The 52,031-nt window shown below is 51.5% G+C and overlaps 3 protein-coding genes across 8 annotated transcripts; 1 reads left to right on the top strand and 2 right to left on the bottom strand.

Moving 5' to 3' along the window:
• The first annotated feature begins 13,586 nt into the window (after positions 1-13,586).
• Positions 13,587-24,430, top strand: FTSJ1 (FtsJ RNA 2'-O-methyltransferase 1). 2 transcript variants are annotated; one of them, XM_038747945.1, is made up of 11 exons: positions 13,587-13,656; positions 18,151-18,289; positions 19,566-19,635; positions 19,780-19,873; positions 20,237-20,315; positions 20,400-20,452; positions 20,599-20,652; positions 20,737-20,839; positions 20,999-21,082; positions 23,054-23,157; positions 23,243-24,430. In XM_038747945.1, the coding sequence occupies exons 2-11, from the start codon at positions 18,169-18,171 to the stop codon at positions 23,465-23,467; spliced, it is 987 nt and encodes a 328-aa protein (XP_038603873.1). In that variant the 5' UTR covers positions 13,587-13,656; positions 18,151-18,168; the 3' UTR covers positions 23,468-24,430. The 2 variants fall into 2 exon arrangements, with proteins under 2 accessions (XP_038603873.1, XP_038603872.1); XM_038747944.1 differs by lacking the exon at positions 13,587-13,656 and adding an exon at positions 16,965-17,049.
• A 138-nt stretch (positions 24,431-24,568) lies between these two features.
• LOC119929707 (organic solute transporter subunit alpha-like) lies at positions 24,569-27,079 on the bottom strand. Of its 3 annotated transcripts, none has more exons than XM_038747941.1 (7): positions 26,814-27,079; positions 26,562-26,713; positions 26,392-26,465; positions 26,109-26,267; positions 25,901-26,012; positions 25,501-25,753; positions 24,569-25,241 (listed from the first exon to the last, which is right to left on the bottom strand). In XM_038747941.1, the coding sequence occupies exons 1-7, from the start codon at positions 26,890-26,892 to the stop codon at positions 24,817-24,819; spliced, it is 1,254 nt and encodes a 417-aa protein (XP_038603869.1). In that variant the 5' UTR covers positions 26,893-27,079; the 3' UTR covers positions 24,569-24,816. The 3 variants fall into 3 exon arrangements, with proteins under 3 accessions (XP_038603869.1, XP_038603870.1, XP_038603871.1); XM_038747942.1 differs by having other exon boundaries at positions 26,562-26,674; XM_038747943.1 differs by having other exon boundaries at positions 24,883-25,241; positions 25,917-26,012; positions 26,109-26,242.
• A 2,221-nt stretch (positions 27,080-29,300) lies between these two features.
• PORCN (porcupine O-acyltransferase) lies at positions 29,301-51,219 on the bottom strand. 3 transcript variants are annotated; one of them, XM_038747937.1, is made up of 15 exons: positions 51,146-51,219; positions 44,650-44,806; positions 44,357-44,549; positions 44,218-44,261; positions 43,947-44,128; positions 43,726-43,856; positions 42,348-42,365; positions 41,364-41,378; positions 41,143-41,268; positions 37,592-37,692; positions 37,210-37,286; positions 37,040-37,103; positions 35,347-35,432; positions 29,644-29,754; positions 29,301-29,540 (listed from the first exon to the last, which is right to left on the bottom strand). In XM_038747937.1, exons 2-15 carry the CDS (start codon positions 44,783-44,785, stop codon positions 29,439-29,441), a joined length of 1,386 nt encoding a protein of 461 aa, XP_038603865.1. In that variant the 5' UTR covers positions 44,786-44,806; positions 51,146-51,219; the 3' UTR covers positions 29,301-29,438. The 3 variants fall into 3 exon arrangements, with proteins under 3 accessions (XP_038603865.1, XP_038603866.1, XP_038603868.1); XM_038747938.1 differs by lacking the exon at positions 41,364-41,378; XM_038747940.1 differs by lacking the exons at positions 41,364-41,378; positions 42,348-42,365.
• Positions 51,220-52,031: the final 812 nt, after the last annotated feature.

Genomic DNA, 52,031 nt, shown 5'->3' with positions numbered 1-52,031 from the left:
GGATTGAGTGCTTACTGTGTGCAGAGCACTGTACTAAATGCTTGAGAGAGATTGAGATTGAGAGAGAGAGAGATTGAGAGATAGAGATAGAGATTGAGAAAGAGACTAAGAGGTTGAGGAGGACAGCCGGCAGGATTGAGCGCTTACTGTGCGCAGAGCACTGTACTAAGCGCTTGAGAGAGATTGAGATTGAGAGATACTACAAGGTTGAGGAGGACAGCCGGCAGGATTGAGCGCTTACTGTGTGCAGAGCACTGTACTGAGCGCTTGAGAAAGATTGAGATTGATAGAGATTGAGAGAGAGACTAAGCGGTTGAGGAGGACAGCCGGCAGGATTGAGTGCTTACTGTGCGCAGAGCACTGTACTAAACGCTTGAGAGAGATTGAGATTGATAGAGATTGAGAGAGATACTAAGAGGTTGAGGAGGACAGCCGGCAGGATTGAGCGCTTACTGTATGCAGAGCACTGTACTAAGCGCTTGAGAGAGATTGAGATTGATAGAGATTGAGAGAGAGACTAAGAGTTTGAGGAGGACAGCCGGCAGGATTGAGCGTTTACTGTGTGCAGAGCACTGTACTAAACGCTTGAGAGATTGAGATTGAGATTGAAAGAGATTGAGAGAGATACTAAGAGGTTGAGGGGGACAGCCAGCAGGATTGAGCGCTTACTGTGTGCAGAGCACTGTACTAAGCGCTTGAGAGAGATTGAGATTGAGATACTAAAAGGTTGAAGAGGACAGCCGGCAGGATTGAGCGTTTACTGTGTGCAGAGCACTGTACTAAGCGCTTGAAAGAGATTGAGATTGAGAGATAGAGATTGAGAGAGAGACTAAGAGGTTGAGGAGGACAGCTGGCAGGATTGAGCGCTTACTGTGTGCAGAGCACTGTACTAAGCGCTTGAGAGAGATTGAGAGAGATAGAGATTGAGAGATAGAGATAGAGATTGAGAGAGAGACTAAGAGGTTGAGGAGGACAGCCGGCAGGATTGAGCGCTTACTGTGTGCAGAGCGCTGTACTAAGCGCTTGAGAGAGATTGAGATTGAGATTGATAGAGATCGAGAGATACTAAAAGGTTGAGGAGGACAGCCGGCAGAATTGAGCGCTTACTGTGTGCAGAGAACTGTACTGAGCGCTTGAGAGAGATTGAGATTGATTGAGAGATACTAAGAGTTTGAGGAGGACAGCCGGCAGGATTGAGCGTTTACTGTGTGCAGAGCACTGTACTGAGCGCTTCAGAGAGATTGAGATTGAGAGAGATAGAGATTAAGAGAGATACTAAGAGGTTGAGGAGGACAGCCGGCAGGATTGAGCGCTTACTGTGTGCAAAGCACTGTACTAAGCGCTTGAGAGAGATTGAGATTGACAGAGATACTAAGAGGTTGAGGAGGACAGCCGGCAGGATTGAGCGCTTACTGTGTGCAGAGCACTGTGCTGAGCGCTTGAGAGAGATTGAGATTGAGAGAGAGATTGAGAGAGATACTAAGAGTTTGAGGAGGACAGCCGGCAGGATTGAGCGCTTACTGTGTGCAGAGCACTGTACTAAGCGCTTGAGAGAGATTGAGATTGAGAGAGAGATTGAGAGATAAAGAGATTGAGAGAGATACTAAGAGATTGAGGAGGACAGCTGTGGGGGTGCTGTGATTATTATTATTATTAATAATCAATCAATCGTATTTATTGAGCGCTTACTGTGTGCAGAGCACTGTACTAAGCTCTTGGGAAGTACAAATTGGCAACATATAGAGACGGTCCCTACCCATCAGTGGGCTCACAGTCTAGAAGAAAAATAATAATGGCATATATTAAGCGCTTACTATGTGCAAAGCACTGTTCTAAGCACTGGGGAGGTTACAAGGTGATCAGGTTGTCCCACGGGGGGGGGGCTCACAGTCTTAATCCCCATTTTACAGATGAGGGAACTGAGGCACAGAGAAGTGAAGTGACTTGCCCCAGGTCACACAGCAGACATGTGGCGGAGCTGGGATTCGAACCCATGACCTCTGACTCCAAAGCCCGGGCTCTTTCCACTGAGCCACGCTGCTTCTCTACTAATGCTACTACTACTACTACTAATAATAATGACATTTATTAAGCCCTTACTATGTGCAAAGCACTGTTCTAAGTACTACCGCTACTACTAATAATGATGGCATTTGTTAAGCTCTTCCTATGTGCAAAGCACTGTTCTAAGCGCTGGGGCCTACGAGGTGATCAGGTTGTCCCACGTGGGGCTCCCAGTCTTCATCCCCATTTGGCAGATAAGGGAACTGAGGCTCAGAGAATAATAATAATAATAATAATAATAATAATAATGGCATTTATTAAGCGCTTCCGAAGTGCAAAGCACTGTTCTAAGCACTGGGGGGATACGAGGTGATCAGGTTGTCCCACGGGGGGCTCACAGTCTTAATCCCCATTTTACAGATGAGGGAACTGAGGCTCAGAGAATGATAATAATAATAATAATGGCATGTATTAAGCGCTTACTATGTGCAAAGCACTGTTCTGAGCACTGGGGGGATACAAGGTGATCGGGTTGCCCCACGTGGGGCTCACAGTCTTCATCCTCATTTGGCAGATGAGGGAACTGAGGCTCAGAGAATAATAATAATAATAATAATGGCATTTATTAAGCGCTTCCTATGTGCAAAGCACTGTTCTAAGTGCTGGGGGGGATACAAGGTGATCAGGTTGTCCCACGTGGGGCTCCCAGTCTTCATCCCCATTTGGCAGATGAGGGAACTGAGGCTCAGAGAAGTGAAGTGGAGTGGATTCGAACTCCAAAGCCCAGGCTCTTTCCACTGAGCCACGCTGCTTCTCTACTAATGCTACTACTACTACTACTACTAATAGCATTTATTAAGTGCTTACTATGTGCAAAGCACTGTTCTAAGCACTGCTACTACTACTAATAATGATGGCATTTATTAAGCACTTACTATGTGCCAAGCACCGTTCTAAGCGCTGGGGAGGATACAAGGTGATCAGGTTGTCCCACATGGGGCTCACAGTCTTCATCCCCATTTTCCAGATGAGGGAACTGAGGCCCAGAGAAGTGAAGTAACTTGCCCAAAGTCACACAGCTGACAATTGATGGCATTTGTCCTCGTCCCCCTCTCCATTCCCCCCATCTTACCTCCTTCCCTTCCCCACTGCACCTGTATATATGTATATATGTTTGTACATATTTATTACTCTATTTACTTATTTATTTTAGCACTGTAGTAAGCGCTTGGGAAGTCCAAGTTGGCAACATATAGAGACGGGCCCTACCCAACAGCCGGCTCACAGACTAGAAGGGGGAGACAGACAACAAAACAAAACATAGTAACAAAATAAAATAAATAGAATAGTAAATATGTACAAGAAAAATAGAGTAATAAATCTGTACAAACATATATACAGGGGCGGTGGGGAGGGGAAGGAGGTAAGGTTGGGGGGATGGGGAGGGGGATTTCATTCATTCATTCATTCAATTGTATTTATAGAGTGGTAAATATGTGCAAGGAAAATTCATTCATTCATTCAATCGCATTTATTGAGCGCTTACTGTGTGCAGAGCACTGGACCAAGCGCTTGGGAAGGCCAAGTTGGCAACATCTAGAGACGGTCCCTACCCAACAGCGGGCTCACGGTCTAGAAGGGGGGAGACAGACAACAAAACAAAACATAGTAACAAAATAAAATAAATAGAATAGTAAATATGTACAAGAAAAATAGAGTAATAAATCTGTACAAACATATATACAGGGGCGGTGGGGAGGGGAAGGAGGTAAGGTTGGGGGGATGGGGAGGGGGATTTCATTCATTCATTCATTCAATTGTATTTATAGAGTGGTAAATATGTGCAAGGAAAATTCATTCATTCATTCAATCGCACTTATTGAGCGCTTACTGTGTGCAGAGCACTGGACTAAGCGCTTGGGAAGGCCAAGTTGGCAACATATAGAGATAGTCCCTACCCAACAGCGGGCTTACGGTCTAGAAGGGGGGAGACAGACAACAAAACATATTAACAAAATAAAATAAATAGAATATGTACAAATAAAATAAATATCATCATCATCATCACCAATCGTATTTATTGAGCGCTTACTGTGTGCAGAGCACTGTACTAAGCGCTTGGGAAGGACAAATTGGCAACATAGAGAGACAGTCCCTACCCAACAGCGGGCTCACAGTCTAGAAGGGGGAGACAGAGAACGAAACCAAACATATTAACAAAGTAAAATGAATAGAATAAATATGTACAAATAAAATAGAGTAATAAATACGTACAAACATATATACTGGTGTGGTGGGGAGGGGAAGGAGGTAAGGCGGGGGGGAGGGGGAGAGGAAAGCGAGGGACAGAGATTGTGTCCAACCTGATTACCCTGAATCTACTCAGTACAGTGCCCAGTACCAAGTAAAAACTTAAATACCGCAATTATTATTATTTAGGGCTCTGCACACAGTAAGTACTTGTATACCATTGACTGACTGATTCCTTTAGGCCTTCTGAGGAGGTGAGCGACACCGGAGGAGCGGAGTGTGTGGGCTGGGATGGAGAAGGAGAGAAGGGAGGTGAGGTCGAAGGGGACGAGGGGGTGGACAACTTTGAAGCCAACAGTGATGGGCATCTAGCTGCGAGCCCACTCTTCTATAATAATAATAATGTTGGGATTTATTAAGCACTTACTATGTGCAAAGCACTGTTCTAAGCGCTGGGGGGTTACAAGGTGATCAGGCTGTCCCACGGGGGGCTCACAGTCAACCCCCATTTTACAGATGAGGGAACTGAGGCCCAGAGAAGTTAAGTGACTTGCCCGAGGTCACACAGCTGACAAATGGCAGAGCCGGGATTTGAACCCATGACCACTGACTCCAAAGCCCGGGCTCTTTCCACTGAGCCACGCTGCTTCTCTTCTAGACTGTGAGCCCGGGGTTGTGTAGGGACCGTCTCTAGACGTTGCCAACTTGGACTTCCCAAGCGCTTAGGACAGTGCTCTGCACTCAGTGAGCGCTCAATAAATACGATTGAATGAATGAATGAACAGTGAGGAGGTGCTCTCAGGGCCTTCCTCCGCCAGGAAGGGCCGCTCCCTGGCCCGGTGCCCCCGGGATGCCCGGGATGCGGGGGGTGGCGTTGGTCCCAGTGCCCTCGCCCTCTTCCCGTCCAGACAACGGGGCGCTCCGTGCGGCGGCCTCATCCCTGGAGCCCACGGGGCCGAGGGCGGCGGGGCCGGGAGCCCTCCACCGACCGGGTCCGCTCCGCTGAAGTCCTCGCCTGGCTCTGCTCCCACTCCCAGACCGACCTGGCCCGGAGGTGAGGGACCCTCGGGTCACGGGGGGCACGGAGGGTCCGGGAGGGGCTCGCCCCCAGGCTCTGAGGCCTTCCCTCCGCGCCCCGCAGCTCCGAGATGTCCGCCTGCAGCCCGGACATCGCCGACGGCCGGGAGGGATCCCAGCGGGCCTCCCCTCATCCCGGTAAGCGCCGTGGATTCATCCATCCATTCCCTCGTATCGATTGAGCGCCGACTGTGTGCAGAGCACTGGACTAAGCGCTTGGGAAGGACAAGTCGGCAACAGATGGAAGCGGTCCCTACCCGACAGCGGGCTCACGGTCTAGAAGGGGGAGACAGACAACCAAACCAAACAAGTAGACAGGTGTCAATGCCATCAGAATAAATAATAATAATAATGATGATGATGGTATTAGTTAAGCGCTTACTATGTGCAAAGCACTGTTCTAAGCACTGGGGTGATACAAGGTGGTCAAATTGTCCCACATGGGGCTCACAGTCAATCCCCATTTTACAGATGAGGGAACTGAGGCCCAGAGAAGTGAAGTGACTTGCCCAAAGTCACCCAGCTGACAATTGGCGGAGCCGGGATTTGAACCCATGACCTCTGACTCCCAAGCCCGAGCCCTTTCCACTGAGCCACAAAATAGAATTATAGCTATGGACACGCCATTAAGGAAATAAGTAGAGTGGTCAAGATGTACAAATAAAAAATGGAGTAATAAAGATGTACAAATACCGGAGCCGCAGCTTGTTGGGCTGTCCGGCGGGAAGCCAGTGGGAATCGGCTCGCCATCCCTGCCCCCTGAGCATCCCTACCTCCTAACCCAGGATCCCCGCCGCCCGACGACTTCGGTTCCTGCGAGGACACGGCGCTGCTCCCCGCCGCCCCGCCGAACGGGAGACTCGGGACAGGTACGCGGGGGAGGCCCGGAGGAGGCCCGGAGGAGGAGGCCTCTGCAGTCCAGAGATACAGGGGCGGGGAGTGGGGGCCTACTGTTTAGGCAGAAGCCCTGAGGAGGCCTCAGAGGAGGAGGCCTCTGCAGTCCCAGAGATACAGGGGGGAGAGTGTTGGGGGGAGATACGGTACAGACAGAAGTTGGGAGGAGGCCCCGGAGGAGGCGGCCTGGGAGTTAGGGGGTGACAGGCGACGCCAACTCCGGGGCCGTGAAACGGCCAGTGCCCTCGACGTGCCCGTCCGGTCCGGTCCCCGTCAGGCTCTGCGCTCCCTGAGGAGCCCGGTGCTCCCGGCTGCCGACGGATGGACGGAGCGGGCCCGGTGAGCAGGCAGCCGGCCCAGCCGCACGGACACAAGGCCCGCGTGGGCTCCACCGCGTCCGTCAACACCGAGGCCAGCGGCAAGAGTCGTCTGTCCACCGCCTCGAGGATCCAGGAGGTGGCCGGAGACGGTGAGGGGGCGGGGGGCTTCTGGGGACGAGGGCCTGGAGGTGGTCCGGGGGCTGGGCAAGGCTTCGATGCCCGGAGGCCAGGGCGGAGGGCCGGGGCTGGAGGAGTGTCGTTTTCCAAGTGGGGGTTTAGGCGGGGCCTGGTTTTCCCAGTGGTTCCCAGTTGGCAGTTGGAACGGAGGGCAGAGCTGCCGTGGTTGGCCCTGTTTCAGAGGGGCAGCCCGGTGCCCCCGGAACCAGCAGGGTCAGCACCCGGACGCCTTCATCCCCTCGAGGCTCCGACCACTAACCAGCCTCTATCTCTCTGTCCACCCCTCCCCATCTTCTCTTTCCCCCCGACCACCATCTCTGTCCACCCCTCGCCATCTTCTCTCCCCCCATCTCTGTCCCCATCTTCTCTCTTCCCCCGACCACCATCTCCATCTGCCCGTCCCCATCTTCTGCCCTCCGACCTTCTCTGTTCGCCCCTTCCGATCTTCTCCCTCCCATATTTCTGTCCCCATCTTTTCTCCCCCCACACCACCTCTGGCCGCCCCTCCCCATCTTCTCTCCCCCCCATCTCTGTCCCCATCTTCTCTCTTCCCCCGACCACCATCTCCATCCACCCATCCCCATCTTCTGCCCTCCGACCTTCTCTGTTCGCCCCTCCCCATCTTCTCCCTCCCCCATCTCTGTCCCCATCTTCTCTCCCCCCACACCATCTCTGTCCACCCCTCCCCATCTTCTCTTCCCACCATCTCTGTCCCCATCTTCTCTGTTCCCCCGACCACCATCTCCATCCGCCCCTCTCCACCTTCTGCCCGTTGACCATCTCTGTCTGCTCCTCCCCATCTTCTCCTTCCTCCATCTCTGTCCCCATCCTCTCTCCCCCAACACCATCTCTGGCCGGCCCTCCCCGTCTTCTCCCTCCTCCATCTCTGTCCCCATCTTCTCTCTCCCCCCGAACACCATCTCCATCCACCCCTCTCCACCTTCTGCCCTCCGACCATCTCTGTCCGCCCCTCCCCATCTTCTCCTTCCCCCATCTCTGTCCCCGTCCTCTCTCCCCCCGACCACCATCTCTGTCTGGCCCTCCCCATCTTCTCTCCCCCTTTTCTCCCCCCCCCCCCCCGGCCACCGCCTTCTCTGTCTGGGCCACCCCATCTTCTCCCCCGCAACCGCCATCTCTGTCCGGGCCTCCCCATCTCCTCCCCGCCGCCTCCGCTTCCCAGAGCTGTGCGCCTCCCTGCTCCTCGCCTGCCTATTTTGCCGTGGGGCTGAGGTGCTGCCGCTGCTGTCGGAGGTCTGTGCTCTGTGCCCCTGCCCGGCGCTGCCTGGCCCGTGCAGGCCCCTGCTGCGGGGTGGAGAGGTACTGGGGGAGGCTCTGGGCCAGGCTTTCAACGACTGCCTGGAGCTGTGTCGCCAGGGTGGCGAGTGTCTGGAGCTGGCCATGGAGGTGTCTCAGTTCTGCCACCACTGAGGCACCATCCCGAGGAGCCCCCTCCCCATGCCCTCGCAGACCAGCCAGACCAGAACCTCCCCACGCGGCCCGGCCGCGTCTCCTCGGGGCCTCCCTTCTCCTCATCTGTAAAATGGGTCTCGGGTAGTGAGCCCCATCGGGGACAGGGACAGTGTCCTGTCTGATAAGCAGCATGGCTTGGTAGAAAGAGCCCGGGCTTTGGAGTCAGAGGTCGTGGGTTCAAATCCCGGCTCCGCCAATGATCAGCTGTGTGATTTGGGGCCAACTTCTCTGTGCCTCATCTGTAAAATGGGGATGAAGACTGTGAGCCCCACGTGGGGCAACTTGATCACCTTGTCAACTCCCCAGTACTTAAAACAGTGCTTTGCACATAGTAAGCACTTAATAAATGCCATTATTGTTATTATAATCTACTCCCGCACTTAGAACAGTGCTTGGCACAGAGGAAGCATTTAAGAAATCCGCCGGTAATAGAAATTAGGATTATTATTGGCGCTTGCTCGAGCCTTTTCCGGGCCCAGGTCTGGGTCCTCCCAGGGGCCGGGGGGTGGACTCCCCTAGAAGGGGTTTTCGTTGCCCGGCCCTCCCCGCGCCCCCCAAGCTGACCGGTCCCTCTGTCCTCCCTCTAGACCGCTGTGCCCACTGCATCCTGGCCTGCCTCTTCTGCGAGTTCCTCAGCCTCTGCTCCCTGGCCCTGGAGTGCGTGGTCTGCGGGGGGACGGGGGTGTGCGGAGGGGAGCCCTGGGAGCTCTGTGGCCCGGAAACCGGTGGGGCCTGCTCCTGCGGGCCCGGCTGCGGGGTGCTGCAGGACTGCTGCGGCTCAGCCGACTGCCTGGAGCTCTGCACCGAATGCTGCTCCATCTGCTTCCCGGCGTGAGGGGGGCGAGGGGCGAGCCCCCGGGTTGCCCCCATCCCTCTGCCTCAATCCCCCCCCATTCCCTCGTCCCGTTGCCCCGCGTGCCCTGGGCCGGACGTCGCGGAAGGCCGAGGGGAGAAACGCACGACCTCGCATGGCCACGCGTTTGCTCATGGTGCGAATGTCCGCAAGGGAACGGAGGCTTTGGCAAGCTGGGAGCTGGGAGCAGGTTTGATGTCGGATTGACAGGGATTCCCACTGGCTTTGCGCTGCAACACGTGAGGACCGGCTTTCTAATTCCGCAAGTTCTGTGACACGCACGTACGCCGTCGGATGGGGACCTGCGGCCCGGCTCCTCCGCGTTTCCCGCTCCCAGCTCCCGTTGGTCATCAGGACGGACCCGTCGGAATTCCCGGGCGCGACGGCATCACCGCCGGACTCGACGCCTCGGCCTCCGCGTGCTCTCCTTCTCCCCGGGCCGGCCTCGCAGACGGCTCGCCCGACTGGGATTGATCCTTTGCGGTTCCGCGTCGAACCCCCTGCAAATGTGACCTCGTCCGGATGGTCCGGCCTTCCATGCCGTGATGCCATTGGAGTGAGCAACAAGCACTTTGCCCGGATGGGGGAACGATTATCATCTTTATGCTGGCACAGAAGTCACGCTTTTCTATCCACTTTATGTTTCTGTTATGGTTTATAAAGAAAAGAACTTGTTTTAATCAAAAGTTTCAGGAATCAAGAGGCGGGGGTTAGAATGTTTCAGTAGAGGAACGGCCCCCTGTATGGAAACCGGGGGAGGTCCCAGGACTGCAAAATGAACCCAGGAAAATCCTCCTTGAGTCACATTCATTCATTCATTCATTCAATTGTATTTATTGAACGCCTACTGTGTGCAGAGCACTGTACTAAGCGCTTGGGAAGTACAAGATGGTCTCTACATATAGAGACGATCCCTACCCAACAGTGGGCTCACAGTCTAGAAGGGGGAGACAGAGAACAAAACAAAACATATTAACAGAATAAAATAAATAGAATAAATATGTACGAGCAAAATAAATAGAGTAATAAATACGTACATACATATATACAGGTCCCAGCAGATGGACCGCTCAGGACTCCGGATTCCATGGTGATGTCACAACCTCCTAAGGCTTTAGGATAGTAGGGGATCAAACTTAAGAAGCAGGGTGGTCTAGTGGTTAGGACACGGGCCTGAAAGTTAGAAGGACCTGGGTTCTAATCCCAGTTCCACCACTTGTCTGCTATGTGAGCTGGGGCAAGTCAAGTTAAGCAGCGTGGCTCAGTGGAAAAAGCACGGCCTGGGGAGCCAGAGGGCGTGGGTTCAAATCCCGGCTCCGCCACTTGTCAGCTGTGTGACCTTGGACAAGTCACTTAACTTCCCTGGGCCTCAGTTCCCTCACCTGGAAAATGGGGATGAAGACCGTGAGCCCCACCTGATTACCTTGTATCTACTCCAGTGCTCAGAACAGTGCTTGGCACATAGTAAGTGCTCAACAAATACCAACATTATTATTCATTCATTCATTCATTCAATTGCGTTTATTGAGCGCTTACTGTATGCAGAGCACTGTACTGAGCGCTTGGGAAGTACAAGTTGGCAACATCTAGAGACGGTCCCTACCCAACAGCGGGCTCACAGGCTAGAAGGGGGAGACCGACAACAAAACAAAACATATTAACAAAATAAAATAAATAGAATAAATATGGACAAGTAAAATACATAAATAAAAGTAAAATAAATAAATAATTATTATCATTAAGCGCTTAGTACAGTGCTCTGCACACAGTAAGCGCTCAATAAATACGTTTGAATGTTATTATTATTAGTTAACTTCTCCGTGCCTCGGTTACCTCATCTGCAAAATGGGGATTAAGATCGTTAGCCCCATGTGGGTCATAGACGGTGTTCAACCCGATGAGCTTGAATCTACAACAGAGCTTAGTACAGTGCCTTTCGCATAGAGAAGCAGTGTGGCTCAGTGGAAAAGAGCCCGGGCTTTGGAGTCAGAGGTCGTGGGTTCAAATTCCGCTCCGCCACTTGTCGGCCGTGTGATTCTGGGCAAGTCACTTCACTTCTCTGTGCCTCAGCTCCCTCATCTGTAAAATGGGGATGAAGACTGTGAGCCCCCCCGTGGGACAACCTGATCACTTTGTAACCTCCCCAGCGCTTAGAACAGTGCTTTGCACATAGTAAGCGTTAAATAAGTGTCATTATTATTATTATTATTATTATTATAGAAAGCGCTTAACAAATGCCATTTTTAAAAAGGACCAGAAGTAGGAAAGAGGTGAGCCTTGGGAGACCACTGGTCTCTCCCAAATCTTGCAGCCACAGTGATGATTTCCGTAGCTACATCTGGTCCTGGTCAGATGGATAATTTCACCTAAATCTGGGGAAGTAGAGCAGCTTTTTCTTTGGTCGAGGGTTTGTTCATCGTTAGCAATAAAGGGAAGAGCAACAGGACTTCATCATCATCATCATCATCAATCGTATTTACTGAGCACTTACTATGTGCAGAGCACTGTACTAAGCGCTTGGGAAGTACAAATTGGCAACATATAGAGACAGTCCCTACCCAACAGTGGGCTCACAGTCTAAAAGGGGGAGACAGAGAACAAAACCAAACACACTAACAAAATAAAATAAATGAGCACCTACTGTGTGCAGAACGCTTGGAAACAGAGGATGGAAGAAAAATAAATGTGGTTTCTGCCTTTGAGACGCTTACAGTCTAATGCGACCTATCTTTCAATCAATCAATCAATCAATCGTATTTATTGAGCGCTTACTGTGTGCAGAGCACTGGACTAAGCGCTTGGGAAGTACAAGTTGGCAACATCTAGAGACGGTCCCTACCCAACAGTGGGCTCACAGTCTAAAAAGGGGAGACAGAGAACAAAACCAAACATACTAACAAAATAAAATAAATAGAATAGATATGTACAAGTAAAATGAATAAATAAATAGAGTAATAAATATGTACAAACATATATACAGGTGCTGTGGGGAAGGAAAGGAGGTAAGATGGGGGGATGGAGAGGGGGATGGTTTCGTAGCAGTTGGCCCTCTCACTTAGACCGTGAGGCCCGTGTGAAATGAGGACGGTGCCCAAACTGACTATCTTGTGTCAGCAGCGTGGCTCAGTGGACAGAACACGGGCTTGGGAGTCGGGGGTCATGGGTTCAAATCCCGGCTCCACCAATTGTCAGCTGAGTGACTTTGGGCAAGTCACTCAACTTCCCTGGGCCTCAGTCACCTCATCTGGAAAATGGCGATTAAGACTGTGAGCCCCCCCGGGGGACAACCTGATCACCTTGTATCCTCCCCAGCGCTTAGAACAGTGCTTTGCACATAGTAAGCGCTTAAAAAATGCCATTATTATCATTATTATTACCCCAGCACTTAATGCCCTACTCATTCATTCATTCAATTGTATTTATTGAGCGCTTACTGTGTGCAGAGCACTGGACTAAGCACTTGGGAAGTCCAAGCTGGCAACATCTAGAGACAGTCCCTACCCGACAGTGGGCTCACAGTCTAGAAGAGGGGGCTCACAGTCTCTGGGAGAGTTAGAGACCACGGAGCCTTGGCATTAGTCGCATTCGTAGTGGCGTTTATTCGGCTCCCCACTTGGTGCAATGCACTGTATCAATTCTCTGCTCCCCTCCTTTCTACATCACCCCTGCATTTGAATCTCTAACCCTTAAGCAGTTGATGGAGAAGCAGTGTGGCTCAATAAGCACTTAACAAATATCACAATTTGTTATTATTATTATCATTCATAATAATAATGCACTGCCCTACCTACTCTCTTACACAAACCTCCTTCCCGGGACCAGGTGAGGCCGGAGGGGGCCGTGACCAAAGGTTAAATTGAGCGTTAAGTGTGTTAAATTGTGAAATTTAAGTGTGTTAAATTGTGTTGTGTGAAATTCATTCATTCAATCGTATTTATCAATCAATCAATCGTATTTATTGAGCGCTTACTGTGTGCAGAGCACTGTACTTGGGAAGTCCAAGTTGGCAACATTTTAGACTGTGAGCCCACTGTTGGGTAGGGACTGTCTCTATATGTTGCCAACTTGTACTTCCCAAGCGCTTCGTACGGTGCTCTGCACACAGTAAGCGCTCAATAAATACGATTGATGATGATGATGATGATGCTATAGAGACGGTCCCTACCCAACAGCGGGCTCCCAGTCTAGAAATTGAGTGTTAAGGAGGTCTGCGGTGGGAATTAAGGTGGTTTTGAAGTGTGGGAATGGGAACTAAAAGGAACGAGGGGAGTCGGAGGAGTGGGCTCAGGCCTACCTCGTCTGATTTTCCCCTTTCTTGTCCCCGCCGCCCCTCACTCTTTCACTTCCACCATTTCCCCGCTTCTCCCCTGACATGATACAGGGTAAGGAGCTCTCTGGGCGTTGCTATGGAAACACAGTAGGATGATGACTGCTTTACCAGATGCCCATTAGAGGATGTCACCCTGGCAACGAGTCCTACTCACCACCCCCCTCCCCGCCACCATCTCATTTCACCGGACGCGACTCCAAACCCGAGCCAAGGGGCACTGAGGGGCCTCGGCCAGAAGGAGAGCTTCAAAGGGGCCGGCCGCGCTCATCCTCCAGGGAGACGTGAGCTCATGTGTTTGGGAACGGGAGGAGAAGAGGGCGCAGGCCCGAGCGGCGGGGTCAGACTGCAGCCGCTCGCTTGGCCTCCCTCCGACCCCGCTGGAAGCAGATGCAGCCCTGACCTCTGGCCCGGGGAGGCCGACGGGCGGACAAGGCCTCGCCGCGGCCGACGAGTCGACGTCCGCCCGCGGGGATGGGACAGGCTTCTCCGTCCAGCGGTCGGGGTGACGGGCGAGTCTGAGTAATCCCAGTTCCAGCCCCCAACTCCGTTATGTTGCCAATTTGTACTTCCCAAGTGCTTAGTCCAGTGCTCTGCACATAGTAAGCGCTCAATAAATACGATTGATGATGGAGGGTCGATCGCTCAGGCCGTGGTACTTATTGAGCACTTGCCGTGTGCGGAACACTGAACTGAGGGCATGGGGGAGTGCAATACAGTGGAGCTGGGACACGTTACCTGTCCGCAAAACGTTTTCAGTCCTGAGGGTCCTCCCAGTCCCAGATTCACTGCTCCACCTGGGGCCCTTGAGGTCACATAGGGAAAGCAGCGTGGCTCAGTGGAAAGAGCCCGGGCTTTGGAGTCAGAGGTCACGGGTTCAAATCCCGGCTCTGCCAAGTGTCAGCTGTGTGCCCTTGGGCAAGTCACTTCACTTCTCTGTGCCTCAGTTCCCTCATCTGTAAAATGGGGATGAAGACTGTGAGCCCCATGTGGGACCACCTGGTCACCTTGTATCCCCCCAGTGCTTAGAACAGTGCTTTGCACATAGCCAATCAATCAATCAGTTGTATTTATGGAGCGCTTACTGTGTGCAGAGCACTGTACTAAGCGCTTGGGAAGTACAAGTTGGCAACACATAGAGACAGTCCCTACCCAACAGTGGGCTCACAGTCTAGAACGGGGAGGCAGAGAACAAAACCAAACATATTAATAAAATAAATAGAATAGATATGTACAAGTAAAATAAATAAATAAATAGAGTAATACATATGCACAAACATATATACATATAAACAGGTGCTGTGGGGAAGGGAAGGAGGTAAGACGGGGGGATGGAGAGGGGGACGAGGGGGAGAGGAAGGAAGGGGCTGAGTGTGGGAAGGCCTCCTGGAGGAGGTGAGCTCTCAGTAGGGCCTTGAAGGGAGGAAGAGAGCTAGCTTGGCGGATGGGCAGAGGGAGGCCATTCCAGGCCCGGGGGAGGACGTGGGCCGGGGGTCGATGGCGGGACAGGCGAGAGTGAGGCCCAGTGAGGAGGTTAGCGGCAGAGGAGCGGAGGGTGCGGGCTGGGCTGACGCTGGTACAGAGGGATTCTTGGTGGGGGAGAGGGAGGGAAAAAGCTGGGTGGGAGAGGAGAAGGGGAAGGTGAGGAATGGGAATGGCAGTTGGGAGCAAGGGAATAGAAAGTTCATGGTGAGGTCAGCAGGGCGAGTGACAGTACAGCGGGAGGTTAACAATTGAGATGCAGAAGCGATAAGACAGTAGCAATGATATAAGTAGGAGATGGCATCACGGGGGTAGTTAAACGATTAACATGCTATGGCAATAATAAAATTGGCAGATAATGATGTCACAGAGAGCAGATACAAACTATTATGTGCTGGAGTAGGGTGGACCTGTTAAGGGGTCAGGGAGCAGAGATATCTGGGGGGAGGAGTGAACAGCCAACTAGCATGGGGGGGCTGAGGAGGTGCCAATGAGGTTGTCGTTAATATAACTTGGTGCTAACAAGGGCCTTTTTCCCGGGGTGGGGGGGAGAGTCAGTCAGGATGGGACCAGGAATAGGGGGATGGGGGGCACTTTAAGGAAGATCGCTTAAATATTTTGCCGATTTGTACTTCCCAAGCGCTTAGTACAGTGCTCTGCCCAGAAGTGGAAAGAGCCGAGGCTTGGAAGTCAGTGGTCGTGGGTTCTAATCTCGGCTCCGCCACTTGTCAGCTGTGTGACTTTGGGCAAGTCACTTCACTTCTCTGGGCCTCAGTTACCTCATCCGAAAAATGGGGATTAATAATTATTAACAATAGTAATAATAATGGCATTTGTTAAGCGCTTACTATGTGCCAAGCACCGTTTTAAGCACTGGGGAGGATACAAGGTGATGAGATTGTCCCACACGAGGCTCACTGTCTTCATCCCCATTTTACAGATGACGGAATTGAGGCCCAGATTAAGACTGTGTTCTAAGCACTAGGGGAGGACTACAAGGTGATCAGGTTATCCCACGTGGGGCTCACAGTCTTCATCCCAATTTTACAGATGGGAGAACTGAGGCCCAGGTTGTCCCACATGGGGCTCACAGTCTTCATCCCCATTTTACAGATGAGGGAACTGAGGCCCAGATTAAGACTGTGAGCCCCACATGGGACAAGCTGATTACCTTGTATCCCCCCCTTAGTGCTTAGAACAGGGCTTAGCACATAGCAAGTGCTTAACAGAGAGCCCGCTGTTGGGTAGGGACCGTCTCTGTATGTTGCCAGCTTGTACTTACTAAGCGCTTAGTCCAGTGCTCTGCACACAGAAAGTGCTCAATACATACGATTCATTCGTTCATTCATTCAATCGTATTTATTGAGCGCTGACTGTGTGCAGAGCACTGGACTAAGCGCTTGGGAAGTACAAATTGGCAACATCGCTTACTGTGTGCAGAGCACTGGACTAAGCGCTTGGGAAGTACAAGTTGGCAACATCTAGAGACGGTCCCTACCCAACAGCGGGATCATTCATTCATTCATTCATTCAATCAATCAATCAATCAATCAATCGTATTTATTGAGCGCTTACTGTGTGCAGAGCACTGTACCAAGCGCTTGGGAAGTACAAGTTGGCAACATATAGAGACAGTCCCTACCCAACAGTGGGCTCACAGTCTAAATCATATTTATTGAGCGCTTACTGTGTGCCGAGCACTGTACTAAGCGCTTGGGAAGTCCAAGTTGGCAACATCCAGGGACGGTCCCTACCCAATGGCGGGCTCCCAGTCTAGAAGGGGGAGACAGACAACAAAACCAAACATAGTAACAAAATGAAATGAATAGAATAAATATGGACAAGACAAAACATATTGTGAATGAAGGAATGAACAAATGGCGTCACTATTATTATGAATACGATTGAATGAATGAACGAGTGCCGTCATTATTATTCTAAATACGATTTAGTGAATGAGTGAGTGAGTGAAGGGGGAGGGTGAAACTACAAGTCCCAGCATGCAGCGCTTCCAACTGGGACGCGCATGCGCCTTAGCGCCTTCAACTGGGCCGCGCATGCGCCTTAGCCCCTCCCTCGCCATCCAAACCGCGTCGTGACCCACAATGCAACGCGGCCGGCCTGCTGCTCCTGCTCTTGCCTGAGGCCTATTGGGCCCCAACTGAGGTGGGAGATCCACAGCCTGGACGCAAAAGGTGGTCGATAATAACAATAATAATGGCATTTATTAAGCGCTTACTATGTGCCAAGCACTGTTCTAAGCGCTGGGGAGGTTCCAAGGTGATCAGGAGGTCCCACGTGGGGCTCACAGTCTTCATTTCCCATCCACCCATCCTTCCCCTTCTTCCCCTCCTTCACCTCCCCACAGCACCTGTATGTATATATATACATATATATGTATGTATATGTATATATGCATATGTATATATGTATATGTATGTATATGTATATATGTATGTATGTATATATATATAAATATATATATTTGTACATATTTATTTCTCTATTTTACTTGTCCATATTTATTCTGTGTATTTTATTTTGTGAATATGTTTTGTTTTGTTCTCTGTCTCCCCCTTCTAGACTGTGAGCCCGTTGTTGGGTAGGGACCGTCTCTAGATGTGGCCAACTTGGACTCCCCAAGCGCTTAGTCCAGTGCCCTGCACACAGGAAGCGCTCAATAAATACGATTGATTGATTTATTGATTGATCATTATTATTATTAAGCTTGTGGGCAGAGAATGTGTCTGTTATATTGTACTCTCCCATATTCGTAGTACAGCGCTCTGCAAGTGAGTAGGCGCTCAGTCAATACGAATGACCGACTGACAGGGAGAGGAAACAGAGTGTTTGGCGAGGGAGGGTCTGGAATTATTATTAAGCTTGTGGGCAGAGAATGTGTCTGTTATATTGTACTCTCCCATATTCTTAGTACAGCGCTCTGCAAGTGAGTAGACGCTCAGTCAATACGAATGACCGACTGACAGAGGGAGGAAACAGAGTGTTTGGCGAGGGAGGGTCTGGAATTATTATTAAGCTTGTGGGCAGAGAATGTGTCTGTTGTACTCTCCCATATTCTTAGTACAGCGCTCTGCAAGTGAGTAAGCGCTCAGTCAATACGAATGACCGACTGACAGAGAGAGGAAACAGAGTGTTTGGCGAGGGAGGGTCTGGAAGATTTGTCATCACGATGTCCCTGCGGAGAAAGGGAGCCAGTGGATCCGAGGACTCTGGCCAAGGTACCCATCTTTTGTTAAGGCGGAGATAATAGACGCTTTGACTTCTCTCCCTCACAGGCCCCTGGAACTGAAGGGATGGGTCGGTCTTCCAAGGACAAGAGGGACATTTACTACCGTCTGGCCAAAGAGGAGGGCTGGCGGGCCCGCAGCGCTTTCAAACTGCTGCAGCTGGATGAGGAGTTTCAACTCTTCCAGGGTACGGGGAGGCGGGGGAGGGCTGGGGGGGTGGTCACCTAATGGCAGGAGGACCCGGGGTAGGTGGGGAAATCCCCGGGGTGTGGAGGGAGGGACCAGAAGGCCAAAGTTGGGCCCCCTGCTCAGATCCAGGAGCTGAACCAGGGTAGCAGCGTGGCTTAGGAGAAAGAGCACAGGCTCGGGAGTCGGAGGTTGTGGGTTCTAATCCCGGCTCTGCCACGTCTGCTGTGTGACCTTGGGTAAGTCACTTAACTGTTTAGACTGTGAGCCCACTGTTGGGTAGGGACTGTCTCTATATGTTGCCAACTTGGACTTCCCAAGCGCTTAGTACAGTGCCCTGCACACAGTAAGTGCGCAATAAATACGATTGATTGATTGGCACATAGTAAGCGCCTAACAGATACCATTATTATTACTAAAAGTTTAGGAGAGTACAGTCCTTTAGACTGTAAACTTGTTATGGGCAGGGAACCATGAGGCCTTCCCAGACTGAGCCCCCTCCTTCCTCTCCCCCTCTTCCCCCTCTTCATCCCCCCGGCCTTACCTCCTTCCCTTCCCCACAGCACCTGTATATATGTTTGTACATATTTATTACTCTATTTATTTTACTTGTACATATTTATTCTATTTATTTTATTCTGTTAATATGTTTTGTTTTGTTCTCCGTCTCCCCCTTCTAGACTGTGAGCCCGCTGTTGGGAAGGGACCGTCTCTATATGTTGCCAACTTGTACTTCCCAAGCGCTTAGTACAGTGCTCTGCGCACAGTAAGCGCTCAATAAATACGATTGATTGATTGATTAACTTCTCTGTGCCTCAGTTACCTCATCTTTAAAATGGGGATTAAGGCTGTGTTTGGGACAACCTGACCACCCTGTATTTAGAACAGTGCTTGGCACATAGTAAGTGTTTAACATATACCATCATTATCATTATTATTGCCACGTACCGCAAATGTTCCCAGTATGTTTTTGGGTGGTGCTGGGGGGTTCCCAATGTAGTCTGCCTCCCAGAACCAGTTTCAGCTAATTCATTCATTCATTCAGTCGTACTTAGTGAGCGCTTACTGTGTGCAGAGCACTGTACTAAGCGCTTGGGAAGTCCAAGTTGGCAACATATAGAGACGGTCCCTACCCAACAGTGGGCTCACAGTCTAGAAGAGGGACTAGCTAAGGGACTAGAACGGACAGGAACAGAGGGTGACTTGGGGGGAACTCTTCAAATCCTACCGGGCCCTCCCTGCCGACGTGATAAAACCAGGATTTTCTCCGCCCTCAGGGGTACGTCGTGCCGTGGATCTGTGCGCCGCACCGGGCAGTTGGAGCCAAGTCCTGAGCCGTAAACTGAAGTGAGGAGCCGGGTGGGAGAGGGGGGCCGGGCTGGGCCTGTTGGAGGAAGACGGGACAGTTTTGGGGACCTAGAGGTCCCTCTCCGGGACTGTGGGGAAATCGGGTGGGTTCCCTTTGACGCAGTTGCTATTCCGGTCTCCCAGGGGGTCAGACACGGCGAGCACCATCGTGGCGGTGGACCTCCAGGCCATGGCTCCTCTTCCAGGGGTCATTCAGATCCAAGGGGATATCACTAAGGTGAGGAAAACAGGGCTGGGAGTGGAGTGGGTTTGGTTCTCTGTCTCGCCCTTCTAGACTGTGAGCCCACTGTTGGGTAGGGACTGTCTCTATATGTTGCCAACTTGGACTTCCCAAGCGCTTAGTACAGTGCTCTGCACACAGTAAGCGCTCAAGAAATACGATTGATGATGATGATGATGATGAGAGGGAGGCCTAAGGGCCTCCGCAACCAGGGAGCGTAAACTCCCGGGGAGCAGGGATTGGGCCTGTTCTCTCCTAAGCCCACAGCACAGTGCTCTGCACACAGTGGGAGTTCTGTCAGCACCCAGAAGCTTCCCCCAAGCTGGAAGGGGAGCGCTTAGCGCCTTGGATTTCCCCCAGGTATCCACAGCCCAGGAGATCATCCGGCATTTTGAGGGGCAGCCGGCCGATCTGGTGGTGTGTGACGGAGCCCCTGACGGTGAGCACGGAGGGACCCCCGAGAGGCGCGGTGGGGCGGGGGCGTTGGGGGGTCGGACCCCCTAACCCCGGCTCCTCTCTCCAGTGACCGGGCTGCACGACATCGACGAGTACATTCAGGCCCAGTTGCTGTTGGCGGTGAGTCCCCCCGAGGGCTGCCCGACCGGAGCGGAGCGGGAGGCGGTGGGCGAGCGGGGAACCGTCCAGCCCCTCTTTCCCCGGCGACGGCGGGCTCGGCCCGGGGGCCGCGGCGAAGCCTCAGCCCGCCTCTCCCCTTCCTTCAGGCACTGAACATCACCACCCACGTCTTGAAGCCGGGGGGCACCTTCGTGGCCAAGGTGGGGGTCCACCCTCGGCGGGGGAAGCGGGCGGGTGCGGCCGGCGGGACTCCCCCCTCCTGACCGTCCCCCGCCTCCGCCCAGATCTTCCGGGGCCGAGACGTCACCCTGCTCTACTCCCAGCTCCGCATCTTCTTCCCGGACGTCACCTGCGCCAAGCCCCGCAGCAGTCGCAACTCCAGCATTGGTCGGGGATGGGGGGGAAGCGGGGATTGGGAGGGCTGGAGGGGCGGGCGATGAGGGGAGGAGCCCGCGGGGGATGCTTTTGGAGATCTGGATCTTCTGCGGGGTGTGAGTGGGGGTCGGGGGCGGCAGTTTGGGACGGCTCCCTGGGCTTCCCTCGCAGAAGCCTTTGTGGTTTGTCGTGGCTTTGCCCCGCCTGCCGGCTACGTCCCCAACATGGCCAACCCCCTCCTGGACCACCGCTATGGTGAGTTGCCCCCAGGGACGCACGGTGGGCTGGGAGCTTGGGGAGGGGGCTAAACAAGGGACCACCCCCAGGCCCCCATTAGGAGGGAAGATGCCGCAGCTGGGATAGGTCAGGTTGAGTGACAGCAGGCTCCCCCCTTCATCATCATCATCATCATTCGTATTTATTGAGCGCTTACTGTGTGGAGAGCACTGTGCTAAGCGCTTGGGAAGTCCAAGTTGGCAACATCTAGAGACAGTCCCTACCCAGCAGTGGGCTCACAGTCTAAAAGGGGGAGGCGGAGAACAAAACCAAACATACTAACAAAATAAAATAAATAGAATAGATATGTACAAGTAAAATAAATAAATAAATAAATAGAGTGAGAAATATGTATAAAACATATATACATATATTCCTACCCCCGCCCCCTTCCAGCGCCAGGTTGGGACCTCCGGAGCTTACGGACCGGGCTGGCCTTCTAGACTGTGAGCCCACTGTTGGGTAGGGACCGTCTCTCTGTGTTGCCAACTTGGACTTCCCAAGCGCTTAGTCCGGTGCTCTGCACACAGTAAGCGCTCAATAAATACGATTGATTGATTGATTAAAGAGAAGCTTTGGAGCCAGAGGTCATGGGTTCAAACCCCAGCCCAGCCAGTTGTCAGCTGTGTGACTTTTGGGCAAGTCACTTCACTTCTCTGGGCCTCAGTTACCGCATCTGTAAAATGGGGATGAAGACTGTGAGCCCCCCACCATGGGACAACCTGATCACCTTGTAACCTCCCCAGCGCTTAGTACAGTGCTTTGCACATAGTAAGCACTTAATAAATGCCATCATTATTATTATTATTATTGTAACCTCCCCAGCGCTTAGAACAGTGCTTTGCACATGTTAAGTGCTGAATAAATGCCATCATTATTATTATTATTATTATTGTAACCTCCCCAGTGCTTAGAACAGTGCTTTGCACATAATAGTAATAATGGTATTTGTTAAGTGCTTACTATGTGCAAAGCACTGTTCTAAGCGCTGGGGGGGCTACAAGGTGATCAGGTTGTCCCACTTGGGACTCACAGTCTTAATCCCCATTTTACAGATGAGGGAACTGCGGCACAGAGAAGTTAAGTGGCTTGCCCAAGGTCACGCGGAGCTGGGATTCGAACCCATGACCTCTGACCCCCAAGCCCTCGCTCTTTCCAGTGAGCCACACTGCTTCCCACATAGTATTTATTTTATTTATTTTGTTAGTATGTTTGGTTTTGTTCTCTGTCTCCCCCTTTTAGACTGTGAGCCCACTGTTGGGTAGGGACCGTCTCTAGATGTTGCCAACTTGGACTTCCCAAGCGCTTAGTCCAGTACTCTGCGCACAGTAAGCGCTCAATAAATACGATTGATGATGATGATGATGGCATTTGTTAAGCGCTTACTATGTGCAAAGCACTGTTCTTTGTACTGTACTATGTGCAAAGCACAGGGAAGCAGCGTGGCTCAGTGGAAAGAGGACGGGCTTTGGAGTCAGAGGTCATGGGTTCAAATCCCGGCTCCGCCACTTGTCAGCTGGGTGACTTTGGGCAAGTCACTTCACTTCCCTGTGCTTCAGTTCCCTCATCTGGAAAGTGGGGATGAAGACTGTGAGCCCCCCGTGGGACAACCTGATCACCCTGTAACCTCCCCAGCGCTTAGAACAGTGCTTTGCACATAGTAAGCGATTAATAAATGCCCTTATCATTAAGCGCTTACTATGTGCAAAGCACTGGGGAGGTTACAAGGTGATCAGCTTGTCCTACGGGGGGCTCACAGTCTTCATCCCCATTTGACAGATGAGGGAACTGAGGGACCTTAGGATGGCTAGGGCTGGAGAAAGTGTAAGGAAAGTGGAGTTCAGGATGGAGAAAGTGGAAGGAAAGAGCCCCGGAGGGAAAACGGCGGGGCGTGGTGGGGGGAGCGAGAGCCTGGCGGCTTCATCGGCCCGCTCTCTCCGCCCCGCCAAGACCTGGACTTCAACCAGCTGGAGGGGCCCAACCGCGTGATCGTGCCCTTCTTGGCTTGCGGCGACCTCAGCGCCTACGACGCTGACCGCACCTACCCGCTCCAGGTGAGCGAGGGAGGTGTGGGTGGGGAGAGGGCTCTGCTTTTCCTCCCCCCGTCAACCTGTGACCGGTTTCCTCTTGCCGCTGCAGCTGACCGGGGGCCCGGCTTACAGGTACAAGGCCCCGCCTCAGCCCCCCATCCGTCCGCCGTACCAGAAGGCTTGTTTCCTCAAGAAGAACAACCTGCTGGCCAAGGATCCCGAGCCCAGCGTCCTGGAGAGCGTGGCTAAGGACGCTGAGGCCCTGGAGCAGCGGGAGCCCAGCCTCCTCCAAAGTGTGGCCGAGGCCCTGGACTCATTTTCTGTGGCCCCTTGAGAGTGACATCTCCTCGGGAGACGTTTTAACCCTCCGGTTGAAAATTTCTAGCTTTGTCTAATTCTGGTTCCTACATTTGTGATCGATGGACCCAAGAACTAGGGGGGGAGGAAAGCCCCTTTCTCCATTCTCTGCGGCCCCGCTCGCTCCCCGGGCCCGACCATCCCGAACTAGGCCCCGGCCTCCCACCGCTCGAGATCGGGTGGCTTCCAAAGTCTGGCCGGAGACTGCACTATCCTTACGCAGAATGGACAATTCCCAAGAGCGGCAAGGAGCTGGAGACGGGGTTGTCCGTCCCGCCCCCGGGAGCTCCGGTGGCCGCTCCGGCTCAGAGCGGGAAGCATCCGAGTAGTAAGACACGGCGACGCTACCGCAGTTTGGAAGCAAAGACTAAGGGGTACTGTTCATCACCATCATCATCAATCGTATTTATTGAGCGCTTACTATGTGCAGAGCACTGTACTAAGCGCTTGGGAAGTACAAATTGGCAACACATAGAGACAGTCCCTACCCTACAGTGGGCTCACAGTCCCCGTGATCATGGAAACGGGGAGAGCTCGAGTCTCAGAGTCAGGGGACCTGGGTTCTAATCCTAACCCCACCACGGTTCTGCTGGTTGTCTTTGGGCGAGTCGGCTCTCTGGGCCTCAGTTTCCTCAACTGGAAAATGGGGATTAAATATCTGTTCTCTCCCTTAGACCGCGAGCCACGCGTAGGACAGAGACTGTGTCCGACCCCATTATCTTCTATCTACCCCAGTGCTTAGTCCGTAGTAAGTGCTTGACAAACACCATGGTTATCCTCTTACTTTTTCCTAGTTATTCGCCCTGTCACACCTACAGGGTGAGACTTCAGGCTAGGGACCACATCTTGAACTGTTTTATCTTTTATTCGGCCCAAGGCTCGGCATAGCGCTCGGGCCGTTGTAAGTGCTTAATAAATAGCTAGCGGGAAAAAGGCAAGATTTCTCTGCTGCACCTGCCGACTGTGGAGCAAGCAGGGCGGCCCAGGGTTAAGTCCCTCTGGGCCTTCCTGTCTGCTGCAGTGCCTCTCCCTCCTCTTCCCCTCCTTTCCCACCCCGTCAGCGTGGGGAGGCCCAGGCCAAGGTCTCGGTTGCTTTATTGCAGCTGGAACCTGTATCCTGTGCCCCTGCTCCCAGGGAAATTTGCGGCTGGGAGCGGCCCCCACACAGTTTGCCGGAGCAACTCCAGCGCTGGCCCTTTGGTCCAGTGGGCAGGGGGTCGGAAGCCCGGGACTGCCCACCCTGGGAACTGGGGTGGAATAAGAAACTGGAGGGTCTGGGGCCCCCAGGCTCTACAGTCTCCAAACACAATGACTTCGAGAGGGAACCTAGGCCCGAGTCTCCAGGGCCCCCGGAGAGGTTGGGGCAGGAGGGTGGGGTGCGGGGAGGGGAGATGGGACGGTGGTGGGGAGCGTCCCCAATGTCAAGCTTCCAGCCGGCGATCCGGGCCCCCCGGCCTGGGGGAGCGGAGTGTGCTCAATGTGGCACAGACCCTCCTCTCCAAGCTGGAAGGTGGGGTTCGGGGCCCAAGTGTCCCCAGCCACCCCCAGACTCTCCCGCTGGGGCCTGCTCTCCGGCTTCGGGGAGGCCCAGGTGTGCCAGGGGGAACCGCTCCCCACCTCCTCCGTCCTGGCCTCGCCCTCCTCTTCCTGCGGCTTGCCCTCTCGGGGGGCCGGCTCCAGCCTCCGGAAACAGGAGCGGGCCAGGAGGCCGATGCCGAACATCTCGACTGTCAGGGAGTAGTAGTAGATGACTGAGGGGAAGGGGAACAGGAGGGAGAAGCGAGTCAACCCCGCCGGGGAGGGACACCAGCCCGGTTCCTGGCTTTAGCCCGGAACGGGGGGCTCCGAAAATTGACCTCCACTCCTGCCCCACCTCTGAGCCGCGCCAACCCCCTCGGGACGTCAGTTCTCTGAAGGCAGGGATCGCGGTACTGGACTCTCCAAAGCACTCGGCGTACGGAAAGGTACACGGGTTGACCGATTAACCGGCCGGGTGGCGGGGGGACTCACTCTGAGAGCGTGTGCGGGCGGAAAAAGGCGGGCTGCAGGGGATGACGCCCAAGGCTCCCATGGTCTCCAGCACGCCGCTCTGAAGGCCACAGACCACCAGCACCAGGGTGATGCAGATAAACTTGGCACGGAGGCGGAAGCCGGGCAGGGCGCGGCGCGAAGCCGTGTAGAAGAGCAGGTAGCCGTAGAAGGAGAGGAAGGTGGAGGCGCCCATCAGGGCGTTGAAGTAGGAGTTGGGGTTGCTGGAGCCCACCTGCGGAGGGTGAAAGACAAGCTGCCCTGTCACCCGTTTTGGGGCGGGGGGGGCCGCCCCTTAAACGTGGCCAAGGAAAGGGCCTGGAGGCCAAGTGGGAGAAAGCGGTGCCCCCAGCTCCCCGCCCGGCCCGGCTTTCCCACTCACGTCTCCGTAATCGTACTGCTCGTCCGTCCAGAGCACGAGGGAGACGAGGAAGAGGGCCGTGCGGACCAGAGACAGCTGCAACACGGCCAGCGACATCCAGCGCAGGCTGGTCCTGGACGGGGTGCGGATGAGAGACACGGGGCGCGGCTGGCGGGGGCCGCGGACCCGCTCCCCTGCCCTCCCCTCGCCCGGCCCCGACCCGGCTCACCGGGTGATCGCGATGTTGGGGCAGCAGCAGCAGCAGCAGCAGCAGGGCGGAGGATTGGGAGCCACGTGGGAGCCGTGAAGCTGCCGGAGCAGCCGGGCTTCTCCCCCGGCAAGATCCCGCACCAGCTCCAGAAACTTCCACAGGGTGATGGAGTGATAGCTGCCGATCCCCCCGCCCCGCCAACCCAGGCTCAGGCCGGGGACTTGGGGGGCACCCAGCCCGGAGTCCCCGCGCCCCATCGCACCCTCCTCCCGACCCCAAGGATGGCGGAGAGGGGACTCACAGAGAGGCCACGAAGTTGCAGACGAACGAGGAGCGGGGAACGTAGATGCCGACGGCAGCCGTGACCCCGATCACCTGAGGTGAGGGCGGGAGGGCGGCTCAGGCCTCTTCCCCCGCGTCCCAGCGCGGTGGGAACCCGGGCCCGCTTTCCCTGCCACAGAGGGTTCTCACCGGGTAGACACCGAGGATCCAGAGGCACAGGCCGGTGCGGTGAGCGGGGAGAGGCCCGCGAAGGAAGAAGCCGACGGCTTCCAGGAAGAGCCCCACTTGCAGCAGGGCCAGGACTGCCGGGGGTAAGAAGAGCCAGAGTTGGGCGCGGAGCACTGCGGAGGGAGAGGGGAGAGCGGGAGACCCAGTGGACAGGTCAAGTCGGGCCCGGTCTGCTCCTCGGCCCGGCCTCCCGGTCCCCCCACCCCGCCTCACCTTGGAAAATCTCCCACGACAGCGGGAATTGAGCAGGCGCTCCGGAACAGTTGGCTTTGACCATCATGGCGGTGGCCATCCGTCTCCTCCTAACCCCGTCCCATCCTATCCCTCGTCTCTCCTACTTCCTGCTTCCCCTTTCCCGGCTTCACGGACATTCCCGCCCTTTCTGCTCCCTCTCCCGCCCCCGACCCCTGCACCGGGTGGGCGTTGATGTCTGGGCCCGCCGCCCGGGCCCCCCCGCCGCCGTCCCGGCTCCTGCCCGCGGCAGGCGGGACGGAGCGATGGAAGGAGGAAGTGACCCCCCGCATCCAAACCCACCCCGGATCCAGGCGGAGGGGTGAATTAATCATTGATGGGGCTGGGCCTCGGGTCCAACTTCCACCCCCAGCGTGCAGGTAGAGAACTCAGGGACCCTCCTTTCTCGGGGTGGCTCAGTGGAAAGAGCCCGGGCTTTGGAGTCAGAGGTCATGGGTTCAAATCCCGGCTCCGCCAGTTGTCAGCTGGGTGACTTGGGGCGAGTCACTTCGCTTCTCTGGGCCTCAGTTCCCTCATCTGGAAAATGGGGATGAAGACTGGGAGCCCCCCCGTGGGACCACCTGATCACCTTGTTACCTCCCCGGCGCTTAGAACAGTGCTTTGCACATGGTAAGCGCTTAATAAATGCTATCATTATTATTATTCTGTGCCTCAGTTCCCTCATCTGGAAAATGGGGATGAAGACTGGGAGCCCCCCGTGGGACCACCTGATCACCTTGTTACCTCCCGAGCGCTTAGAACAGTGCTTTGCACATAGTAAGCGCTTAATAAATGCTATCACTATTATTATTCTCTGGGCCTCAGTGACCTCATCTGGAAAATGGGGATGAAGACTGGGAACCCCCCGTGGGACAACCTGATCACCTTGTTATCTCCCCAGTGCTTAGAACAGTGCTTTGCACATAGTAAGTGCTTAATAAATGCTATCACTATTATTATTTTCTGGGCCTCAGTTCCCTCATCTGGAAAATGGGGATGAAGACTGGGAGCCCACTGTGGGAGAACCTGATCACCTTGTTACCTCCCCGGCGCTTAGAACAATGCTTTGCACATAGTAAGTGCTTAATAAATGTCATTATTATTTTTATTATTTCTCTCCCCCACCTCACCCCCCCAGGCGACAATCAAACCCACACAGGGCCACGGCGGCTTTTCCGATTTTATTGAACGGTAAGAAAATTCAGTTAAAAAAACATAAACCAAAAAACCAAACAGAAACAGGGTAGGGTGCCACAGACCCGGTATTCCCCAGAGGCCAGCACACCCTCCGGTCACCTCCGGGCCCTCAAAACCAGTAGGACGGGGGGTAATTGCTACTCCTTGATGGGGGGCGATTCACTCATTCATTCAATTGTATTTATTGAGCGCTTACCGTGTGCAGAGCACTGGACTAAGCGCTTGGGAAGTCCAAGTTGGCAACATCTAGAGACGGTCCCTACCCAACAGCGGGCTCACGGTCTAGAAGGGGCGGTGATTGGGGGGGCCCTGGAGGTGGCGAGGCCCAGGAGCGAGGATGTTGCCAACCTGTACTTCCCAAGCGCTTAGTCCAGTGCCCTGCACACAGTAAGCGCTCAATAAATACGATTGACCGCCGGAGCGCGGGCCTCAGAGTCGGACCACCCCTCCTCTAATTCCTTGTTGATAAATAATAATGGCGGCATTTGTTAAGCGCTTGCTATGTGAGGGGCACTGTTCTAAGCGCTGGGGGGGATGCCCCTCCCCACCCGCCCCACCTTCCCTCCTTCCCCTCCCCACAGCACCTGTATATATGCTTGTACAGATTTACTACTCTTATTTGACCATATTTATTCTATTAATTTTATTACTATGTTTTGTTTTGTTGTCTGTCTCCCCCTTCTAGACCGTGAGCCCGCTGTTGGGTAGGGACCGTCTCTAGATGTTGCCAACTTGGACTTCCCAAGCGCTTAGTCAGTCAATCAATCAATCAATCGTATTTATTGAGCGCTTACTGTGTGCAGAGCACTGAACTAAGCGCTTGGGAAGTACAAGTCGGCAACACATAGAGACAGTCCCTACCCAACAGCGGGCTCACGGTCTAGAAGGGGGAGACAGAGAACAAAACCAGTGCCCTGCACACAGTAAGCGCTCAATAAATACGACTGACGGCCGGAGCGCGGGCCTCAGAGTCTGACCACCCCTCCTCTAATTTCTCGCCAATAAATAATAATGGTGGCATTTGTTAAGCGCTTGCTATGTGTGGGGCACTGTTCTAAGCACTGTGGGGGGATACCCCTTCCCCATCCACCCCGCCTTCCCTCCTTCCCCTCCCCACAGCACCTGTATATATGTTTGTACAGATTTACTTCTCTTATTTGTCCATATTTATCCCGTTAATTTGTTCTGTTGTCCGTCTCCCCCTTCTAGACCGTGAGCCCGCTGTCGGGTGGGGACCCGTCCCTCGACGTCGCCCGCTTGGACTTCCCAGGCGCTCTGCACGCAGTAAGCGCTCAGTAAATACGACTGAATGAGTGAATGAATGATGGATTGACTGAACGACTGAAGGCCTCCCGCTCTGAGGGACGCTTCGGGGGGAGCTGCGGGAGGACGGCGCGCGGCCACCCTCCCTTAGCTAATGAGGCGGTAGAAGATCCAGCAGCCGAAGGTGACCCAGTGGCTAGCCCAGCTCAGCTCTGACCACTTGAAGATGGTGTAAGCCATTCCGTAGCCCTGCGGACGGAGCGGGGTGAGCGAGAGATGCCCGGCTCCCCCGCCTTGCCCCTCTCCCCCGTCCTCCGCCCGAGCCGGGGCCTCGGAGGGAGGCTCCCCTCACCTGCTCTTCCGTGGCATCCTCCGTGTCCACGTCAAAGAGGGAGCCCAGGTAGGCCAGGTGGAAGACGGCCAGCGCCCCAAACACCAGGTTCAGCGCCCGAACCCACGGGCTCTGAAAGACACACAGAGAGAGAGAGAGGGAAAGAAAATAGAGAGGTCGCTCTCCGCACATCAGCGCAGCCTCTTGGAAAGAGCCTGGGCCTGGGACCGGAGGACCTGGGTTCTAATCAACTCTATTTATTTCAGTCAATTAATCATATTAAGCGCTTAGTACCGTGCTCTGCACACAGTAAGCGCTCGATAAATACGATTGAATGAATGAATGAATCAGCATAGCCTCCTGGAAAGAGTCTGGGCCTGGGACCGGAGGACCTGGGTTCTAATCAATTCTATTTATTTCAGTCAATTAATCATATTAAGCGCTTAGTACTGTGCTCTGCACACAGTAAGCGCTCGATAAATACGACTGAATGAATGAATGAATCAGCGTAGCCACCTGGAAAGAGTCAGGGCCTGGGACCGGAGGACCTGGGTTCTAATCAATTCTATTTATTTCAGTCAATTAATCATATTAAGAACTTAGAACAGTGCTCTGCCCACAGCGCTCAATAAATACTATTGAATGAATGAATGACTCAGCGTCGCCTCGTGGAAAGAGTCAGGGCCTGGGACCGGAGGACCTGGGTTCTAATCAATTCTATTTATTTCAGTCAATTAATCATATTAAGAACTTAGAACAGTGCTCTGCCCACAGCGCTCAATAAATACGATTGAATGAATGAATGACTCAGCATCGCCTCGTGGAAAGAATCAGGGCCTGGGACCGGAGGACCTGGGTTCTAATCAATTCTATTTATTTCAGTCAATTAATCATATTAAGCGCTTAGTACCGTGCTCTGCACACAGCGCTCAATAAGTACGATTGAATGAATGAATGACTCATCGTCGCCTTGTGGAAAGAGTCTGGGCCTGGGACCGGAGGACCTGGGTTCTAATCAATTCTATTTGTTTCAGTCAATTAATCATATTAAGCAGCCTCGTGGAAAGAGTCTGGGCCTGGGACCGGAGGACCTGGGTTCTAATCAATTCTATTTATTTCGGTCAATTAAGCATATTAAGGGCTTAGTACAGTGCTCTGCACACAGTAAGCGCTCAATAAATACAGTTGAATGAATGAATGAATCAGCGTCACCTCGTGGAAAGAGTCTGGGCCTGGGACCAGAGGACCTGGGTTCTAATCAATTCTATTTATTTCAGTCAATTAATCGTATTAAGTAGCCTCATGGAAAGAGTCTGGGCCTGGGACCGGACGACCTGGGTTCTAATCAATTGTATTTATTTCAGTCAATTAATCATATTAAGCGCTTAGTACCGTGCTCTGCACACAGTAAGCGCTCGATAAATACGATTGAATGAATGAATGAATCAGCGTCGCCTCCTGGAAAGAGTCAGGGCCTGGGACCGGAGGACCTGGGTTCTAATCAATTCTATTTATTTCAGTCAATTAATCATATTAAGCGCTTAGTACAGTGCTCTGCACACAGCGCTCTATAAATACATTTGACTCAGCGTCGCTCGTGGAAAGAGTCTGGGCCTGGGACTGGAGGACCTGGGTTCTAATCAATTCTATTTATTTCAGTCAATTAATCGTATTAAGCAGCCTCGTGGAAAGAGTCTGGGCCTGGGACCGGAGGACCTGGGCTCTAATCGACTGTATTTATTTCAGTCAATTAATCATATTAAGCGCTTAGTACAGTGCTCTGCACACAGTAAGCGCTCAATTAATACAGTTGAATGAATGAATGAATCAGCGTAGCCTCGTGAAAAGACCGGAAGACCTGGGTTCTAATCAACTGTATTTATTTCAGTCAATTAATCATATTAAGCGCTTAGTACAGTGCTCTGCACACAGTAAGCGCTCGATAAATACGATTGAATGAATGAATGAATCAGCGTCGCCTCGTGGAAAGAGTCTGGGCCTGGGACCGGAGGACCTGGGTTCTAATCAATTGTATTTATTTCAGTCAATTGATCATATTAAGCGCTTAGTACAGTGCTCTGCACACAGTAAGCGCTCGATAAATACGATTGAATGAATGAATGAATCAGCGTAGCCTCGTGGAAAGAGTCTGGGCCTGGGACCGGAGGACCTGGGTTCTAATCAATTGTATTTATTTCAGTCAATTAATCATATTAAGTCCTTAGTACAGTGCTCTGCACACAGTAAGCGCTCGATAAATATGATTGAATGAATGAATGAATCAGCGTCGCCTCCTGGAAAGAGTCTGGGCTTGGGACCGAAGGACCTGGGTTCTAATCGACTGTCTTTATTTCAGTCAATTAATCATATTAAGCGCTTAGTACCGTGCTCTGCACATAGCACTCAATAAATACAGTTGAATGAATGAATGAATCAGCGTAGCCTCGTGAAAAGACCGGAGGACCTGGGTTCTAATCAACTGTATTTATTTCAGTCAATTAATCATATTAAGCGCTTAGTACAGTGCTCTGCACACAGTAAGCGCTCCATAAATACGATTGAATGAATGAATGAATCAGCGTCGCCTCGTGGAAAGAGTCTGGGCCTGGGACCGGAGGACCTGGGTTCTAATCAATTCTATTTATTTCAGTCAATTAATCATATTAAGCGCTTAGTACAGTGCTCTGCACACAGTAAGTGCTCAATAAATACAGTTGAGTGAATGAATGAATCAGCGTAGCCTTGTGAAAAGACCGGAGGACCTGGGTTCTAATCAACTGTATTTATTTCAGTCAATCATATTGAGCGCTTAGTACCGTGCTCTGCACACAGTAAGCGCTCGATAAATACAATTGAATGAATGAATGAATCAGCATAGCCTCCTGGAAAGAGACTGGGCCTGGGACCGGAGGACCTGGGTTCTAATCAATTCTATTTATTTCAGTCAATTAATCATGTTAAGCAGCCTCGTGGAAAGAGTCTGGGCCTGGGACCGGAGGACCCGGGTTCTAATCAATTCTATTTATTTCAGTCAATTAATCATATTAAGTGCTTAGTACAGTGCTCTGCACACAGCGCTCAATAAATACGATTGAATGAATGAATGAATCAGCGTAGCCTCGTGAAAAGACCGGAGGACCTGGGTTCTAATCAATTGTATTTATTTCAGTCAATTAATCACATTAAGCGCTTAGTGACGTGCTCTGCACACAGCGCTCAATAAATACAATTGAATGAATGAATGACTCAGCGTCACCTCGTGGAAGGAGTCTGGGCCTGGGACCAGAGGACCTGGGTTCTAATCAATTCTATTTATTTCAGTCAATTAATCATATTAAGCGCTTAGTACCATGCTCTGCACACAGTAAGCGCTCAATAAATACAGTTGAATGAATGAATGAATCAGCGTAGCCTCGTGAAAAGACCTGGGTTCTAATCGACTGTATTTATTTCAGTCAATTAATCATATTAAGCGCTTAGTACAGTGCTCTGCACATAGCGCTCAATAAATACAGTTGAATGAATGAATGAATCAGTGTAGCCCCGTGAAAAGACCAGAGGACCTGGGTTCTAATCAACTGTATTTATTTCAGTCAATTAATCATATTAAGCGCCTAGTACCATGCTCTGCACACAGTAAGCACTCGATAAATACGATTGATTGATTGATTGACCTGGGTTCTAATCGATTGTATTTATTTCAGTCAATTAATAATATTAAGCGCTTAGTACAGTGCTCTGCACACAGTAAGCGCTCAATAAATACCATTGAATGAATGAATGACTCAGCGTCGCCTCATGGAAAGAGTCTGGGCCTGGGACCGGCGGACCTGGGTTCTAATCGACTGTATTTATTTCAGTCAATTAATCATATTAAGCGCTTAGTACCGTGCTCTGCACACAGCACTCAATAAATACAGTTGAATGAATGAATGAATCAGCGTAGCCTCGTGAAAAGGCCAGAGGACCTGGGTTCTAATCAACTGTATTTATTTCAGTCAATTAATCATATTAAGCGCTTAGTACTGTGCTCTGCACACAGTAAGCGCTCGATAAATACGATTGAATGAATGAATGAATTAGCGTCGCCTCGTGGAAAAAGTCTGGGCCTGGGACCAGAGGACCTGGGTTCTAATCAATTCTATTTATTTCAGTCAATTAATCGTATTAAGCAGCCTCGTGGAAAGAGTCTGGGCCTGGGACCGGACAACCTGGGTTCTAATCAATTCTATTTATTTCAGTCAATTGATCATATTAAGCGCTTAGTACAGTGCTCTGCACACAGTAAGCGCTTGATAAATACAAATGAATGAATGAATGAATCAGCGTCGCCTCGTGGAAAGAGTCTGGGCCTGGGACCGGAGGACCTGGGTTCTAATCAATTGTTTTTATTTCAGTCAATTAATCATATTAAGCCCTTAGTACAGTGCTCTGCACACAGTAAGCGCTCGATAAATACGATTGAATGAATGAATGAATCAGCGTCGCCTCGTGAAAAGAGTCTGGGCCTGGGACCGGAGGACCTGGGTTCTAATCGACTGTCTTCATTTCAGTCAATTGATCATATTAAGCGCTTAGTACCGTGCTCTGCACACAGAAAGTGCTCAATAAAATTGTATTTATTTCAGTCAATCATATTTATTGAGTGCTTACTGCGTGCAGAGCACTGTACTAAGCGCTTAATCCCAGCTCTGCCACTTACCTGTTGTGGGAATTTAGGCAAGTCACTTAACTTTTCTTCGGCTCAGTTCCCTCGTCTGCCAAATGGTTCAATACCTGTGTTCCCTCCATTGCAATGATTCAGTCATTCATTCAATCGTATTTATTGAGCGCTTCCTGTGTGCAGAGCACTGTACTAAGCGCTTGGGAAGTCCAAGGTGGCCACACATAGAGACGGTCCCTACCCAATCAATCGTATTTATTGAGCACTTACTACGTGCAGAGCACTGTACTAAGCGCTTGGGAAGTACAAATTGGCAACATATAGAGACGGTCCCTACCCAACAGTGGGCTCACGGTCTAGAAGGGCTCACAGCGCTTACTATGTGCAAAGCACTGTTCTGTGGTGATCGGGTTGTCCCACGGGGGGCTCCCAGTCTTCATCCCCATTTTACAGGTGAGGTAACCGAGGCACAGAGAAGTCACACGGCGGACGAGAGCCGGGATTTGAACCCGCGAACTCCGACTCCCAAGCCCGGGCTCTTTCCACCGAGCCACGCCGCTTCCCTCCTCCTTGGGCGATGAGCCTCAGGTAGGACCGATTAGTTGGTATCTAATTCGTCGCCCACCGTTAGAGCGTCGCAAAAACCGCAATTATTATTAGGTCCCTCCCCGGCCAGAGAGAGGGGGGCCTGCAGACTTTCTAGGCTGTGAGCCCGCTGTTGGGTAGGGACCGTCTCTATATGTTGCCAACTTGGACTTCCCAAGCGCTTAGTACAGTGCTCTGCGCACAGTAAGTGCTCAATAAATACGACCGATTGATTGCAGGATGAGACTGACCTCAGCAAGGAGGGAGCAAGGGAGAGGAGATTCAGCAACTCACCAATTGCAAGTAGCGCGAGGGCCAAGGGGCTCAATCGATGGCATTTATTGAGTGCTTGCGGTGTGCGCAGCCCCGATTTTTAAGTTTTGGGGTGCGCTTAGTACAATGCAGGCCCAATTCCGGGCCACAGGGAGCTTTTTGGGGGGGTGACGTTTTCGGGGAGCAGGCGGGGTCGGTCTCACCTTGCGGTGGCGGTGCGGACAGTCAGCGGGGCAGCGCTTGGAAAGCACGCAGGCGCTGAAGATCGCGGCCAGACGCTTCCTGAGAACTGAGGCGGAGGGGCGCGGATCACCCCGGGGAACCCGCCAACCCTCCCTCCTTCCCACTGAGCATCCCCCCAGCGCACCCCGGGAATCCGGACGGGAAAGGACGGGGAGGGGATGAAGGGAGGAATGGGGGTGGGAAGGGGAGAAAGGGCCGAATTAGGGGTTTGGGGCAGGATCTCAACGCGGCCGGCCTCCTGCTCCGTTGGGCCCCAGCTGAGGCGGGAGAGCCACAGCCTGGTTGCAAAAGGTGGTCGATAATATCAATAATAATGGCATTTATTAAGCGCTTACTATGTGCCAAGCACTGTTCTAAGCACTGGGGAGGTGACAAGGTGATCAGGTGGTCTCACGTGGGGCTCCCAGTCTTCATTTCCCCATCCACGCCTCCTTACCCCCTTCCTCTCCTTCCCCATTCACCTCTCCTTATCTCCTTCCCCTCCCCACAGCACCTGTATATATATATATAAATCTGTACAAACACACACACACACACACACACACACACACACACACATATGTGTGTGTGTTTGTACAGATTTATTACTCTATTTTACTTGTCCATATATATATATATAAATATATAAATCTGTACAAACACACACACACACAAACACACATATATATATATATATATATGTGTGTGTGTGTACAGATTTATTACTCTATTTTACTTGTCCATATTTATTCTATTTTGTTAATATGTTTTGTTTTGTTGTCTGTCTCCCCCTTCTAGACTGTGAGCCCGCTGTTGGGTAGGGACCGTCTCTAGATGTTGCCAACCTGGACTTTTCAAGCGCTTAGTCCAGTGCTCTGCACACAGTAAGCACTCAATAAATACGATTGAATAAATTTATTTTATTTTGTTAATATGTTTTGTTTCGTTGTCTGTCTCCCCCTTCTAGACTGTGAGCCCGCTGTTGGGTAGGGACCGTCTCTAGATGTTACCCACTTGGACTTCCCAAGTGCTTAGTCCAGTGCTCTGCACACAGTAAGCGCTCAATACATACGATTGAATGAATTTATTTTATTTTGTTCATATGTTTTGTTTTGTTGTCTGTCTCGCCCTTCTAGACTGTGAGCCCGCTGTTGGGTAGGGACCGTCTCTAGATGTTGTCAACCTGGACTTCTCAAGCGCTTAGTCCAGTGCTCTGCACACAGTAAGCGCTCAATAAATACGATTGAATGAATTTTATTTTGTTAATATGCTTTGTTTCGTTGTCTGTCTCCCCCTTCTAGACTGTGAGCCCGCTGTTGGGTAGGGACCGTCTCTACGTGTTGCCAACTTGGACTTCCCAAGCGCTTAGTCCAGTGCTCTGCACACAGTAAGCGCTCAACAGAGAAGCAGCGTGGTTCAGTGGGAAGAGCCCGGGCTTGGGAATCAGAGATCATGGGTTCGAATCCACATGTCTACTGTGTGACCCTGGGCAAGTCTATTAACTTTTCTGAGCCTCAGTTCCCTCATCTGTAAAATGGGGATTAAGACTGTGAGCCCCACGTGGGACAACTTGATCACCTTGTATCCACCCCCGGCGCTTAGAACAGTGCTCTGCACATAGTAAGCGCTTAACAAATGCTATTATTATTATTATTATTATTATTATTATCTCACCGTGCTCCACGTAGGTGATGAAGCCAAGGGAGAGCAGCACAGCCGCCAGGTGGAAACTGAGGCCCTGAAACACACCAGGTTGGGGCTGGGGGAGACCGCTCCATTGGGCAGGTCCTCCCAGTCGGCAACGTCACCGCCCGGCACCCACCCTCCCATCCCCTCGGCCTCACGTGTAGCAGGGCGCTGGCCGCGTAGGTGACGATGACGGCGGAGAAGGTCCCAAGCCGTAGGGAATTCTTAAATACATCTGGCGGGAGGGAGGGTGGGACAAATGAGCCGGAGCCGCCGACCGTATCCCCCCCGACACAACTACTTGGGAATCCATCCCCACCCCTTAAAAAGTCCGAACCACATCCCCACCCGCTCCGAGCCCCGCGAAGCCTTTTTCCAGGACCACTTCAGGTTCGGGAGGTGTTGGGAAGGGACACCAGCGAGTCCCAGGGAGACTTCCCAGATTTCCCGGGGGGGGACTTGGGGCCCGGGAGCGGGAGGAAGGGAGCCGGCCGGAGCTAGGACACGGGGACGGGGCAAAGAGGGAAGCACAGGACGTACAGGAGTTGAGCCAGCGGGACATGGGGAGATTCCAGCTGGTCACCACTTCCACCATGGAGCGTGGCAGCTCCACGTTTAGGGGCCGGGACACCGTCAGGTCCCTGTTGGGGAGAGGAGGCCCGCCCGCCCCCCCACCATCCCGTCACAAAAGCCACACCACCCTTAGGTGCCACGCTGCCCGCACCACAGAGAAGCAGCGCGGCTCAGTGGGAAGAGCCCGGGCTTTGGAGTCGGAGGTCGTGGCTTCAAATCCCGGCTCCGCCAACTGTCGGCTGGGTGACTTGGGGCAAGTCACTTCTCTGGGCCTCAGTTCCCTCATCTGCAAAATGGGGATTAAGACTGTGAGCCCCATGTGGGACAACCTGATTCCCCCCAGCGCTTAGAACAGTGCTTTGCACAAGTAAGCGCTTAACAAATACCATTATTATTATTACCCTGACGACAGGGGTGAGGCCGCGGGAGCCACAGGGAAGAACGGAAATGTTCAGGTGTTAATTCCCCGAGGGCAGGAATTGTCTCTGATGTTTACTGGACTCTCCTTATTCATTCTTATTCATTCATTCATCCAGCGCTTAGAACAGTGCTTTGCACATAGTAAGCGCTTAATACTATTATTATTATTATTGTTATTATTATTATTATTATTATTATTATTATTACCCTTCTCCGCCTGATGACAGGGGTGAGGCCGCGGGAGCCATGGGGAAGAACGGAAATGTTCAGGTGTTAATTCCCCGAGGGCAGGAATTGCCTCTGATGTTTACTGGACTCTCCTTATTCATTCTTATATCCAGCGCTTAGAACAGTGCTTTGCACATAGTAAGCGCTTAACAAATACCATTATTATTATTATTATTATTATTATTATTATTATTATTATTACCCTTCTCCGCCTGACGACAGGGGTGAGGCCGCGGGAGCCACAGGGAAGAACGGAAATGGTCAGGTGTTAATTCCCCGAGGGCAGGAATTGCCTCTGATGTTTACTGGACTCTCCTTATTCATTCTTATATCCAGTGCTTAGAACAGTGCTTTGCACATAGTAAGCGCTTAACAAATACCATTATTATTATTATTATTATTATTATTGCCCTTCTCCGCCTGACGACAGGGGTGAGGCCGCAGGAGCCACAGGGAAGAACGGAAATGTTCAGGTGTTAATTCCCCGAGGGCAGGAATTGCCTCTTATGTTTACTGGACTCTCCTTATTCATTCATTCATCCAGCACTTAGAACAGTGCTTTGCACATAGTAAGCGCTTAATAAATGCCATTATTATTACTATTATTATTATTAGCCTTCTCCGCCTGATGACAGGGGTGAGGGCGCAGGAGCCACAGGGAAGAACGGAAATGTTCAGGTGTTAATTCCCCGAGGGCAGGAATTGCCTCTGATGTTTACTGGACTCTCCTTATTCATTCTTATATCCAGCGCTTAGAACAGTGCTTTGCACATAGTAAGCGCTTAACAAATACCATTATTATTATTATTATTATTATTATTATTGCCCTTCTCCGCCTGACGACAGGGGTGAGGCCGCGGGAGCCACAGGGAAGAACGGAAATGTTCAGGTGTTAATTCCCCAAGGGCAGGAATTGCCTCTGATGTTTACTGGACTCTCCTTATTCATTCTTATATCCAGCGCTTAGAACAGTGCTTTGCACATAGTAAGCGCTTAACAAATACCATTATTATTATTATTATTATTATTATTATTATCATTATTACCCTTCTCCGCCTGACGACAGGGGTGAGGCCGCGGGAGCCACAGGGAAGAACGGAAATGTTCAGGTGTTAATTCTCCGAGGGCAGGAATTGTCTCTGATGTCTACTGGACTCTCCTTATTCATTCTTATTCATTCATTCATCCAGCGCTTAGAACAGTGCTTTGCACATAGTAAGCACTTAATAAATGCCATTATTGTTATTATTATTATTATTATTATTATTATTATTATTACCCTTCTCCGCCTGATGACAGGGGTGAGGCCGCGGGAGCCACTGGGAAGAACGGAAATGTTCAGGTGTTAATTCCCCGAGGGCAGGAATTGTCTCTGATGTTTACTGGACTCTCCTTATTCATTCTTATTCATTCACTCATCCAGCGCTTAGAACAGTGCTTTGCACATAGTAAGAGCTTAATAAATGCCATTATTATTATTATTATTATTCATTCGAGGGCAGGAATTGTCTCTGATTCATTCATTCCTTCATTCAATCGTATTTACTGAGCGCTTACTATGTGCAGAGCGCTGGACTAAGCGCTTGGGAAGTCCAAGTTGGCAACATAGAGAGACGGTCCCTACCCAACAGCGGGCTCACAGTCTAGAAGTAAAAGGAAACTGTTCCTGACCCTGACGCGATTTGAACACACAACCTTCTGATCTGGAGTCAGACGCGCTGCCGTTGCGCCATGAGGCCCGGTTAGGCTCTCCTTAGTGCTTAGTACAACATTTTGCACATTGTGGGTGCCCAGTAGATCCCACTGATGGATGGGGCCTTCAGGACAAGGCGGGTGGGGACCTCCTTCCCCTCCCCACAGCACCTGTATATATGTTTGTATGTATTTATTACTCTATTTTATTTGTACATATTTATTCCATTTATTTTATTTTGTTAATATGTTTGGTTTTGTTGTCTGTCTCCCCCTTCTAGACCGGGAGCCCGCTGTTGGGTAGGGACCGTCTCTAGATGTTGCCAACTTGGACTTCCCAAGCGCTTAGTACAGTGCTCTGCACACAGGAAGCACTCAATAAATACAAGTGAATGAATGAATGAATGAATGAACTCTCCTGCCCTCCTCCTACCCTGCCAAGAGAAGCAGCGTGGCTCAATGGAAAGAGCCCGGGTTTTGGAGTCAGAGGTCATGGGTTCGAATCCCAGCTCTGCTACGTCTGCTGTGTGACCTTGGGCAAGTCACTTCACTTCTCAGAGCCTCAGTGACCTCATCTGTAAAATGGGGATGATGACTGTGAGCCCCGCGCGGGACAACCTGATCACCTTGTATCCCCCCCAGCGCTTAGAACAGTGCTTGGCACATAGTGAGCGCTTAACAAATGCCATGGGGAAGCCCGGGCTTTGGAGTCAGAGTTCACGGGTTCGAATTCCGCCTCCGCCAATTGTCAGCTGTGTGACTTTGGGCAAGTCACTTCACTTCTCTGGGCCTCAGTTCCCTCATCGGTAAAATGGGGATTAAGACTGTGAGCCCCCCGTGGGACAACCTGATCACCTTGTCACCTCCCCAGCGCTTAGAACATAGTAAGCGCTTAATAAATGCCATTATTATTATCATTATGACCCCCATTCAAACTTGGGCAGGAAACACATCTTACAACCCTGTTATAACCGTACTCTCCTATGTGCTTAGTACAGTGCTCGGCCCACAGTGAAGCCCTTTGAGACTGTGAGCCCACTGTTGGGTAGGGACTGTCTCTGTATGTTGCCAACTTGGACTTCCCAAGCGCTTAGTACAGTGCTCTGCACACAGTAAGCGCTCAATAAATACGACTGATGAGGATGATGATGATGGGCAAGATGGGGAGGGCCCCCCACCATTTCAGGTTGTCCTTCTCCTCCGTGAAGCCGGTTCCCGCCAGGGTGGCCGTGGTCTCGGACAGGAAGCCCACAAAGTAGTTGCTGAAGTGGAAGGAGATGGCGCTTTCGTAGGCCCGCAGCCACCTGGGGGAGGGGAGCGGAGGGAAGACCGTCGGGCGCCCGGCCTAACTCCGGTTCCCGAATCCCAAATCCTGCCAATTCCCGCCCCTCGGACTCACCTCACCACCATGCCCCTGGGCCCAGAGCAGGAAGGGAGAGCGGGGCAGACAGCAGAGCGAAGGAGAGAAGAGGAGACGTCAGGGGGACAGAGAATGATCACACTTCATTCACTCATCCATCCGATCGTATTCATTCTTATTCATTCATTCATCCAGCGCTTAGAACAGTGCTTTGCACATAGTAAGCGCTTAATAAATGCCATTATTATTATTATTATTCATTCGAGGGCAGGAATTGTCTCTGATTCATTCATTCCTTCATCCAGTCGTATTTATTGAGCGCTTACTGTGTGCAGAGCACTGGACTAAGCGCTTGGGAAGTCCAAGTTGGCAACATAGAGAGACGGTCCCTCCCCAACAGCGGGCTCACAGTCCAGAAGTAAAAGGAAACTGTTCCGGACCCCGACACGATTTGAACACACAACCTTCTGATCTAGAGTCAGACGCGCGACGAGGCCCGGTTAGGCTCTCCTTGGTGCTTAGCACAACATTTTGCACATAGTGGGTGCCCAGGAGATCCCACTGATGGATGGGGCCTTCAGGACAAGGCGGGTGGGGACCTCCTTCCCCTCCCCACCGCGCCTGTATATATGTGTATATGTTTGTACGTATTTATTACTCTAATTTGTACATATCAATCAATCGTATTTATTGAGCGCTTACTGTGTGCATGTATGTATTTATTACTCCATTTAATTTGTACATTAAATGTGTATATATGTATATACGTTTTTTACTTGTACATATTCTATTTATTTTATTTTGTTAACATGTTTCGTTTTGTTGTCTGTCTCCCCCTTCTAGACCGTGAGCCTGCTGTTGGGTAGGGACCGTCTCTAGATGTTGCCAACTTGGACTTCCCAAGTGCTTAGTCCAGTGCTCTGCTCACAGCAAGCGCTCAATAAATACGACTGAATGAATGAATGAGTGAATGAATGAATTTCTGCCCCCCACCCGGCTTTCCCCCGCCTATTTTGCCGTTACCTGGCTCTGCGTTTCTTGCTGTAGGCGACGGATAAGAGCAGAGTGTGTCGAGAGAGGAGAAGGAGGGAAGAGAGAACAGGAGAAAGCGAGGCGTGAGATTCGGAGTAAGGGGGTGGGGGGATAGCCCGGCCGTGAGCTTACGCGGGAAGTCGCTCAGGCCATCAGAGCCCCGTGGTGTGCCCGGCCTAAGGACCGGAGAACTTAGCTTGGTCTTCGCCAAGCTGTGATTTTCCCCCCCCGTCAGTGTGGCTCTCCCACGACCAGAGAGCCACAGCTCCCGGCCCGCCCGACAACAGCATCCGCAGGCTCCGTGGCACACGCGACGAAACACACACGTCCCCACGCGGACCATGGTGCCCGACGGTCACTTCCCCACTCTTGCTACCTAGTGTGGCTCAGTGGAAAGAGCCCGGGCTTGGGAGTCGGAGGTCAGGGGTTCGAATTCCCGGCTCTGCCAGTTGTCAGCTGGGTGACTTTGGGCAAGTCACTTCACTTCTCTGGGCCTCGGTTCCCTCGTCCGTCAAATGGGGATGAAGACTGGGAGCCCCACGTGGGACAACCTGATCACCTTGTATCCCCGCAGCGCTTAGAACAGTGCTTTGTGCATAGTAAGCGCTTAACAAATACCATCATTATCATTATTATTATATTACTTCAGGAAGCCAGGTCTGGCCCACCCAGAAGAGCCCATATGGAGCCATTCATTCATTCAGTCGTACTTATTGAGCGCTTACTGTGTGCAGAGCACTGTACTAAGTGAGCCAGGTCTGGCCCACCCGGAAGGGCCCGTATGGAGCCACTCATTCATTCAGTCGTACTTATTGAGCGCTTACTGTGTGCAGAGCACTGTACTAAGCGCTTGGGAAGGACAAGTTGGCAACATATAGAGACGGTCCCTACCCAACAGCGGGCTCACAGTCTAGAAGAAATGGAGAATGAGGGCATCAATCTCGCTACCTCTCACGCTAAGCGTGCGCTCTACCATCTGAGCTAATTGGCCAACTCGCCAACGGGAGCCAGGTGGCAGTTTAAGCACCCTAATTTTGGTTTGGGCAAAAATCATCACTAACCCCTGTGCCGACGAGCCTCCGCTGCTATTTAGAAACCCCTGTGCTTCCCAGGGGAGTCGGGCCGACGGCTCCCCCGCCCCCGGAACGGCTCCCCGGTGCCGATGGGGAGACGGGGCCGCGGTCCCTCGGCCCCAGAGCGGCTCCCGAGGAGCCGGGCCTGCAGCTCCTCGGCCCCCGGAGCAGCTTCCCGCATCACTAGGAGCAGGGATGGGAAGAGCTCCTTCGCCGCGCTGCCCCGAGGAGAAGAAAAGTCCAAGGCCGGGGACCCTCCCCAATTCCCACACCGGGTCTGCCCCCGGCACACTCACTTGCGGAGTAACAGGTCTCCGTAGATGGGGACGAAGTAGGGGAAGAGGTAGGGAGCGACGCAGGTGGAAACGACGAGACAGAGCAGGCAAGCCGCCAGGCTGAAGGCTACTTTCTGGACCCAGGGCCGGCTCTGTGGAGAGGGAGGGGGTCGGCCCGTCAGCCCAACGCCACGGGGGCGGGGGACGGGATTCCGGCCGCCTCGGCCTCCGCTCCCCCTCACCAGCTCCCTGCTCTCCACGGCTTGCAGGTAGCTGTCGAAGCGGATCCAGGGTCCGAAGATGATCGTCCCCACGAAGTAGAGGTAGCCCATGAACTCGACGGGGGAGGGGATGGCGGCCACCTCCCCCCGGTCCAGGTCGAAGCCCAGGGACACGGCCTTCATCGCCACGATCATCTGGGCCCCTGGGGGGAGAGGGAGAGGGTCCCCGGGTCGGCCGGACCGCCGCTCAAGCGGCTCCTCTCCCCGCCGCCCCCGCCCCCGGGGTGCCCACCTCTCATCTTGTGCCACGTCACCGTGTCCACCATGTGCATCTCCCTGCGGAGGGAGAAGGCAGGGAGACACCCTTGAGGCCCGGGCCTCCGGGCCCCTCCCCACCCGGCCCGCCCCCGCTGACGGGGGCCCGGGCGTACCCCATGAGCAGGTAGATGAGGACGGTGATGGAGAGAAAGACCCCCCGATGGGCGGAGTGGCGGCAGAGGAAGAGCACCAGGTAGCAGAGGAGGCTGAGCAGTACCATCCACACCATCTGCAGCTGGAAGAAGTGGTAGAGGCCGTAGAACCCGCCCGCCACGGTGCTCAGGTGCTTCAGGTAGGAGGGCAACCCTGCGGGGCGTGAGGGAAGGGGGGATACTGAGTCCGGGAAGGTGGGGGGGGTCCTCTCCCGCGCCCCTTCGTCACCCCTTGCCCCCACCCCGCCACTCACCCAGCCTCCAGAGGAAGCGGCAGGCCAGGCAGATGACCAGCAATAGCCAGATCTGGTCCAGGCCCTGTTGGGCAGTGGGGACCACGCAGCCCTGCAGCAGCTGCTGGTAGAAGTCCCTTCGGCTGAAGGCGGCCATAGCTGCTCTCCCGGCCCGGACCTGAGCAGGGAATCATCAATCGTATTTATTGCGCGCCGACTATGTGCAGAGCACTGTACTAAGCGCTTGGGAAGTACAAATTGGAATGAGGGAGACACCCCACGTGGCCCATTCAGATCTGCCTCCCCTCCTTGTCTGTTCCGCTCCTCTCTCTGTCTCCTCCCTTCCTTGTCTGTTATAATAATATCAATCAATCAATCAATCAATCGTATTTATCGAGCGCTTACTGTGTGCAGAGCACTGGACTAAGCGCTTGGGAAGTCCAAGTTGGCAACATACAGAGGCAGTCCCTACCCAACAGTGGGCTCACAGTCTGATGGCATCTATTAAGCGCTCACTATGTGCCAGGCACCGTTCTGAGCCCGCTGTTGGGTAGGGACCGTCTCTCTAGGTTGCCAACTTGGACTTCCCAAGCGCTCAGTCCAGTGCTCTGCACGCAGTAAGCGCCCGATAAATACGATTGAATGAATGAATGTTCTTATGTTTGGTTTTGTTCTCTGTCTCCCCCTTTTAGACTGTGAGCCCACTGTTGGGTAGGGACTGTCTCTATATGTTGCCAATTTGTCCTTCCCAAGCGCTTAGTACAGTGCTCTGCACATAGTAAGCGCTCAATAAATACGATTGATGATGATGATGATGATGATGGGGAGGTTACAAGGTGATCAGGTTGCCCCACGGGGATTCATGCCCGTTTTACAGATTCGAATCCTGGCTCCTCCACTTCATCAACCATCAATCGTATTTATTGAGCGCTTACTGCGTGCAGAGCACTGTCCTAAGCGCTTGGGAAGTACAAGTTGGCAACATCTGGAGACAGTCCCTACCCAACAGCAGGCTCACAGTCTAAAAGGGGGAGGCAGAGAACAAAACCAAACATACTAACAAAATAAAATAAATAGAATAGGTATGTACAAATAAAATAGAGTAATAAATATGTACAGACATATATACATCTATACAGGTGCTGTGGGGAAGGGAAGGAGGTAAGATGGGGGGGATGGAGAGGGGGACGAGGGGGAGAGGAAGGAAGGGGCTCAGTGTGGGAAGGCCTCCTGGAGGAGGTGAGCTCTCAGTAGGGCCTTGAAGGGAGGAAGAGAGCTAGTGCCAAGCAGCATTCTGAGCCTGCTGTTGGGTAGGGACCGTCTCTCTAGGTTGCCAACTTGGACTTCCCAAGCGCTCAGTCCAGTGCTCTGCACGCAGTAAGCGCCCGATAAATACGATTAAATGAATTAATGTTCGAAGCGCTGGGGAGGTTACAAGGTGATCAGGTTGCCCCATGGGGATTCATCCCTGTTTTACAGATTCAAATCCTGGCTCCTCCACTTGCCTGCTGTATGACCTTGGGCAAGACACTTAACCTCTCTGTGCCTCATTTATTCATTCAGTCGTATTTACTGAGCGCTTACTGTGTGCAGAGCACTGGACTAAGCGCTTGGGAAGGACAAGTTGGCAACATCTAGAGACGGTCCCTACCCAACAGTGGGCTCACAGTCTAGAAGGGGGAGACAGACAACAAGACAAAACATATTAACTAAATAAAATAAATAGAATAAATATGTACAAATAAAATAGAGTAATAAATACGTACAAACATATATACGTAGTTTCAGCCTCAGTTTCCTCATCTTCAAAATGAGGATTCAGTACCTGTTCTCCCTCTTGCTTAGACCGTGAGCCCTCTGTGGGACAGGGACTGATTAACTCGGATAATAATAATAATGATGGCATTTATTAAGCGCTTACTATGGGCCAAGCACTGTTCATTCATTCATTCATTCAATCGTATTTATTGAGCGCTTACTGTGTGCAGAGCACTGTACTAAGCGCTTGGGAAGTACAAGTTGGCAACATATAGAGATGGTCCCTACCCAACAGTGGGCTCACAAGGAAAGAAGGGTGGCAAAACAGAGCAGGAGGACTTCCCACCCCCGCAGTCTCCCCTCAGCCTGGGAATCCGAGAAGCGGCGTGGCTCAGTGGAAAGAGCCCGGGCTTGGGAGTCAGAGGTCACGGGTTCAAATCCCGGCTCCGCCGCTTGTCAGCTGCATGACTTTGGGCAAGTGACTTCACTTCTCTGGGCCTCAGTTCCCTCATCTGTCAAATGGGGATGAAGATTGCGAGCCCCCCATGGGACAACCTGATCACCTTGTAGCCTCCCCAGCACTTAGAACAGTGCTTTGCACAGAGTAAGTGCTTAATAAATGCCATCATTATTATTATTATTCTCTGGGCCTCAGTGAACTCATCTGGAAAATGGGGATGAAGACTGCGAGCCCCCCATGGGACAACCTGATCACCTTGTGGCCTCCCCAGTGCTTAGAACAGTGCTTTGCACAGAGTAAGTGCTTAATAAATGCCATCATCATCATTATTATTATTATTATTATTATCTGGAAAATGGGGATGAAAATTGCGAGCCCCCCATAGGCCAACCTGATCACCTTGTAGCCTCCCCAGCGCTTAGAACAGTGCTTTGCACACAGTAAGCGCTTAATAAATGCCATCATTATTATTATTATTATCTAGAAAATGGGGATGAAGATTGCGAGCCCCCCATGGGCCAACCTGATCACCTTGTAGCCTCCCCAACGCTTAGAACAGTGCTTTGCACATAGTAAGCGCTTAATAAATGCCATTATTATTATTATTATTATTATTTGGAAAATGGGGATGAAGATTGTGAGCCCCCCATGGGCCAATCTGATCACCTTCCAGACTGAGCCCCCTCCTTCCTCTCTCCACCCCCCGTCTTACCTCCTTCCCCTCCACACAGCACCTGTATATATTTATATATGTTTGTATGTATTTATTACTGTATTTATTTTATTTGTACATATTTATTCTATTTATTTTATTTTGTTACTATGTTTTGTTTTGTTCTGTGTCTCCCCCTTCTAGACTGTGAGCCCGCTGTTGGGTAGGGACCGTCTCTAGATGTTGCCGACTTGTCCTTCCCAAGCGCTTAGTCCAGTGCTCTGCATGCAGTCAGCACTCAATAAATACGATTGAATGAATGAATATTTATTATTCTATTTATTTTACTGGTCCATATTGATTCTATTTATTTTATTTTGTTAATATGTTTTGTTTCGTTGTCTGTCTCCCCCTTCTAGACTGTGAGCCCGCTGTGGGGTAGGGACCGTCTCTAGATGTTGCCCACTTGGACTTCCCAAGCGCTTAGGACAGAGTTCTGAACGCAGTCAGCGCTCAATAAATGATTGAATGAATGAATATTTATTATTCTAGTTATTTTACTTGTCCATATTGATTCTATTGATTTTATCTTGTTAATATGTTTTGTTTCGTTGTCTGTCTCCCCCTTCTAGACTGTGAGCTCGCAGTTGGGTAGGGACCGTCTCTAGATATTGCCCACTTGTCCTTCCCAAGCGCTTAGTCCAGTGCTCTGCACACAGCTCTCAATAAATACGATTGAATGAATGAATATTTATTATTCTATTTATTTTACTGTCCATATTGATTCTATTCATTTTATTTTGTTGATATGTTTGGTTTCGTTGTCTGTCTCCCCTTCTAGACTGTGAGCCCACTGTTGGGTAGGGACCGTCTCTCTATGTTGCCCACTTGGACTTCCCAAGCGCTTAGCCCAGTGCTCTGCACACAGTAAGCGCTCAATAAATATGATCGAATGAATGAATATTTATTATTCTATTTCTTTTACTTATCCATATTGATTCTATTCATTTTATTTTGTTAATATGTTTTGTTTCGTTGTCTGTCTCCCCTTCTAGACTGTGAGCCCGCTGTTGGGGTAGGGACCGTCTCTAGATGTTGCCCACTTGGACTTCCCAAGCGCTTAGCCCAGTGCTCTGCACACAGTAAGCGCTCAATAAATACGATTGATTGAATGAATATTTCTTATTCTATTTATTTTACTTGTCCATATTGATTCTATTTATTTTATTTTGTTAATATGTTTGGTTTCGTTGTCTGTCTCCCCCTTCTAGCCTGTGAGCCCGCTGTTGGGGTAGGGACCGTCTCTAGATGTTGCCCACTTGGACTTCCCAAGCGCTTAGGACCGTGCTCTGCACACGGTAGCGCTCAATCAATACGATTGAATGAATAAATGAATCACCTTGTAGCCTCCCCAGCGCTTAGAACAGGGCTTGGCACAGAGGAAGGCCTTCCCAGACTGAGCCCCCTCCTTACCCTCCCCTTCGTCCCCCTCTCCATCCCTCCCATCTTACCTCCTTCCCCTCCCCACAGCACCTGGATATATGTATATATGTTTGTACATATTTATTATTCTATTTATTCATTTATTTTACCTGTACGTATCTATTCTACTTATTTTATTTTGTTAATATGTTTGGTTTTGTTCTCTTTCTCCCCCTTCTAGACTGTGAGCCCACTGTTGGGTAGGGACCGTCTCTAGATGTTGCCAACTTGGACTTCCCAAGCAAGTGCTCTGCACACAGTAAGCGCTCAATAAATACGATTGATTGATTGATTGATTGTGAGCCCACTGTTGGGTAGGGACTGTCTCTAGATGTTGCCCACTTGTCCTTCCCAAGCGCTTAGTCCAGTGCTCTGCACACAGTCAGCGCTCAATCAATACAATTGAATGAATAAATGAATCACCTTGTAGCCTCCCCAGCGCTTAGAACAGGGCTTGGCACAGAGGAAGCGCTTACATACCCAAATTATTATTATTATCCAGGCAGAAGAGCCTGGGGAGGAGAATCAATCAATCAATCGTATTTACTGAGCGCTTACTGTGTGCAGAGCACTGTACTAAGCGCTTGGGAAGTCCAAGTTGGCAACATCTAGAGACGGTCTCTACCCAACAGCGGGCTCACAGTCTAGGAGGGGGAGACAGACAACAAAACCCAACATATTAACAAAATTTTATTTTGTTTTTATTTTATTTTGTTAATATGTTTGGTTTCGTTGTCTGTCTCCCCCTTCTAGACCATGAGCCATTCAATCAATACGATTGAATGAATAAATGAATCACCTTGTAGCCTCCCCAGCGCTTAGGACAGGGCTTGGCACAGAGGAAGCGCTTACATACTCAAATTATTATTATTATCCAGGCAGAAGAGCCTGGGGAGGAGATTCAATCAATCAATCAATCGTATTTATTGCACGCTTACTGTGTGCAGAGCACTGCACTAAGCGCTTGGGAAGTCCAAGTTGGTAACATCTAGAGACAGTCCCTACCCAACAGTGGGCTCACAGTCTAGGAGGGGGAGACAGACAGCAAAACCAAACATATTAACAAAATAAAAGAAATAGAATAGATATGTACAAGTAAAATAAATAGAGTAATAAGGTTGGGAGGGCTGGGGATCCCTTTCGCCTCCCACTTTCTAATCCCAGCTCCGCCAATTGTCAGCTGGATGACTTGGGGCAAGTCACTTCGCTTCTCTGGGCCTCAGTTCCCTCATCTGGAAAATGGGGATGAAGACTGGGAGCCCCCTGTGGGACCACCTGATCACCTTGTTACCTCCCCGGTGCTTAGAACAATACTTTGCACATAGTAAGCGCTTAATAAATGCCATCATTATTATTATTCTGTGCCTCAGTTCCCTCATCTGGAAAATGGGGATGAAGACTGGGGGCCCCCCGTGGGACAACCTGATCACCTTGTTACCTCTCCAGCGCTTAGAACAGTGCTTGGCACGTAGTAAGCGCTTAATAAATGCCATCATCATTATTATTATTCTGTGCCTCAGTTCCCTCATCTGGAAAATGGGATGAAGACTGGGAGCCCCCCGTGGGACAACCTGATCACCTTGTTACCTCCCCGGTGCTTAGAACAATGCTTTGCACATAGTAAGCGCTTAATAAATGCCATCATTATTATTATTCTGTGCCTCAGTTCCCTCATCTGGAAAATGGGGATGAAGACTGGGGGCCCCCCGTGGGACAACCTGATCACCTTGTTACCTCCCCAGTGCTTAGAACAGTGCTTGGCACATAGTAAGCACTTAATAAATGCTATCATTATAATTATTCTGTGCCTCAGTTCCCTCATCTGGAAAATGGGGAGGAAGACTGGGAGCCCCCCGTGGGACAACCTCATCACCTTGTTACCTCCCCAGCGCTTAGAACAGTGCTTTGCACATAGTAAGCGCTTAACAAATGCTATCATTATTATTATTCTGTGCCTCAGTTCCCTCATCTGGAAACTGGGGAGGAAGAGTGTGAGCCCCTCGTGGGACAACCTGATCACGTTGTTACCTTCCCAGCGCTTAGAACAGTGCTTGGCACATAGTAAGCGCTTAATAAATGCTATCATTATTATTATTATTCTGCAGGGTGATGGACCCCCCCTCCCAAATAAAAAAAAGCCTGCATTTGGAGGCAGGGTGGATTACCTTGCAGGAAAAGGCGGTGGGGCCCAGTGGGTATCGCCTCTGGGCCTCAGGGCCCTTCTCCTCCTGCTCTGCCACCGGCCAGCAAGCTCCCACACGCTTTGTGTTGCTCCTCCGAAGCAGGCCCGACCAGTCAGGAAAAGCCAAAGGGAAAACCGGGACCAATCAGGGGACTGGGAAGGCGGGAAGAGGGAGCCACCAATGGAAGACCGGGAATCTGGGACTGGATTCCAGGACAGCTGCAGGGATGCAGGGACAGGGAGAGAGCCAGGAGGGAGGCAAGGAGACCAGAGGGAGAGAGCCGGTCGGCTCTATTTATCCACGCCTTACTGTGTGTTACTCAACGTAACAATAAAGTGTATTGTCGAAGCGCTTAGAACAGTGCTCTGTGCGTAGTACAATTGTATTTGTGCGGAACGCTGTATTAAGCGCTTGGGAGAGCTCAACGTAACAATAAAGCATATCGTCGAAGCGCTTGGAACAGTGCTCTGCACATAGTACAATTGTATTTGTGCGGAACGCTGTATTAAGCGCTTGGGAGAGCTCAACGTAACAATAAAGCATGTCGTCGAAGCACTTAGAACAGTGCTCTGCACGTAGTACAATTGTGTTTGTGCGGAACGCTGTATTAAGCGCTTGGGAGAGCTCAACGTAACAATAAAGCATATCGTCGAAGCGCTTGGAACAGTGCTCTGCACATAGTACAATTGTATTTGTGCAGAACGCTGTATTAAGCGCTTGGGAGAGCTCAACATAACAATAAAGTGTATTGTCAAAGAGCTTGGAACAGTGCTCTGCACATAGTACAATTGTATTTGTGTGGAATGCTGTATTAAGCGCTTGGGAGAGCTCAACGTAACAATGAAGCATATCGTCGAAGCGCTTGGAA

The sequence above is a fragment of the Tachyglossus aculeatus genome, chromosome 6 (genome assembly GCF_015852505.1).
Source record: "Tachyglossus aculeatus isolate mTacAcu1 chromosome 6, mTacAcu1.pri, whole genome shotgun sequence".
NCBI classification, from domain to species: domain Eukaryota; kingdom Metazoa; phylum Chordata; class Mammalia; order Monotremata; family Tachyglossidae; genus Tachyglossus; species Tachyglossus aculeatus.
The sequence above is the reverse complement of the archived record's forward strand: the minus strand, read 5'-3'. Positions and strand labels throughout refer to the sequence as shown.

Coding starts and splice junctions, on each gene's coding strand:
- FTSJ1 (XM_038747945.1), top strand. CDS start 18,169: ATGGGTCGGTCTTCCAAGGACAAGAGGGACATTTACTACCGTCTGGCC. Junction 20,316..20,399: donor GTGTGACGGAGCCCCTGACG/GTGAGCACGGAG, acceptor TCCTCTCTCCAG/TGACCGGGCTGCACGACATC. Junction 20,453..20,598: donor AGGCCCAGTTGCTGTTGGCG/GTGAGTCCCCCC, acceptor CCCTTCCTTCAG/GCACTGAACATCACCACCCA.
- PORCN (XM_038747937.1), bottom strand. CDS start 44,785: ATGGCCGCCTTCAGCCGAAGGGACTTCTACCAGCAGCTGCTGCAGGGC. Junction 43,857..43,946: donor CCGTGGAGAGCAGGGAGCTG/GTGAGGGGGAGC, acceptor CCCTCTCCACAG/AGCCGGCCCTGGGTCCAGAA. Junction 37,693..41,142: donor GAGAAGGACAACCTGAAATG/GTGGGGGGCCCT, acceptor TCTCCCCAACAG/GGACCTGACGGTGTCCCGGC.
- LOC119929707 (XM_038747941.1), bottom strand. CDS start 26,892: ATGGCCACCGCCATGATGGTCAAAGCCAACTGTTCCGGAGCGCCTGCT. Junction 26,466..26,561: donor GGATCCTCGGTGTCTACCCG/GTGAGAACCCTC, acceptor CCCTCACCTCAG/GTGATCGGGGTCACGGCTGC. Junction 25,242..25,500: donor CGCCCGCACACGCTCTCAGA/GTGAGTCCCCCC, acceptor CCTTCCCCTCAG/TCATCTACTACTACTCCCTG.